The 72,089-nt window shown below is 33.9% G+C and overlaps 2 protein-coding genes across 2 annotated transcripts; both read right to left on the reverse strand.

Annotated features, from left to right (window-relative positions):
• Positions 1-23,364: 23,364 nt before the first annotated feature.
• LOC139859244 (serine/threonine-protein kinase TIO-like) lies at positions 23,365-39,505 on the reverse strand. Its single transcript, XM_071848038.1, has 14 exons — positions 39,381-39,505; positions 37,264-37,462; positions 36,548-36,646; positions 35,939-36,466; positions 34,294-35,352; positions 33,784-34,017; positions 32,833-32,976; positions 32,636-32,716; positions 32,346-32,537; positions 31,887-32,135; positions 28,163-28,238; positions 27,817-27,904; positions 23,638-23,743; positions 23,365-23,430 (listed from the first exon to the last, which is right to left on the reverse strand). Exons 1-14 carry the CDS (start codon positions 39,503-39,505, stop codon positions 23,365-23,367), a joined length of 3,246 nt encoding a protein of 1,081 aa, XP_071704139.1.
• A 6,174-nt stretch (positions 39,506-45,679) lies between these two features.
• Positions 45,680-46,434, reverse strand: LOC139859246 (receptor-like protein kinase HERK 1). Its single transcript, XM_071848039.1, has 2 exons — positions 45,889-46,434; positions 45,680-45,754 (listed from the first exon to the last, which is right to left on the reverse strand). The coding sequence occupies exons 1-2, from the start codon at positions 46,432-46,434 to the stop codon at positions 45,680-45,682; spliced, it is 621 nt and encodes a 206-aa protein (XP_071704140.1).
• Between the last annotated feature and the right edge of the window lie 25,655 nt (positions 46,435-72,089).

A 72,089-nucleotide genomic window follows, 5' to 3' on the forward strand; every position in this document is an offset into this window, starting at 1 on the left:
AGAAAATCCTAAAATAAATATTCACTACTCCCTAACTATCTTAGGCTAAAATATAGGTTCGATGTTACTGATATCTCAAAAATACGACTCTAGGTCATACTTCCCTTACTTATAAGGAGTAGTAAGATTTAGGTCCCGCTAAATATAAATTTAAAACAAGTACCCTCTCCCATGAGTGGCTGATCCCGGTGAGCCGCGGCCTAACGACACCGCGCAAATAAAAACCGTCTGTTTCGGCCATATCAAGAGAGAATACCCATAGTTTTTGGCGCCGCTGCCGGGGAACTGGTATCAGGCAATATTGCTCTCTATCAAACTTATTCACAATCATTTAGTGGTGTCTAAGAAAGACAATTATACACGGACTTGGTTATTGGATTTTCTGAACAGTCGCCAATTATATTGGGACCAAAAGGATCCTGCCTCTCCGTAGTCGGCCTGGCCACTTGGTTTGTTGAATAGTTCGTGCGAAGCTCTGTTACCGAAATACCAGGGAATCAGTAGCCAGAACCAAAAACATATTCCACCATAGGATAGTTAGTTAATTAGATTAGATTACCTTAGACTACCTTAGATTAGATTACCCTAGATTAAATTAGATTACCTCAGAATTAGATTAACTTAGTTTAGCTTATTATAATTTAGCTTATCTGCGAAAATATAAAAACAAAAAGGCATACCTAGTGTATGGCCCAAACCCAATCTAGACCAGGGCCGTTGTTATTCGTAACTGATCCAGACGCAATAATCTCTAAAGCACGCAAGGAAGCAAGAATCAGAAACCAAATGGCGTTACGCGTTACTTTAGCAGAAAATGTCAAACCCTCGATTGAAGGTCGAGGAGGACCAATCAGATTTCCAGAGATTCAAGGACACTCGTTCGAATTAAAACATCACATCATCCAGCTCATTCAGAATAGCTGTCAGTTTCACGGATTACCGAATGACGATCCTAATTCTCACCTTAATAAATTCATATCTCTTTCGAACTCCTACAAACAGTCAGGGATAGGACAAGATATAGTCCGGCTATACTTGTTCCCCTATTCTCTCACTCATCATGCTCAAACTTGATTTGAAGGATTGGAAAAAGATTCCATCGCGTCATGGACAGAGATGGCTACTAAATTCCTAACCAAATATTTTCCTCCTTCTAAACAAACCAAATAGAATAATGACATCATTAAATTCAAACAAAGTTACGATGAATCTCTTTACACCGCATGGGAGCCATTTAAAACCTTGCTGAAGAAATGCCCTAATCACCAGCTAGAACGGTCAGCCCAAATCTGCACCTTCTACAATGGTCTTACGGTAAATCATAGGATGACGATCGATGCAGCAGCTCAAGGGAATCTGATGAACCAAACCGCAGACGAAGCATGGGAATTGTTCGAGAACATGACGATGCATCATCATGACTGGAACACTGGTGAAACAACTTCATCATCCGCACCACTCTCCGCACTTAATAATCAAACGGAGGCCATCAAATCCCTCACAGATAAGATGGAATATCTTACCAAACAACTCGGAGAATTGAAGACGCAACCGCAGCAGGTTAACCAAGCTCAGGCTTGTGTTAATTGTACCAACCCGCAACCTACTGAAGATTATCAAGTTGAGTACGAAAACCCTGACGGTTCAGTCTGTTACGTCCAATACCCAGCTCATCCACCAAATCCCGGATTCAATCAACCACCTAGGGTTAATCAATTTCAGCGAAGCAATCAACCTTTTCGCTATCGCTATCCACCTTATCCATCCCAGCAATCTCAATTGACCTACGATTAACCACTTCCACTCACTGGTCCCCCAGTTGAGGAGAATTCCCCTACCACCCAGATTACAAAAGCAGCTAACCCCACTCTCGGAGCTGATGATCAGTTAACTCAGTTCATCCAAGGACAACAACAGCTAAATCAGAGAACTGCAACCAGACAAGATCAGACAGAGGTACTAATGAGAAATCAATTGGCTCTGCTCAAAAGTTTGGAAACGCAGCTCGGACAGTTATCACAACGCCTTGAAACCCGACCGCAGGGAAGATTGCCAAGTAATACTATCCAAAATCCCCACATAGAAGAAGCAAAGCAAATGGATTCCGTAATCCCAGAGGAAGAACCACGGAGAAGGTCAACTAGGCTCAAGAACAAATCGACATATACTCAGAAGCTGACCCTGAAACTCCAGTTCGCGTACCTTATCCTGGAAGGCTACAAGAAGAACCATCCAAGCTTGATTCCTTCAAACTTGATGGCAGATTCTTGGACACCATGTCCAAAGTTCCCAACCAGAAGAGATACATCCGAAGGCTTCTTTCTACAAAGGAGAGGATACCAGACTCTAACAAAATTCCACTGAGTGAAGAATGCTCTGCATTACTCAGAAACTCTCTACCACCTAAGCTAGGAGATACGGGCCGATTCGTTTTCCCGTGTTCAATTTACCAATCTGGAACCATTCATGCGCTAGCAGATTTAGGAGCAAGTATCAACCTAATCCCCTACTCTCTCTACAAGAGATTAGAGTTAGGAGACTTGTCACCAACCAAAATGACAATCCAACTTGCCGATCATACAATTCGATATCCTAAGGGCATAGTTGAGAACGTCTTGGTGAAAGTCGATAAATTCTTGTATCCTACGGATTTCGTAGTGATGGATATCAAGGAAGACCTACACACCCCAATAGTGTTAGGAAGACCTTTCATGAATACGGTTAGGACTGTCATTGATGTGTACAATCAAACCATGATCTTACGATCGCATGGGGAGAGCGTTACCTTCAAAATTGACCTACCAACCAATCTTTCTGGACAGGCAGAGATGTTTTCTATTTCCACTAGACGGATCACTTCCGATGATGAGTCTTCACCACCAGCCGATGATGTCGAGATGGGTGTCGAATCACAGTCTGTAGATGACCCAGAAATGGAAGAAGAGGATCCCAGCGAAGAAATAGAGGAAGAGGAGGAATCTGAGGAGGAAGAGGAAATGGAAGACGTAAAAGAAACTGCGACAGTACCCGTTCCAAGCACTGAGCGTCATGAACAAATAATGAGGCTTGAGACGGAAGATCACAGTTTAATCATTCGCTTCAAGAAGAAGACCGACAAGGCTGAGGTTAAGGATATAGAAATTGATCCTGTTAGTATCAAAGTGGAGAATCAGAATACTGAAGAAACCCGTTCATCAGAGCAAGATACCGATGATGATGAGGAAGAGCATCATGAAGACATTCTGACCAACTCACACTCTCCAACCGAATCAAATCAAGGGGAGCCGGACTCTTCTTTAGATCGAATTCCAGATATATCCACACACGCAGACATGATCACCTTCATCAATGACACCGATGAATTTGAAGACATTCTCGAAGCCATCCGAAAGTCAACCATTGACTTTTCGCTACACTTAACAGAACGAATTATGGCTATCAGAGAAGAGCACCACCTCTATCTCTGAAGAGAAGACGATGATGTTGAAATCCTAGAAGAACGCATTCAAGACTTTATCAATTCTCTTCACGATCATATCTATCACGAAGAAAGGCAACGAGAGCATAACTCAGTAGTTCGCACTATTCTCGAAATAAGATTCTGTCGAGATCAGAAGATCATTTACTCTAGGGTTTATAACGCCTAAGCCGGATCTGCACTTCCGTTCTCACGAAACCAACGAGCACTACTGACTCTCATCCGGAAGCACATGGATCTTTCCACCGGCCGCCCGACTTATCACTCTGATTTGCAAATGATCGAAGATATTCACAGCTTTTTCGCTCTCTTGGAAAGAGATAATTTCGAAAGCACACCAGACAGACTAGTGATTTACGTAACAATTGATCACCACGCCGATCTAATTATCAAAGAGTTACAAGACGCTGTTATGAAGGAAGCAAGGCGAAACAATCCGTTCTCTCATCTTGAACCAGATCGAGTCAACATTTCCACCTATGTTACGAAGCAACTATCACGTATCTTCCACGAGTCCACGGATCCTAGTTTCACATTTAAAGCTGGATGTCGGGAGATATACTCAAAGACGGTGAAATTAATACTCGGATCAGGATTGCTGTTCACTTCTTTCCATCTTCATCTCTTAATTAATCTGTGCAAAGCTACCGACTCCTACTGTGCAGATCACTTTTCCGAAGACTTCGAGATTCTAAAGATATATTTTCTAACATTATTTGAAGACCTCCGAAATGAGCATCCCATCAGAGAAATCATCAACACCAGCACTGCTTCTATGATTGACATTCATGGGTCAACCAGCAGAGCTGTGGATCATATTCTCATCGGACTTCAAGATTTGTCAAGAGCCGAAACTGCGCACTACTTATCTTTCAGAAGATCTTCAAGAGAAGTACCGGATCTGTTACCACTGTTGGTCCGACACTTTCTCAGGACTTATCCACCAAGACTCACATTCCCTCGAGAAGACCAAGATCACAACCATCAGCGAGGAATGTTCGCTTTTTGAAGTATCACTACGGTCGAGCCAACGACCTTAAACAAAAGCGCTTCTCGAGAGGCAACCCGTGTAATAAAGTAGAGTAGAAGAATAAAGGATGACAAATGAGCCGATAAAGAAGCAAGGAAGCCAGCCGCATCTGCTAGGGGTATTTCTTTCTTTTCGCTACTAGCTCAAGATTCAAAATATGTCACATCCTAGCTTATCACTAAGTGTGGGATAACACCCAAATCAAAACACTAGACAAATACTCCCAAATATTCAACTAAAACTCCTAAGTGTGGGATACACTAGGAACATTGAGGACAATGTTCGTCTAAGTGTGGGATGTTGGTATCTTTTTATGCTATATTATAATAAACCATCACGAAGATTACAAGTCCTTAAGCCAAATTTCAAAATTTTTGCAAAAGAAGACCTTTTCGAAAGAGTATTTTTGAAAACCTAAAACGTTTATCAATAAAAATAAGGCTTAACTAAGGTGGAATTCTTGTTAGATTGAAATCTCTAATAGAGCATTGCATGACTAAGGCATTATCGACCTAAATTGATTATGGTGAGGCACCCTAAATAAGACCAGCATTCATCTTTAATGATTCACTATTTTCCATTGAGAGTGCCGATGTCTGTGCTCAGAATCAGAACTTGCTTTAGATCTACATCTCTAAGTATCGAAACGTGATTCGGTTGTACTCAAAGTAGCTACCCATTTGTCAAACATAAACCTTCCACACCTCCACTACTTCTACTCCACCACCACATCCATATCACCTTTACTATTTACTCGAAAAATCCAGAAAATGAGATTCCTTTCTAAAACCCGATGTTATAAACCTCTCAAGTATCATGGCAAAGGTCTTGAAAAAGTTTACCGGCAAAAAGTTTCTCGAGATGAAGTCTCAAAAAAAAAAAAAAATTTCAAGTTCTGAAAAAAAGGAGCAGAACTAAATAAGAGAAATGCCGAAGAGAACTCGACCGAAAAAGATTATCAAATGAAGAAAAAGTTTAAAAGTGCTTCTCAAAATACTTCAGCACTCCTATCTATCCGAATAAAAGTCTGTATAAAGACTACATTACCCGTTATCTCACCCTTCAAAAACAACTTCACTACCACTCCAAAATTCCTTATCCATCATTGACAAATGACCTATAAAGCTGAGATTACTACCGTTCTCGCATCAGCAGCAAGGATTTGAGTCTTTATCAAGCCTATGACGATGGGTGCAGCATGACTGGCTATGAGCGTACTTCATTTCTTAGATCTATAGGGAACCCTAAACACCTGAGTGATTTGAGTGACCCGTGAAAGCTAGCCTATGTCATGTAACCTCCTCGCATGCTTGCAGAGATAATTTCAAATCCTAACATAGATGACTCACCTTATGTTTTTGCTCTTATAATAAAAGCAAACCGCTTAGGCTATTAGAAAAGAAACACTGAAAAGATTCTTAAGAATGAGAGTTTGCTTGAGGACAAGCAAAGTCTAAGTGTGGGATATTTGATATCGGCTAAAAAGTCACGTTTTCACCCTAGTATTAAAGCCCAAAAACAAGAAAGATTCGAACTTTATCGGTAAAATACCCATTTCGTCGGTTAGAATTGAAGAACAAGTAATTACGAAGGCGGTGCAAAAAGAATCAAGAGAATCGGAGCTAAAACGAAGATTCTAGAAATCAAGTTACGATTCAGGAAATCAAGGCTGACCAGCACACCATACGGCTTGCCATACGGCCTGCCATACAGCCTACCATACGGCCTGCCATACGGCCTGCCATACGGCCTGCCTCTATGGATACGGCCTGCCAGATACGCCCCACCAAGTGCCTTCACCATACGGCCTGCCAGACATACGGCCTGCCAAATACACCCCACCATACGGCCTGCCAGGCGTATTTTGGCATTTTCCTAGTCTATTTAATGGGTCTTTTGAAAGGACCCGTCCTAATCCATCCGGACAAAGTCCACATCGATTACAAACGATTCACAATAGTTGGTTACAATCGCGAGGTATTTGACCTCTATATGATACATTTTACAAACATTGCATTCGTTTTGAAAAAACAAACTTCCTTACATAGAAAGTTGACGATATGCATACCATTTCATAATATATCTAACTATAATTGACTTAATAATAATTTTGATGAACTCGACGACTCGAATGCAACGTCTTTTGAAATATGTCATGAATGACTCCAAGTAATGTCTCTTAAATGAACAAATGCACAACGGAAGATTTCTTTCATACCTGAGAATAAACATGCTTTCAAGTGTCAACCAAAAGGTTGGTGAGTTCATTAGTTTATCATAAATAATCATTTCATAATTTTAATAGACCACAAGATTTCATATTTCCAATTCTCATAAATAAACGTCCCATGCATAGAGACAAAAATATCATTCATATGGATTGAACACCTGGTAACCGACATTCACAATATGCATATAAGAATATCCCCCATCATTCCGGGATCCTCCTTCGGACATGATATAAATTTCGAAGTACTAAAGCATCCGGTACTTTGGATGGGGCTTGTTGAGCCCGATAGATCTATCTTTAGAGTTCGCGTCAATTAGGGTGTCTGTTCCCTAATTCTTAGATTACCAGACTTAATAAAAAGGGGCATATTCGATTTCGATCATTCAACCATATAATGTAGTTTCAATTACTTGTGTCTATTTCGTAAAACAGTTATAAAATAGCGCATGTATTCTCAGTCCCAAAAATATATATTGCGAAAACATTTAAAAAGGGGATAATGAAACTCACCTAATGTATTTTGTAGTAAAAATACATAGAACGACATTGAACAAGTATAGGTTTGGCCTCGGATTCACGAACCTATAACATTTGTTTATTTATTAAAACACATAATTGGAATTGAACAATATATATACAAATTTATTAGTTACATTATATATATACGTTTTATATATTCATTTTGTGTATGAAAATATTAGTTTTGATATGTCATATGCAATAAAATATATATACATAGTTTGTTTGCTAAAATATAATAATTACAATAATACTATTATAATATTTTAATAATGGTGAAAATGATAATAACTATAATTCTTAATATTACTGATACAGCTAATAATATTAATGGTTCTTTAAATGATAGTACTAATGATAGTTTTAATAGCAAAGGTAAAAATGATAATTTTAATACAAATGATAATTTTTTTTAATACTTTTAATAATAATAATAATAATAATAATAATAATAATAATAATAATAATAATAATAATAATCATCATCATAATAATAATACTTATTTTATTAATAACAATAATTCTAGCATTTTATAAAATGATACTAATAACTTGTATGATTTTTCCTAATAATTTATAATGATAACAATAATAATAACAATTATAGTTATATTAGTACTTGTTTTTATATTAGTAGTACTTGTTTTTATATTAGTAGTAATAATGTTAATACTAACATGTAATGATATTAATAACAATTTGTAATATGATAGTATTGATATTACATAACTTAACAATAATAATATTAGTAGTCATAATTGTAATTTTAGTTATTAATATTAAATGATAACTATTATTAATTATAATATCAATCATAATAATTCCTAATAATAACATAACAACAATAATAATAATAATAATAATAATAATAAACTACCTCATGAAGAAATCGTCCTAAAAAAAAATATGCCGCAGCTCCAGGGATTCGAACCCCCGACCTCTCGAAACCCGTTATCACTCCAGACCACCCCACCATTTCAATTTTTCTGTTTTAACTCCAAACCAAATTCATTTAACTCATAAATCGCTGTGTTCATATTCTTCTTCTTCTTTATTAATTCACTCCCTTTGAAATCATTTTCAACTCTTCCTAATTGTACAGAATCGAGTTTAGGACTTAATGTGTAACCTATAAACACATACCTGTGATTGATTGAATTGAAGAAAAGAAAAAAAAATAAAAAAAATAAAACAGCCTCCCAGCTGCTGTCGCGACTTTTATAAAAAAAAAATTGATCTTCGACTTTGAAAATGATTTGGACAATTCTTATAACATGAGATATGTTATAAATCGCTCACTGAACCTTTCTGGATATATAATTTAACTTGAAACACCACAAATATCTCGAATTCGATCATAGAACAAAGTTTGACTTTTGTTCTCAAAAACTTTGACTCAGAAATTATGATTCGATATGAGGAATTGGGATATGAAATTTTGCATATAGTTTGGGTATGAGATTCCTAACAAAACTGCATTTATAAATTTTGGATTTCGATTCGAATTTGAATATGGAGTAAAAAGTGAAAGAAGCAGAGCAGTAAATTGTTTTTCTTCATTTATCTACAAAATTTAATTGGATAAAAGTTTGCAGTGGTTATAATTGATAATGATTTTGAAAGGTCGACTGAGTTAATCCATAACACTGAACAATTCATTTGTTATGTACAGATATGCAGTTCGACAGGAAGAATCTGTCAGAAGAAAATAAATAAAAAGTAGATTGTGATGTTAAACTGAATTTGGTTTGTTCTGTGATTAGGATTCGATATGTATCAATCAGGTTGACCAATTAAGCATAGTAGATAGCGATTTGGAATAGAAATTGTAATTATCTGTGTTTAATCTTATTTTTAATAAGTATTAATAATCAATATGTTAATATTAATAATAACACAAATAATAATTATAATAATAATAATTATAATAATAATAAATAATAATACTGATATTAACTAAAAATAATAATAATAATAATAATAATATTCATGATAAATATAATTAATGATTCCAATAATAAAATAAAAATGATAAAAGTAATAAGAATAATGATAATAATAATTTTAAATAATAATGAGTTTAATAATGATAACAATACTATTAATGATAATAATATAACAAACTAAGTGTATAAATTTTATATCTATATATTATATAATATCATTTACTATTTAACATATAATAACATGTATTAAATATTTAATTTATTATAACAAACATACCATTAATAAATATGTATATCCATCATATATGTATTTCAACTACTACATATTTAATTATATTTTAAATATCAATATATCATTTATTAATAATCTCAGAGTATAATATTGATATACTATAACACACTTTAGTTATTTTAAGTTATATTTTCTAATAACTAAATTCCATATTATTTCATTAATATATTTAATTTATCATATATATTTATTTATATATAATTATTTATATTCTTGTTTACAATTAAAGATTCGTGAATCGTCGAGCATGGTCAAAGGGCATTTGATTACATGAATATATGAGACGTTAATTTATCATATATATTTATTTATATATAATTATTTATATTCTTGTTTACAATTAAAGATTCGTGAATCGTCGAGCCTGGTCAAAGGGCATTTGATTACATGAATATAAATTTCAAAGTTTTCGAGACTCAACATTACAGACTTTGCTTATCGTGTCGGGAACATATAAAGATTAAAGTTTAAATTTGGTCGAAAATTCCCAGGTCATCACAGTACCTACCCGTTAAAGAAATTTCGTCCCGAAATTTGAGTGAGGTGGTCATTGCTAACATTAAAAATGTTTTCATGACGAATATGAGTTGATAAATAGAGTTTTATCATCATTGAGTAATGTGGATAAAACAATTCGATTACTCGAAGAGTAGAATGAAGCTATCACCAAAGAGTGAAATAGAAAAGAAAAGGTTCATCTTAACTTTGGACAGAGTCAGGGTTGAATTTAGAAAGTAAGGTGCGCCTTAACTTTTGACGTTGTTTTGTTGGAATTCCGGAATTTAAGGGATTTGAAGAAAATCTTCGAATTTTAAAAGATTTGATTCTCCTGCAAATAAGGAAATTTAGATTTCTATAATTAAATGCGGTGATCTGTCTCGATTCCTCTGTCTGATATTTTCACTATAAATTTTAGCTTTTCCGTTCCATTAATTTTTCACCACTTCAATACTCAATTCCCAAATTCAAAAGATCGTGAAAATGCTTAATCCAGTTCTGATTCTTGTCCTTATCCTGATTATCGCAACAATCATTCTCCTTTTCCAACATCCACCAGAGGAATCCGTTTATTTCTACTATGCTTTAGGGATTATTGTATTTATAATCCTCCCGTGTCTTTATATTGCTATACGCACTGATATCCACGATTTGTAATTTCGGTGTTGTTGTTGGGCTTTATATTTTCTCTTATATTTTGGAGCCCTTTGCCTTTTTATTATCCTCCCGACCTCTAGTAAAGCGAGTAACGGTCCAGAATTCGTAAGTATGGAATTTTGAATAAACATCGTGTTCTAAATAAGAACTAATGTATTAGCACGATTTGATTTATCAAATTACCAGAATCACTGAGAATAGAACTATCAAGAATATACTTTCTTGATATGTTCAGAAGTTAAGCATAATGAAAGAGTTATGTAACATGGCACGTGATGACGTTAGGATCTGTGAATCATCATGTCCCATTAGAAACTCAGCATGACTTACTGTAATATAATCACGTTGATCAAGTGTCATTATATTATACTAACTCATGCATCAGTTCCCAACATTACTTCAATTACATTCATATTTTAATCTCGAAAGTTTACAGAATATAGAAACTAACAGTTTCTATATGATGTAACACTGATAGCACGAAGAGATTAATGATTTCAGATAAGAATAGTTATAAAAATATCTTCAGAAATATGGAGGATATTTGTAATGAAAGATACGATAATATCTTTGAATATCTAAGATCAGAGAATGATGGAGACTATTGTCTGCAAGGGTTTAGAGTAACGAGCAAGATATTCGCTAAAGACTTCAGCAGACATTGAATCATATAGATTCTTTGAAGTCAAACTTATTCTTTGTGATTTGTCCACGGCTTTCTTCATAGTTTCGCATAATCTGCTTTTCGATACTAAATTTTCTATTGAATGTTTCCAATATAATGATACACTGTAAGCACGAAGAGGTATATAATTTCTGACGAGAATATTTATGAAAATATCCTCAGAAATATCGAAGATATTGATGATGATATTTTGGAATTTCTAAGTTCGATGGTTGATGGAGAAAGATTTTCCGCAAGATTTTAACATGACTTCGGAGTAAGATTTTCTCTAAAGATTTCAACGGATTCAAAATTACCTGGATTCTTTGAATATAGGGTTTGTTCCTTGTATTTGTCCTTGGTCTCCTTCGTGGTTAGCTCAATCCGTTTTCCAGTTCCAACTTTTCTGAGCTTTTCCAACATACTATTCTTTATCATCAAAATTCCGATGATTAAGGTCGTTTACGGTTGTCTATGGTTTCTGCTGCTTCATTCAACTTTTTCAACATTCATAGTATTGATTTGTGACAGAGTGCTTTTCAGAATTTCAGAATGAGAGATCATAATTCTAAGAGATAAATGTCGTACATATAGCTGTTGATGTAGATATGATGTGAGTTTTCAAAGTATTGATTGCTAATTCCCGGTAATTGGTATGGCAGTTCTCGTTACAAGATGCGGATGAGTACATGACGAGACTTCAATAGATAAAAACAGTGATTTGTCGGAGTGGTTTAAACCAAGGAGCGACGAGGTTGCTGGTACATTTGCTGGTAATATGGTGGAATTTAATAAAAATTTTCCCGGTAACAATAAAAGAGCACACATATAAATCAAGGTTATAATAAGGTTGTTTCGAACGAAAAGTCAAAGTTGACTTGCTGGAGCTGTGACAAAATTGGCTAATTTGAAGAGAGATTGTAAAGTTACTTTTGGTAATAATAACGCCAAGGAGTTAGCACAGATACGTGTTAAATGTTTACTCAGGTTCCAAGTGTTTTCAGGTGCATAACTATATGCGTCAATCTTTTCTTTCGTTGATGAAGTGCGGTTGGTTCATCTTCTCGATTTAGGTGCTTTCAAGAATCATGAAAGGTTTGAACACAGATTGTAATCGTCACGATACAAATGAGGTTTAAAATGAAATCAAGTGGCAAACTTGAAGAATTGTTTAGTTTCATATGTTATAATCAATATTTTAATTTATTTTAATTGTCCAATGTTGGTAGTCCACGGTTGATAGTTCCATAATTCATATATAGTTTAATATATAATATTCGAATTAATTAATACGTGTCGTGACTCGTATATGTCACAGACTCGATCATAACTCAAACTATATATATTATTGTAGAATCAACCTCAACCATGTATAGAGAACTTGATCATTACTGCATATAGAGTATCTATGGTGATTCCAAATAATATATATAGATGCGTCGATATGATATGTCAAAACCTTGTATACGTGTCCCGATATTTAAAGTGCGTAAAATAAATAACAGAAATTAAATAACGATAAATAAAGTGCGTAAAGTAAATAATAGAAATTAAATGACAATAAATAAAATTGCGATAAAATAAATTGCGATAAATAAAATGTAATACGAAATTAACAGTTAGCTAGGAACAGTTAGCTAGGATTTTGTTAGCGTGGTTTCTTAATAAAATTTAATATTGTTAATTAGTCTGTTTCTAATCAACTTTTATTGTGTCCATTATTTCTTCATTATGCCACTTGTTGGATTCTGATAGGTCAAAATCCAAATATGAAATTGAATTTGAATGAAAATAGTTATTCTTTGGTGAACGGATACATATCTCGGTGGTTGTAAATAGGATAGTGAATAACTGTTGAATCAGATTCGAAGAATATACAGTGTAACTTATTAATGTGAAATTTAAATATTCCTCGGGTATTACCTACCCGTTAAAATATTTTCACCATTAACAGTTTGTACAAAAGAATTTTTAATTACAATCTTCATGAAAATATACTTACATATATATTTTCTTTAGATGTAATCATAGATTTAATGAGTTAATATAATATTAATCTCATTTGATTTACCGTTAGAATTAGAATATATAATCTCTAAAACATTGAAGATTTCATAATCGTCATGTCGAACGAAGATAAATGATGTAGAACGATTCGCAGATTGATGATTTTGCTCGAGGTACATAATTAAATCTTGAGGTGTATGATGTGAACTTGAGTTGTTGGTGGTACTGGTATTGATGTTGGTGCTGGTGATGTTGCTGAAGCTGGTACGTTTTGCACCATATTCTCCAAATTGGTTACTAGAGCGCGAAGTTCATTGACTTCTTGTATTACTATGGGATGATTGTTGGTCGGAACGAACGGATGAATAAGGTTTAGAATCTGAGTTATGATATAGTCGTGGCGAGATATTCGAGAGATGAGGGTGAAAATGGTGTTACGAACAGGTTCACCGGTAAGTGCTTCAGGTTCTTCGCCAAAAGGTGAATTCGGTTAGTGGAAGGAATCGCCTTCTGCGCGTCTCCATTGATTAAGTCGACTACGAATCCATCAGATGAATTGGGGATGGATGATTGGTTGATTCATTCTGGTGACGTTGCCTTCCGGAGCTTAGATGACTATCCATTCGGAATAACTGTCGGGATAACTATCGGAATAGCTGTCGGAATCCGAGGGACTCGAACTAGTTGAAGGATTCATCTCGTACGATCAGATGAAGGATTTTCGATAAGAAATAGATTATAGGATGTAGATTAGTATCCTGCAATACATAACTTACATATGCATATATAATACTAAAATCCCATAAGTTACGGAGGAATCTACGGAAGCTGTCAGGCAAAGATAAAAATAACAGATACGCTAAGATATGAATTAGCAGATACGCTAAGATATGAATTTTGTCTATACACTATTCATGCAGTCAATGCAATAAGATGTGTCTAGACTAAGAATAATAAGCAGGTAATTTACTAAGGATGATAAGCAAATGATTTTCGACAAAAATGATAAGCAAAACTTTTGACATGCAGACACGGTCGAAGTCCAGACTCACTAATGCATCCTAACGACTTATCAGTTAGACACACTAATGTAGACCCGGTTCACTAAGACCACCGCTCTGATACCAACTGAAAGGACCCGTCCTAATCCATCCGGACAAAGTCCACATCGATTACAAACGATTCACAATAGTTGGTTACAATCGCGAGGTATTTGACCTCTATATGATACATTTTACAAACATTGCATTCGTTTTGAAAAAACAAACTTCCTTACATAGAAAGTTGACGATATGCATACCATTTCATAATATATCTAACTATAATTGACTTAATAATAATTTTGATGAACTCGACGACTCGAATGCAACGTCTTTTGAAATATGTCATGAATGACTCCAAGTAATGTCTCTTAAATGAACAAATGCACAGCGGAAGATTTCTTTCATACCTGAGAATAAACATGCTTTCAAGTGTCAACCAAAAGGTTGGTGAGTTCATTAGTTTATCATAAATAATCATTTCATAATTTTAATAGACCACAAGATTTCATATTTCCAATTCTCATAAATAAACGTCCCATGCATAGAGACAAAAATATCATTCATATGGATTGAACACCTGGTAACCGACATTCACAATATGCATATAAGAATATCCCCCATCATTCCGGGATCCTCCTTCGGACATGATATAAATTTCGAAGTACTAAAGCATCCGGTACTTTGGATGGGGCTTGTTGAGCCCGATAGATCTATCTTTAGAGTTCGCGTCAATTAGGGTGTCTGTTCCCTAATTCTTAGATTACCAGACTTAATAAAAATGGGCATATTCGATTTCGATCATTCAACCATATAATGTAGTTTTAATTACTTGTGTCTATTTCGTAAAACAGTTATAAAAACAGCGCATGTATTCTCAGTCCCAAAAATATATATTGCGAAAATATTTAAAAAGGGAATAATGAAACTCACCTAATGTATTTTGTAGTAAAAATACATAGAACGACATTGAACAAGTATAGGTTTGGCCTCGAATTCACGAACCTATAACATTTGTTTATTTATTAAAACACATAATTGGAATTGAACAATATATATACAAATTTATTAGTTACATTATATATATACGTTTTATATATTCATTTTGTGTATGAAAATATTAGTTTTGATATGTCATATGCAATAAAATATATATACATAGTTTGTTTGCTGAAATATAATAATTACAATAATACTATTATAATATTTTAATAATGGTGAAAATGATAATAACTATAATTCTTAATATTACTGATAGAGCTAATAATATTAATGGTTCTTTAAATGATAGTACTAATGATAGTTTTAATAGCAAAGGTAAAAATGATAATTTTAATACAAATGATAATTTTTTTTAATACTTTTAATAATAATAATAATAATAATAATAATAATAATAATAATAATAATAATAATAATAATAATAATAATAATAATAATAATAATAATAGTAATAATAATAATAATAATAATCATCATCATCATAATAATAATACTTATTTTATTAATAACAATAATTCTAGCATTTTATAAAATGATACTAATAACTTGTATGATTTTTCCTAATAATTTATAATGATAACAATAATAATAACAATTATAGTTATATTAGTACTTGTTTTTATATTAGTAGTACTTGTTTTTATATTAGTAGTAATAATGTTAATACTAACATGTAATGATATTAATAACAATTTGTAATATGATAGTATTGATATTACATAACTTAACAATAATAATATTAGTAGTCATAATTGTAATTTTAGTTATTAATATTAAATGATAACTATTATTAATTATAATATCAATCATAATAATTCCTAATAATAACATAACAATAATAATAATAATAATAATAAAAATAATAATAATAATAATAAAAATAATAATAATAATAATAATAATAATAATAATAATAATAATAATAATAATAATAATAATAATAATAATAATAATAATAATAATAATAAACTACCTCATGAAGAAATCGTCCTAAAAAAAAATATGCCGCAGCTCCAGGGATTCGAACCCCCGACCTCTCGAAACCCGTTATCACTCCAGACCACCCCACCATTTCAATTTTTCTGTTTTAACTCCAAACCAAATTCATTTAACTCATAAATCGCTGTGTTCATATTCTTATTCTTATTTATTAATTCACTCCCTTTGAAATCATTTTCAACTCTTCCTAATTGTACAGAATCGAGTTTAGGACTTAATGTGTAACCTATAAACACATACCTGTGATTGATTGAATTGAAGAAAAGAAAAAAAAAATAAAAAAATAAAACAGCCTCCCAGCTGCTGTCGCGACTTTTATAAAAAAAAAAATTGATCTTCGACTTTGAAAACGATTTGGACAATTCTTATAACATGAGATATGTTATAAATCACTCACTGAACCTTTCTGGATATATAATTTAACTTGAAACACCACAAATATCTCGAATTCGATCATAGAACAAAGTTTGACTTTTGTTCTCAAAAACTTTGACTCAGAAATTATGATTCGATATGAGGAATTGGGATATGAAATTTTGTAGATAGTTTGGGTATGAGATTCCTAACAAAACTGCATTTATAAATTTTGGATTTCGATTCGAATTTGAATATTGAGTAAAAAGTGAAAGAAGCAGAGCAGTAAATTGTTTTTCTTCATTTATCTACAAAATTTAATTGGATAAAAGTTTGCAGTGGTTATAATTGATAATGATTTTGAAAGGTCGACTGAGTTAATCCATAACACTGAACAATTCATTTGTTATGTACAGATATGCAGTTCGACAGGAAGAATCTGTCAGAAGAAAATAAATAAAAAGTAGATTGTGATGTTAAACTGAATTTGGTTTGTTCTGTGATTAGGATTCGATATGTATCAATCAGGTTAACCAATTAAGCATAGTAGATAGCGATTTGGAATAGAAATTGTAATTATCTGTGTTTAATCTTATTTTTAATAAGTATTAATAATCAATATGTTAATATTAATAATAACACAAATAATAATTATAATAATAATAATTATAAAAATAATAAATAATAATACTGATATTAACTAAAAAAAATAATAATAATAATATTATTCATGATAAATATAATTAATGATTCCAATAATAAAATAAAAATGATAAAAGTAATAAGAATAATGATAATAATGATAATAATAATTTTAAATAATAATGAGTTTAATAATGATAACAATACTATTAATGATAATAATATAACAAACTAAGTGTATAAATTTTATATCTATATATTATATAATATCATTTACTATTTAACATATAATAACATGTATTGAATATTTAATTTATTATAACAAACATACCATTAATAAATATGTATATCCATCATATATGTATTTCAACTACTACATATTTAATTATATTTTAAATATCAATATATCATTTATTAATAATCTCAGAGTATAATATTGATATACTATAACACGCTTTAGTTATTTTAAGTTATATTTTCTAATAACTAAATTCCATATTATTTCATTAATATATTTAATTTATCATATATATTTATTTATATATAATTATTTATATTCTTGTTTACAATTAAAGATTCGTGAATCGTCGAGCCTGGTCAAAGGGCATTTGATTACATGAATATATGAGACGTTAATTTATCATATATATTTATTTATATATATTTATTTATATTCTTGTTTACAATTAAAGATTCGTGAATCGTCGAGCCTGGTCAAAGGGCATTTGATTACATGAATATAAATTTCAAAGTTTTCGAGACTCAACATTACAGACTTTGCTTATCGTGTCGGGAACATATAAAGATTAAAGTTTAAATTTGGTCGAAAATTCCCGGGTCATCACATCTTTGTCATTCATTCCAACACACACTTCAATTCACTTCTTTCTCTCTCTTGTACAATATTTGTCATACTCTCAAGGCCTTCGACTCTGTGCGAGAAACTAGTACCCGGAGAAGAACGCTGAAGATTGTATTAGGAGCGGTCTGGAGTCTTGAAGTTGTCACTTTTGTATTCGGAACTCGTTTAATCTACTGGTACCTCTATCCTTTATCTTATATAATGTTTTATTATATTGTTGCCATGATTAGCGAGTAGTTATCTTTAGTGTATGCTATGATGTAAGCAGTTATAATGCCGAAATAATATTATGGTTTGTGTATGCTGTCGAAATGCTTTCCGATTATGCTTTAAACTCAATCGCTTTTTCAACTAATAGAACGTAGTTATAGGCTCTGTTATTGGGAAGTCGCGAACCCCGATTCAGAGTACACTATCTGTGTCACCCCTTGGTAAGAGAAGTCTATCGGATACAACGTAAGATCGACTGAGGCACACCGGTTGTAGTAAGTCTATCAAGATTTGGATTCCAACTGAGAACTCTTTCGTAGTGAAACATCTGACTAGACCCCTAGTACATTGTCGGTCCTAGACCATGCTAGTGTAGTCACCAAGCATATAAACTTCGTACGTGCACGTTGAAGCACAGCGGTTGTTGTAAGCGGTACCTCTGCTAAGTAAGGTCATGGAACACGGTTAGTGTTGACCAGTACACTGCACCATAACGCGGTCTCAAGCATTGCACCCCGCTTGAGGGATTCTTAGTTAATTAAGGAACTGTTTGTTTAGACACATAAAGGATTGGACCGTTAGGATAACCGAACGTGTTCATGGAAGTCATCTTGACTTGGCCATGGTGTTCTTTATGGTTGAACTCTTTTAAGGGCCTAACTATCTTTTACCAATCATTAACGAAAGCATTGAAACACATCACGTCTCTCGGATATGGTAAACCATGTATTCTATTATGCTTAAGAAAGTTTAGACCATTTTGAAATGTTAATACGTCACCCATTCGAGTCGCTCAATTGGATGAGCCGTCTGAACGTGTATGCCTGTAGTCAGACTGCACGGGCGTCGGGGGTAAGGGACGTTGCTGTCTATTCAGAATCTTCAAGCCTAACGCAGTACCCAGTGACATGTCTTATGACAGGGGCGTTTAGGACCAGTGTAATGAATACAAGGCCTCTGCCTATTCATGAGCCAGCATTCCATAATCTCAGCAGAATAACTGATGAAGTCATAGTATGCACTTACTTTAACCTTATCTGAATTACAAATTTTATCGCATTTACTTTATCTATCTTATAAATTAGAAAATCCTAAAATAAATATTCACTACTCCCTAACTATCTTAGGCTAAAATATAGGTTCGATGTTACTGATATCTCAAAAATACAACTCTAGGTCATACTTTCCTTACTCATAAGGAGTAGTAAGATTTAGGCCCCGCTAAATATAAATTTAAAACAAGTACCCTCTCCCACGAGTGGCTGATCCCGGCGAGCCGCGGCCTAACGACACCGCGCAAATAAAAACCGTCCGTTTCGGCCATATCAACCATCAAACTTCGTATGCATTTGTGCTTCCTTTCTTAACTCCTCCATAGTAAGCCTTGTAGCAGTCGTCGAATCAATAACACGAGCTCGAGCCTCTTCCGAAGAAAATCGAGAAGCCGCATCAGAAGAACCGGAACTTCTAGCACTTTTTGAACTATCCCGACCTCGAGGACGACAGATAGGATCTCCTCGGAATATATGCTCCAAATTTGGTACATTCGTGTTCGGTGTCGGTGTCGGGTCGGGATCTTCTAAATTAACCGTCTCGGGTTCATGACGTTTGTTATTGAAGCCTTCATAAGTTAAAAATTGAGGAGACGCTTTTAGACTTTTCCAAGCTTCTTCATATACGAATGACCTATTATTATTTTGCAATTTGAAGGCTTTTTTCGCATGTTTCATAATATCCGCGTCCGAGTGTCCACTTTGCCAATGTTTTGCAAGCTTGTCGTAAATTCCAATGAAGATCTTGACGTCTTTATTACTCCATTTTCCCGTTACTTGATCTAGTCGGTGAGGTTCACAGACCAAACTGTTGTACTCCGCTTGTACGGTGGACCAAAATGTTCCGGTTGTTTGAGAGTTCCCGACAATGTTGTTTTCAGAAGCGTGTGCCCAACATTCCCCTAAAATTCGACTTTCTTTTTCGGACCACATAACCTTTGCGTGTTTTCATTTCACGACTCGGTTGTTCGCGTTTCTTTAACTTCTTCGTAATCAAATTGTGTTTCTTGGACTGCATCAGTTTCAGGTTGGGAACTTTCCAACGGTGTGATAATTGGTGTATTAACATTTGGTTGATACATGAATTGGTGAGGGTTAGCGAATTGTGGTGGAAGTGGAGGTACATATCCGTCGAAATGTTGTGGCGGTCCGTACCCCGTGAAATCGAGATTGTGTTGGGGATAATTGGGTTGGGTGAAACTTTGTTGAGGGAATTGGTTGGGAGAAATTTTGTTGAGGGATATTTGGAATGACAATGTTGTGTTGTGTGGCATCTTGGAGTAATGAACGGCACATATCTTTATCGACGTTAGTAGAAGGTTGTTGGGTAGTTTGTTTTTGTTTGGTGTTTTTTTTTTTTTTTTTGATATGACCTTTTTGAGTTTAGAAAATGAGATAGATAAAGAATTTGAGAAAGTGATTGAAATGATAGTGTTTGTAGTGAGTTAGATAGTAAAATTGGGTAGTATATATAGAAAATAAACAACAACAACAACAACAACAATACCCAATCCCGCATATGCGAGGTATGGGGGAGGTGAGATGTAGAAAATCCTTCCTCTACCCTAGAGTAGAAGAGAAGTCATCCCTCTAACCACAAGTCGAGAAAAAAAAAAATCTCCACCCGCAGAAAGAGAAAGTCATCCCTCTCTCTACTCCAGGATAGAGAGATTGCTTCCGTGGGACCTCCGGCCAAAAAAAAGAAAAAGAAAAACCGACTCGAGAAAACGGAGAAAGATAAAACACGACGCCATGAAAATGGTATAATCAGATTTTCATGGGTCATAGAGGCTGCCTGGAATTCGATTTAGGCCCTAAGCGGCTGCGAAGTCACCAATAAATCGACGCTTGTTGTTGCCTCAATTAATAGAGCCCGACAATGTAATTACAAGCATTGGGACGAAAGCTGAAAAGGCATGCTAGGTGAAAGTTGTTGCACAAGCAAGAGCCAACCAAACACCACTCATGCACCAATAAATAAGTTTTTAAAATTGAAAAAAAAAATTAAAAAATAACAGTTGGAGGAGCAACGACTCTTATTTTGAATTTTTTTTATTTAATATCAAATAGACCCCATTTAGTGCTCCGTATAGTCGTTGGATGGCATAATGGTGGACGGTGGTTCAGCGGCGCGCCCAACCGCGCCCCTAGCAACAGCGCCGTTGTAAGGACGGCCGGTTTGGCGGCCAACCACGACACCGATAAAAGTGGTCTAAGGTGCTAAAATTCAAAGTTCTACCAAATTTTAAAGTTGTGTTGTGATAAATGTTAAATTTAAATAATAGATTTCTTAGTGATATAATAAAATACTAGCTTAATGCCCGCGAATTCGCGAGGTTATTTTATGGGACTAAACAAGTATTAGTTAGAAATTACTTAATGTGAAACATTATATTATTTGTGTAGTTTTCTGTAACGGACACAATCATAGAAGGTTGGTATATAGTTCTTGAGCAAATGATAACAAATAAACACATCAATGCAAGTCTAATAATACTTTATATATTATTACAAAAAACAAATAAGTGTTTTTTTTTTTCAACTTTATCATATTTAAGCAGTATTTTTACCTAACAGCGTCTTCCTTTAAGACCTTCATGGATTGTCTGTCTAAAAGCATAAAAAATTCCCCGCCGGGACAGTAATCAGTTATCAAACAAACATGAGTTGGAGTCTGCAATTATTTTTCGTCTGTTAACCAAATTTTCTATTTATCGATACAACTGAGTAATAAAAAAAAACCCGAAATGAAGCGTATAATGCTGGAAGAAAAGGATGGTCTAATACAACCGATATATCTCTTTCTGCGCACGCTCTATGCACCTATTTTGTGTAGCAAAAAAAAAAGTTATATTACGAAAACTGATTTTCGCATAACAGAATTACAAATTTAATGTTTTTCTCACCTTGTTATGGCTAATCATAACACCTTTATGCATTGCTTTCATTGCAAAAAACTCGCTAGTTCCACATAACTCGACCAAATGAACACTACCCGTATCTCCTGATCCTAAAGGCTTAACGGGCCTAAAATGCTTTAGTCCTAACTTTTCCCCACTCCCGATAACCTACAAAAAAGCAGATATCATATACTCCGTAATTAAGTTTATATGTGAGCATTCAACATATAATTGTCCAAAAATGTTAACATATAATATGGTTGATGATCACTGCCCATAAAATAAAAGGCATTAACGTACCTTTAGAATAGCCTTCCAAGCTGATGTATTCCTTCTATGAGGCTTTGGGTGAACCATATTCGAATGTTTAGCCCATAAATCATCTGGCGTCTGCATAACATAAAAATTTTAAATTTGTAATGAACATAATATTAATTTAATTCATTAATTGGATATATTGTGTTCAACTGCGAAATGTGTAACACCTGGAGACGCAATCCCAGAAAGAAGCATGTCTCTCCTAAATAACTCAATTTAAGTTGTGGGTTCTCAAGATTTATAACTACAAATTTCTCGCATGGTTAAAGCCTAACTATTCACATTTGTTATACATTATATAGACATGTATTTTTAGGTTTTGATTCAAACAGATTCAAAGATGTAACCTTTTCATTTCAACAGTATAGTATATACACAAACCAAGAGCTAAACGACACAGGAATAAAATAGTGCAAAAGTAGCAGAATAACACATTACCTTTAGTTTGAACAACAGGGAGGATCCAGAATGCGATACGATTCGATCCCGTACAACATAAGTTGCAGCTTGCGCAATTATTGCAGCTTGCACAATTATTTCAGCTGCAGCAATATAAAAACCAAGCACACTTACCATATCAACTTAGTAATTTAAGATGATTACCTCGAGTCAAGATAGCAATGTCATCTAAGTAATGGCGTTTGCGGTCACCAAAGGCAGGAGCTTAAAGAGCTGCTCTCTTCACTATCCCATTAAGCTTTGTTCCGAATGACTGGAAAGTTTCCGTTGACTACATGATTCAACATTCCACACTTCTCCTTCGAATTTGTACTTATTTGCTCAACCAAAAGTAAGTGCAATCAACGAAATTCCACACATCCCAAATTTACTTTTAAATTCAGATATATGTAATATGTATACCATTTAATAAAAGTTTCTAGCACGTGAAACTCACATCAGACTTTTTGAAAGTCAACATCAGTTATCAAACACTTACCATTCTTTGAGGCTCTTTAGGGACTTCAGCAACATTATCCATGATACCAATGGCATATGCAATAGAAACAAAAATCACCGTTCTTAAGAAATAAGAATAAAGCAATCTAATATTACGGAAAGAAAATAACATAAACAAAATCTTCAATCTCAATTTTTGGAAGTGTTCTGTTCGAGTTATCCATTTCTCCAGCTAATGTAGTTACTTTTTTTTTTTTTAAAGAGCAAATGCTAATGTACTTACTGAGTCACAATAGTTAAGGTTCCAAAAGAGTGTCTTTAAGTAAATCAACTACATGTAAATCCACTACTAAACATCTAGCTGGTTCGGCTTTAAAAATTGAAATAATACCCATAAATCCATAATCTCAAAAGAAAATCATGTGAATGAACCTAATAAAACAGTAACCAATAAAACAGTAACCCACACTACCATTGTCAAACCTCTAAAATTCATATAAGGGTAATAGTCAAGGTTAAAAATCGAGGATACCCACCTGCTATTGCTAATACTTTTACCTTAATGTAAGACGTGAACTCAAAGTCCTAGAGTGTAGCGGTTGTGTAACTCTTGTAATATATAATAATATACGAAGAAAATGTGATGTGTTTTTACTAGACCTGGCAAACAGGACCCAAACCATTAAAAAGAGGTCCAGTGGGTTCAATCAAAGACCCAAATGGGTCCAACTATTTAATAGAATAGAAAAAGAAGGGGTCCAAATATTTAGCCCACCACAGCCTAACTTATTTTAAAAGATCAATTGGGTCTAGGCCTGACCCAAATGGGTCCTGGTCTCAAAAATCAAATCTCAGATTCTTAGATTAGATCTGCAACGATGAACGATCTTAATGACTTAATCGTATCTACTCGATTCGTCAGCGAACGATCTTAATCCCTAAATCCCTCAATCTCTTCTAAAAAAACCCTAAACGATCTTCAATCCGTCAATCGGATTGAGCAATTCGTCAGTGAATCTCAATCCGTCAATCAGATTAAGCAATTCGTCAAACAGATTAACCAATTCGTCAATCAGATTAAGCAATTCGTTAGAGAACGATCTTTGAGGCCTCTGTTTGAGAAATTGCTCTTGTTGGGAAATTACGGCCTCACTAATTCCCACCACCCAGCCCAACAATAATAGTAAAGAAATAAGAACAATACACAACACAAGATTTAACGTGGAAACTCCAAAACAGGAGAAAAACCACCGGCCCCCAAAGAGAGAAATACACTATATCACAAATTGTTACAATGATATAGACGACTCTCTTAAGCCAACTACACTCTCCAAAATATTTAACTAATACAACTCTCAAACAAGGGTAAGAAAGAAAGAAATAATCAAATACTTAAAGTGTATTGATTGGTGCGATTTGGAATGAAGACTTAGCCCCTCTTATATAACCAAGTCACTCACCCCTCACATCTTCCTCCCACCAATGTGGGATAAACATATCTTCTACTAGCCAAAATAAACCAACAAATCTCCACCTTTTGGATAGAAGAAGATAACCATGCTTCCACATTGCAAGGATAACCGATGTAGACGCTTCCTCGACGACAACTTCAAGATCCTCATCTTCATGCCGTTGACATTATCTCCCAAGAGACAAAACTTGCATCTTCATCGAACATTGTCTAAACCGACAATCATTGTCATCACAGACAATCATAACTCTTAACAAGAATTATCATACTCCACCATTAAGAGTATAGCACTTAGAATATCACATTCCAAGCATTTCACCTCGGCACATGTTGTTGAACAACCAGCTGAAACTTTATGGTGCAACTTCCTTGTTTGGCTTTCCCGAAAGTCCCATCAGCTACAACATCAGTTTCCACCACACAGCCTGCATCAACGCCAAACCAATGCCCATGTGTAATTGTGGAACCGCTAACGAACATCCCTTTCCACGGTGGCGCGGACACACCATGAGGATGACGTGACTTCAGAGGAATTCGTCACTCTCCGTAACAACGGAGACAATGTTAGCGTCTTTGGAGCCATTTGCCGGATTAGCTCCACCGGGACAATTAACCCTTACATGTCCAGTCTTCCCGCACTTCCAGCATGTCAGATTCTTTCTAGAGTTTCTCTTCTGCCTATCCGAACACAACACTATCGTATCTCCTGATGACGAGACCCCGTTACCTTCCAGTCTTTTCTCCTCGGATAGGAGCTTGCTAGTAACGTCTTCAAACTTCAGAGTTTTCTTCCCATACATCAAAATAGGTTTCATGTGTTCATAAGACGATGATAAAGATAATATCAACCTCAAAGCTTTATCTTCATCATCCGTTTTAACTCCAATAGCCTCCAGTTCTGAAACAATACCGTTAAGAATACTTAGATGATCTGAAATCTTTGAACCCCCATCCATACGCAGAGTATGAAATTGTTCTTTAAGACACAGCCGATTTGAGATGCCCTTGCCCTGGTACAACTGCTCTAGTTTAACCCAAAGCTCCTTTGCCGTTGATAACCCGTGCACATTTGCAAGCACGTTCTTTGTAAGACACAAACGAATCGTACTTGCTGCCCTCAAATCCATATCATCCCATTCTTCTTCATCGAACTTACTGCTAGAATCACTGCCAGAAACAAGGGTGGGTTTACCCTTCAAAGCCTTGTGTAAACCGGACTGAATCAACGCATCCTTGACTTGAACCTGCCATAAGCCAAAATTGATCATCCCATCAAATTTCTCTACATCAAACCTCATTGGACTGAACTTCGACATCGTATCCGTATCCTATAGACAACACTTTCTCTGATTTTGCTCACGTTTCGAATAGCCAAAAGATGTAGCAGGTAGCCAGGACCCTTTAAATCGGAAATCCACAACTAGGCCACTAACAAATCCAACTATTACTACGAATCAGAAAAAATATTGTCTAACCAGATACCCTATACGATCAATAGAACTCGTTTCTGATGTGGACGATCCAATCACGTGGCAACCACAGAGCATACTCCGACTCCTATAACCGAGACCCCCGTCAAACCTGACGCTCTGATACCAGTTGTTGGGAAATTACGGCCTCACTAATTCCCACCACCCAGCCCAACAATAATAGTAAAGAAATAAGAACAATACACAACACAAGATTTAACGTGGAAACTCCAAAACAGGAGAAAAACCACCGGCCCCCAAAGAGAGAAATACACTATATCACAAATTGTTACAATGATATAGACGACTCTCTTAAGCCAACTACACTCTCCAAAATATTTAACTAATACAACTCTCAAACAAGGGTAAGAAAGAAAGAAATAATCAAATACTTAAAGTGTATTGATTGGTGCGATTTGGAATGAAGACTTAGCCCCTCTTATATAACCAAGTCACTCACCCCTCACATCTTCCTCCCACCAATGTGGGATAAACATATCTTCTACTAGCCAAAATAAACCAACAATTGCTGAAGCGTAGAAAGGATTAAGCAACCCAAAATCCAAACATAGATTATGGTTCTCCAAATAAGGTACCTTTTTTTGTTAGAATTGGTCTTTCAGTCCTGTACACAATCGAAGTCTGAAAGTATTTGACTAATCATGCTTGTTTCTTCAATATTTGACAAGCATGATTCTTCAATATTTATAATCGAAGTCTGAAAGTATTTGATAAGCACGTTTCTTCATTTATATTTGACTAGTCCAATTAATAATCATGCTTGTTTCTTCAATATTTTAGATATAAATTTTGATATGTTCATTTATATCAAAAATTTTGATATAAAGGTCTTTATTATAAATCAGGAATAGCTAGAAAAATAGAAGTCATCATAGAACTGTATTACGACTTTTAAAATTTATGATTTAATCATCCAATTGTACATCAGTAGCATGGTTAGTTGATTTAATCACAAAGTTTGAAGTTACAATAAAGATAATAAATGATGATAATAAAAATAAGTTATTCTAGAGCGATTTTGCATCAAAAAATAAGTTATTCCAGAGCGATTTTGCATCAAAAAATACAAACAATTTTTTTTTACAAGCCCGACCCAACCGACCCGGGTCTTGACCCAACCCGACCCTGGTCTCGACCCAACCTGTTCGACCCATTTTAATTTTGACCCGTTTCGACCCAAACCCATTCGATCTTTGACCCAACCCAACCCATCTCGACCCGTTTGCCAGGTATTTTTACCCCCTTACTTTATATTTACGATCTCACTCGTCCCGTGTTTTGTTTGGTTCCTGTTGTGTTTCCAGTAATTTTGATGTCTCTGACATTGTGAACACAACCCATGTAACCTATTTTCAAGACGCAACAAAAAAATATTATAAAAAAGTTCTAAATCCAACCTGCAAGCAACTCAATTCAAGACGAAATATCCTTCTACCCACATTAAGCAACTGAAAAAAGGTTCCGAAACAAACAATACATACATAGAAATAAAAGCTACTAATAACAACTACCTATATTAGTTGAAGTTTAAGAGCAATTGTTGAAGCATCAACACTCAAAAGCCCTTCAGGTACGCAAACCAATTTTTAGTTGATGAAACATACCTTGATGAACGATTAATTGCGAATTGAAATATCTTGATGAGCGATTAGGTGTGAACTCTGTTGTTGAAATAAAGTCCTTTAACATAACAAATTAATGTATTGAGCAACTTAACAATAATTTCAAAATTACCTTACAGGAAGACGATTAAAGTGTGACCAGTGGCGAAACTTGACCCGACTCGAGAGGGGGCGAAACTAATTGAAGGGGATAAGAAACTAATTGAAGGGGGGTAAACACTACAAAAAACCTTATTTTTTCGTAATATTTTTTTTTTAGTGTAAATTTTTTTTTTCCCGAAATCGAGGGGGGGGGGGGGGGCGGATACCCCCTTTTGTCCCTTAAATGTTCCGCCCGAGTGGGACCATAACTGATCTTCAAAATCAGGTTCAAAAACTTTAACAAATTTTAAAGGGGATCTGAATATACGAATTTGTAATTTGTAAAGGGGATCTAAATATACGAATTTGTGATTGTTACCTTCAATTTGATTCAGATCTGAGGCAACCACGGAGTTTTCGAGATGGGTTTATGAAGTTACTCATCATTATCGTCGTCATCATCTGTCATCATCTAAAGAATTTGATGGCGGCGTACTTGCAGGTCATAATTGACCAAATTTGTATGTGCAGGTGATCTTTGGGTCCCCAATTTAACTCAAGAATTTGATGAATCAGTGTGACGTAGGAGGAATTAAGAATTAGGTAGAACATTGGAAGAGAGGAATTAGGTTAATAAGATGGATATTTTTTATCCCGTCTTTTTTAATGTTAAGGGTATTTTAGTCTCGGTATTGCTAAACTTGAAGATTATGAGGTCATAATCATGATTTAGAGATTTCAATGGTCTAGATTTAGTGGTTAATTAGAAATGGAAGGCTATGATTAGTTGTTATTAGATAAGATGACCTATTTTTGTGTTTGTTATTATATATAAAAGTAGAAGTAGATAGATATCATAATAATAATAATAATAATAATAATAATAATAATAATAATAATAATAAGCTGTGGGTACTGTTTGGCGACGTCTTGTTTCGAAGGTTGGCGCTGCTATGGTTGGCCAGTCATTGGGAAGTTACTTCGATGGTCTTCAATTTGGTGTTGGTGTTTCTTCAGGTGGTGAGGCCATTCTTCATGCTGTGAATCGGTTGATTGAGGATCGTGGTTCTGATGTTGGCCTTTCGATGTTATTAGTTGATTTTCAGAATGCATTCAATCTAGTTGATCGTACGGTCATGTTATGTGAAGTTCGTCGCCTTTGTCCGAGCATTTCTCAGTGGGTTGAATTTTGCTACTCTAATCCAGCCAGATTGTATTATGGGGACCACACCTTATGGTCTTCTCAGGGGGTGCAACAGGGTGATCCCCTTGGTCCGCTACTTTTTGCTTTGGTCTTACAACCCTTGGTTTCTAAAATCAGAGATAATTTTGAGGTATGTCTTCAGGCGTGGTATTTGGATGATGGCACTATTATTGGGGACACTTTGGTGGTGGGGAAGGTTTTGGATTTGATTATGGAGGACGGGCCTCGTTTTGGGCTACATCTCAACGTTGAAAAAACTGAAATTTTCTGGCCTACGGAGGACCCTCGCAGCAGGCTCGTAGGTGTCTTTCCTCCTAATATTGCTCGACCTTTAAATGGTGTTAAGTTGCTTGGGGCACCCGCTAGTTCCGATCCTGGGTTTATTGGTGATCTTGTGATGCAAAGGGTGACCAAGTCCATTGCGCTTATGGATAAGGTTGCTAAGCTTGATGATCCTCAGTGTGAGTTGTTGTTGCTTAGGGCATGTACTGGAGTTTCTAAACTCTACTTTTCCTTGCGTACTTGTCCTCCTAGTATATTTGAGGCGGCTCAACGCGCTTTCGATGGAGCCCTTCGATCTTCCTTGGAGCGTATTGTTACTGCTTCAGGGCCTGGGTTTGGTGATTGGCAGTGGCGGCTTGCCACCTTGCCATTTGCATTTGGAGGGCTTGGTGTTTATTCTGCGGGAGATGTTCGTCATTATGCTTTCCTTGCATCTCGATTACAGTCTGCTGGGTTGCAGACCAAGCTCCTACGACATGCTGGTATTGTTGGTCTTGGTCGTGCTTTCGAAGATGCTTTGGGTCTGTTTAATCAAACGGTTGGGTTTGATTTTTTGGGTAATCAGAGTGAGGTCGCTGCCCCAATACTCATGAAGAAATTGGCAGGTGTTTATTTCACAAAGGTTACCGCTTCTGCAGAATCCACTTTTTCCTTATCTCCACGACAATCAGCATTGTGGAAATCACAACAGGGGGATCACACCTCTGCTTGGCTAAGGGCAGTCCCTATTTTGGGGTTGGGTCAGACGATGAACGCAAAGACTTACCGATGTGTGTTGTGTTACCGGTTGGGTGTTCCTTTGTTCTCTGTCTCGACGGCATGCTCTGCCTGTTCACGGGTTTTTCATGGGGATATTTTCGGGGATCACGCGGTGTCTTGTGCTGGTATGGTGGGTATTAAGCATCGACATAATGTTGTTCGGGATTCCCTTGTTGATGTTTGTTATCGATCTGGGATTTCAGCGAGAAAGGAGGTTGACATTGGGTTGTCTGGAGGGAACGACAGGGCCCTCAGACCTGCAGATGTGTTACTTTATTCCTGGGATCGTGGTCGTGATGTTTGTGTTGACCTGACAGGGTCTTCTCCTTTGACACAGTCTGGGCTTTCTAACTTCGTCCCTGGACGTGCTGTGGTTGATGCGGCTCGTCGGAAGCGGGACAAGTACGAATCTAGCTGTCAGGCGATTGGTTATGGTTTCATTCCTTTCTCATTTTCTTCGCTTGGGGAATTAGAGAAGGAGGCTGTTTCTTTGCTAAAGCGGGTTCAGAAGATTTCGATGGCGCAAGATATTGGTGCCGGTGCTGCTGCTCATATTTTTACTAGGATAGGTTTTGCTATTGCTAGAGGTGTGGGGGCCCAGATTGTCTCTAGGCTTCCCACTAATTTTTTGTAAGTTTTAAAACTTTTAAGTTAATATAATTTCCATTTCATAATAATAATAATAATAATAATAATAATAATAATTACTTTTATAAAAAGGGATAATAAACACACCAAACTTGAAATGCCATGGAAGTGGAACGTTAGCAGAAACGTAGTTGCTGGCCCAAACTTATCCATGTTTACCAAATCAATTATGAAATCAAATCTCGTGTATTACGTTAGTAATTCTCTCGACATCCATATGGAGGAGATGTGTCATCATTAACACTCATTTCATTGAAAACAGAGGCCAACAATAAGGTCAGAAAATTCAACCGGGTGAAGATGTTATACGAGTTTTGTTCGGCTTTAATATGGTTTCAATTTAAAGGAAAACTCACCAAGTTCTTGATCTAATTTATTGAGAGCTTTTGTTATAAATTATTTGAGAAATTAAAGCAAAGAAACATATCTGGGTGTTCATAATTGAGCCTATTGAAAAGCTAGTCTTCAAATTTTAGTAGAAACACATTTGAGAAATTTCGCTTTCACTTTTTTGTTAATAACAAAGAGTAAAAAGAAACGAGTGAGAAGAGAAGAACATGAAAAGATTAGGTGAGAAGAGATAGAGACGTCAGACATGAAAAGATTACATGGATGGTCCTGTGAATAGTTTTAACGGACTCTGTTAACTTTCGTTAGGGTGAGGAATGATATTGAGACTTTAAAATGCTTTTAAGGATGAAAAATGCAGAAAATAAAATACAAGGATTATACGTCCAAAAAGAAGCTGACAATGTTAAAAATGAGAGTTGAGTAGCTGGCAATGTCTTCGTCCGGTGACTCACGTAGTTGTCCAATAGTTGGGTACACATCTGATGAAAGGATGAACTGTCTACAAGGTTGATTTTTACACATTGTAGCTAATGCCTCAAGAGTGGAATCTAGAGGTGAATTTTTGACGTCATCAATCCTGTTTGGGTCGAGTGCAACAATAGAGCAATCTGCAACTACCTTTAACAAAGCCTGCAGGACCACCACGTAAAAGACATACATGTCAAACCAGATAGTCAAAGGTGGTACTATACATGATAGTTTTTGTATCAGATATGTATAAATGAAAGATGATAGTGTGTATATATATATATATATATATATATATATATATATATATATATATATATATATATATATATATATATATATATATATATATATATATATAGGTACACCTACCTCCATTGCTCCTTTAGAGATCATATCTTCACTAAGTTTACCCGAAAAGTAAGAAAGATTGTTAAGACAAATAGCAGCATTCCTCTTTGTTACGATAGGCGTCTCAGCTGAAAGCAGCAGTTTTGCAAGTTGATGTATACATCTCCTCAGGTCTTCATGGAAAAATTCGCTGAAGAGTGATATACGAGCAATCTATACAAAGTAAACAATGTCATGTAAATGCTCATCCAGTGTATATAATAAAATTTAATGTTGCAGAATAACTAGTTGAAAACACAGAGGCATCTTACGGCAAATGTAGACATTCTCTGGGGGTAGTCGTCCTTATCGAATAACAGGTCAACCAAGAGGCTACTGATGTTGTGTTTTGCCTATAATATAAAGAGCATCAAGAACACACATATATGATCAATGGTGTTTGCAAAATATAGAATGATGTTTTAATATCTATGGCAGATTTTGTAAACAAATAATGGTTAATGCTTACCAACAAGCTATAAAAGTAGGAGCTATGCTTGCACATTTCTCCTATAGCCGACAACGTCCAGGCACGCACATTTGGATCTTCATGTGTAAGGAATGCTTTTAACTGTTGTAAAATATCTGCTCCCTCTATTGGCTTATAGAACTCCTGTGTCCAAATGCTTGTTCATTAACACATAATAACGATATGATATCATAATTAACTTTAACTTTTCACATGGCTATGCCTATTTCTTCTATTTCTACAAAATTTGCTACCAGTCAACTTGGAATTGCAATATATTGAATCTCATTTAAGAAAACCTAACTTAATAAGACCTTCAAGGAGTGATTCAATTCCTTGAAATTATTAATTAAGGTTACTATTGAAAAGTTATAATTGCCTTATAAAAAAATAAGATTTGGTTCAAACTGGTACTTATGGGTTTCGTACTCTAACATCTTTACTGTAACACAGAGTTCTGACTTTTCCGGCAGACACATCTTTCATTTGCAGAGGATGACTTAGATTGGTAGAATGTTGTCGGATAAGTATATGGATGAGCTTTTATTTGATACAAAATAGATAGTTTTGGTCGGAAAGAAAACTTCACAAGGATAAATTATACTTCACTCGTTCAACAAAAGGGTGAGGGAATGTGGAACCCAACTGACTAGTAACTGGATCAGAAAAACAATTTGAAAGTCACGTTGTGTCAATCTTTCAAGGCACTAAATTGTTAAATTTAAAAATAAATCTTATCACATGATATGTAATCTTGCGTAAGCAAGCCCATACTAATATAGAAGAAGATTGGGACTTTATCAAATACAGTAGCAAGTACTGACCTTGTCCATTTCGGCTAATTTTGAAACAATGACCACAACAAGTAACTTGACTTGAGTTGGTAAGCAAGCCTATATTACTAATATAGAAGATTGGGACTTTATCAAATACAGAGTAGCAAGTACTGACCTGGTCCATTTTGGCTATTCCTGTAACTATTTGCAGAACTCTTAACTTGACTTGAGTCGGTGATGAATCATCAAGTAAGCTTTTCATTAAAATTGGATTCAAGAGTCCTTTCCTAACAAGTTCAACAACCAGTGACCGATGATCTACCATTATGAACAGAAGGCCAAGAGTTTGTTTAGTATCCTTCAACTCCAAATGTTCCAAACACTTGATTATTTGCCCAGGAAGTCCTACCTAAAGATTTAATAGCATTAATTATTTGCAAAACTTGTGAAACAGGAATAGCGAAAAGCCAACCCCAGTATAATCTGAAGCATAACAAAACCACACACCCATCCATCCCTTAAGATTTAGAAGTATTAATTTACCAAAGATTTTTTTTCTTTGCAAGTGGGCTTTTTTTTGAAGATGTAATAATTACAACTCAACTATCTAGTACCCGACCGAATTATTTTCAAACAAGTATGATAAAACTATAGAGACAAAATGTATGTAAATACATATACACACCTCTAAAAGGATTTGAATATATTTGTCCATGCTTTCTTTTATTTCTATAAACATATCCTTCCTACTTTGAGAGTCCATGTCTCCAAGTTCATGTCTCCCCTCAGAAGCATCAAATGGAATCCTCAAAAGAAAAACTACTTGATCAACCGTATCTTTGACTCCACTTTTCCCTCCACCAGGTCCAACCCAATACCGTAAAAGTTTAAGATGGACATCAGATATTAAATTACCCATTATTTTTACATTTTCACTTGTAAGCAACACCTGGCGAAAAACTGAACTGCCTCCTTTAAGACACATTCTTAATGAACTAACTATCCACGAAATCCCAAGAGGTGAGAGTCCAATTTCATCTGAATGCTGCTGCTGATTGTTTCCTAACATATCAATAAGAGTTTGATGGATATCAGAGCCACCCAAGTCCTGAATAGCTAAAGGCCCACCCCAAAATAATCTGAAAAACAACAAAACCGCGCACCCATCTCTGATTCCGTGCCAGTATGAGAGCATGACTTTACCACCTTGAGCGTCTGTAGTTGACATCCTGAGATAAGCACAAAGTGTGGCACTTGGAGGGATTAAAGGAACAACTATTTCACGAATTGACGTTGCAACAGCCTCACCATTTTCAAGGGAGCACATGTATGCAAGTGCCAGCATGGCGGACATAGAATGGGGACGAAAATTCTGTATTCCATCACACAAAGAGTAATGGTGGGCAAGGTCACAGAGGCGTGACTTCTGTGTTTCACGAGACGATGTTAGCATACTAACTGCAGTATTTTCTCCAGTTTCAACATCTATGGATTGTGCAACTGTAGCTAATAAAAGGCATGCATGTAGAACCAAGTCACTAGGATCAGATACTTTGATTTTCAGGTTTTTTGTGTCTTGTTGATGTGAATCTTTATCGAATGAAGCACAAAGAGATATTAATGAAAAAACCTCTGAAATGATTGTATTGTCACCACCTCCACCAACCACTGATGAACATGAACTAGAGAGACCACATAAAACTCTAGCAACCAAATCATTATGCAGACAACACCTTAAGATTATCTGAAAATAGAAATTATACCACTCCTCAGGTAAGGTATTGCATGATTAACTACTTATCAGTGAGTTGGTTTGGATACATTTTTATACTCTTATCTGGGTCAAAAGAGTAAAAAAAAAATTTTTTTTTAAAGAAGATCAAAAGGGGTCTAATAGGAATCAGACAGGTCCGATATTGCCGAGTGTATTACAAATGAAACAACCTCCAAAATCGTATTACTCATGGAAGTAGACCATTATATTTGAAAAAGGTTGTAAAATTAGCTTTAATCAATTGAAGTATTAGATTACTTTATTTAATATGGTGACGTATCACGTAACACTCGGGATGAGCAGGAAGGTTGGCAAACAGGGGATCATGATGATAATGACAGGGACAGCTAAACAGAAGTCGAAAGACTGATTTTCACAATTTTGTAAATGATTTGGGTTATCTCAAAGCAAACTTCGCTAAGTAATATAACCGGTTATGACTTGATGCTTTTCGGGTTAGCCTGACCCGTAGTGACATGTACCACAAAAATTTCCCATTTTGAACCATTATCCAACTGTTAGGACTTAACTTTATACAGAAAGCCTTAGTTATCACCTGAATTACAGAAGACCATGAGGCTTCCAGGCGCTGGCAAAGACAATAGAAGATAGCAACCCTTATATCATCAGACCTAAGGAATTCTTGCGTCACAGTTTCCACTATTTCTTCATAATCTGTACCCATCAATGGTACATATTCATCTTTAATATTAATCTGATCCAAAGAGTTGGAATACATTGAACTTAATGGAAATACAGGTTCATTTTCTTTTCTAGATTGAATCTCAAAAGCATGTATTAGTGACCAAATAGTCTCACATGCTTCACAAGCAGCACGTAACAAATTTGAAGAGCCAGACATGAGACTTTTACCACAAGTCGCTACACATGAAAGCAAATCATCTATGACACCAAAAGCTTTAGCATGATCCAACATCTCTCTAAGAGTGTTTGTCGCCACCTCGGTATGTTTGGTGGCCTTGGAAGCTTTTAAATGTTGCACTACACCAGATAATATGATTCTAATGCAGGCAACTGATTCATATACAAGTCTTCCCGATGCATCTTCAGTGCAACCAGCAACCTACATATACATATACTAAAGTTTGAGATGTAATATCTAAAAATGTTATACATTTATTATAGCAAGGGTTGAGATTATAACCTCTTTATAGAGCTCCACTACGGCAACCCAATGACTGATATATGAATCTCCAAACCCACCTCCATTATTATCCAATAATTTTCTTAAAAGTGAAAAACACTGCAACAAAAAGAGTTGTTTTTTTATGGCTAGCACCATCCAGAAAAATGAACAGGGTAAAAAAAGAAATAAAATACATAGCAAACCATTGACTTCTAATATAAGGTCATATGTTTCAAAATAAATACGTTGATTTTCTTCAAGTTGATTTTGGATTCTAAATAATCTCATTATGTAATAGTTAATATTTTCTGTTGCCGTTCCAAAAAAAAAAAAAAAAAATTTGATATTTTCTTTTATACAATGTTTGATTGTAACCTAGGAGGCTCTTCATCTTACTGATGAGGAGTATTACTCTTATCTTTTATTTCAAGTTTTTTGCCTGAAAATTAAAAATAAAAATAAAGTGCTTTAATAACAACCAAACGCTTTTTGTAATCTTGTTTACAAACATGACAATTCCGTTGGAGAAAAAGAAATGTTATTCAACTTCCGCCAATTTACCCAAATTAGGTCTATTAATTTGGGTTGTATTTTATCTCAAACCGGAAAACAAAAAGTTTAGCCAAAAGATATACTAAAAGTTGTCTAAAATGTATTTCTGATACATAGTAGTTTTAAGTGTTAATCCGGTAGCCAGCTAGCTTTGCAGTAGTAGTCAACAAAAAGTAGCATACCTTAATCAGCAAGTCATCTAGCAAATGTAACTGCCCTCTATTGTAATCTGACTTTTTCATTCGAACAATATTGACAGTAATACTCATGTGTTCCCAAAATATCTCATCTGCCACCCCTTTAGAATCACGTGCACCAGTCGCAACTAAGTTTGTAACAACACTCACCTCGGACTGGTTTGACATTGAAACACCGTCATCCCTGTTGTCATAACAAGACATTTTAGAATACACAAATCCCAGAAACAAAGGTCTGACAGTATGTTAGTATCTTTTACACTAAACAAAATATCAGGGAATTTACATATACAGATAACTGAGTGTGTTTGCAAGTGAAAAAGATTGAAACTTAAAAGTGATGTCAATAATAATGGAAAACAAATCTAGTATATAATATAATGTATCAATAATAATTAATATATAATATATTAGATTTTAAGAGCCCGTGCGTTGCGCAGTAGCTCTAAAAAATAGTGTGTATTTGTTAAAATGTGTAAAGCATTGGTCGATGTTGATAACATGCTTATGACGAAACAGTTAAGTAGTATACATAATGAAAGTAAGGAAAAGTTAAAAGTGAGATTCAAAAATTCTCCGAATAAATAGCATTATAATGCAAGAATGACATATTGATATTAGATCTAAAATTAAATTTGTAAAAAACATAACACTAACAATTGATATGCGCTATCGAATAATAATAATAATAATAATAAACTATTTTAAGAATTTCAGTTTTTTAAAATTTTTTGCAAAAGTAACACAGTGTAACAAAATACGAATGCATTTTACATCCATGCAGGATTACAAGATATGAAAGAAAATTCAGATTCTAGTTATATTATATTTCTAAGAGTTTTATTAATCAAACGGACCTTATTCTGTTGTAAAACCGGATTATGCGTAGACTGTTGTGGTATTGTGCGTGAGGGGTTCAGCCCGGGGAGCTATATTTTCAAATATTCAAGCGCACATGTCAAGTTGTAGTGTTTTCTTTTTCTCTTTTAATGTAGAATTATTTGTAGAGAGTCTAACCTTTTTTATTGTTACCAGGTCAGCAGTTGTGGTTTGCATATCTGCTTAAATAGTCCCCTACAACTGACATTCGTTAGAAAAGATCGTTAATCGACTCCATCCACCCTTTTATATTTTTCTCTTTTTTCCTTAAATGAAGCTTGTACCACATGCTATACTACTTGTACCATCACTAAAAACATCACCATCCCATTACGGGTGAGTTCGGGTGACGAGGCTTTTAGAAGCTTACGAGAGATTAAACATATTTTTTATAAACTCTAGTTTTGTTTGCTAGACAAAATTTTAAGAGCTTATAAAAAAGAAATTCTAGAAAAAGATGGGGAATTAATTGAGATAATAATATGTAAAATGACATTTTTGCCTTCACATGTATAGCATGTAAGGGGATTTAATGGAATTTTTTGACGATGATCAGTTACAGGGGACTGTCAATGCAAAATTTGCAAATCAGAATGACTGATTTATTAAGTAAAAATATTATGAACTACCAGCTGAATGAAATGGGTCCAATTCACCTAATTTTATCTTATATGTACTAAGACTTTGTTATCATCAAGCGCAAATAAATTTTGTTCGCAATAAAGACATTATTATTAAACTTACATTTGTAATTCACAACATAAACAAATCTTCACTTGATGACAACTTTCTGAAAACAATTTATAAGTCACCCATTTCAATTTGAAGTAGAAATGGATATTCATAATATGTTTAATTTGCCTAAGGAAATCACAATTAAAATATGATTAATGGTGTTGGATTCGAAAAATATAATCTTACACCCGCCTATAAAGTTAGGGCTTGAAAAAATCATAGTTTTGACTTTAAAGGGTTTCATATTTGGATTTAAAAATCCTAACAACCAAAGTAAAACACCTTGTATCATTCTTATTCATTTTCAATTTTCATTGTCATTTCCATACATCGAAACCCTTATCTAAACAGGCCCCTAATCAACCAAACTGCAAGTCCTAAATCATCAAGATTGTGTCACCGTTGTTACTTTATTAGGCCTAAACAAACTTTCTTATGAAAATGTCAAAAAAAAAAAAAAAAAAAAAAAAAAAAGATAAAGAGAGAACCAGGATTCAGGCAAACTGATTGGTATCCAATTTTCTTGAAATAACGTCGCCTCTGATTTCCTCTCATATGCGTTTTCACCAACGACACCAGTAAAATCAAGCAACTGTAACGTAACACTGCTCATTACTTGAAATATATAAAAATATTATTTGTATATCTTTGGTGAAAATGTGAAATACTAATATTCTTACTCGTATTACATTAAGATAGTGTAATGCTTAGTGCTAATATCAAAATATGGTTTTGTATTTGTACATTATTTTTATGTCAAAAAGAATACACATCTCAAATTTGTTTCTGTTTGGATCAATTTCATGTATGTATGTATAAATGTATAATATGGTTGAGTAAATACCACAGTGTCCCCCTTGATAAGGACTTTCTTAATGGGATTTGTTGTAAGCTCATCCATTGAAGAATCTTTTATCCCATCATATTTCGCCAGCTTAGGGCCGTTATCCTTATCATCCTGAAATTCAAATGCTAAATTGTTAAGTATGTTGATCTTATGAATTCTTGGTCATGACATAAATCCGGTTTTTTTAAATTGACGCCCTTTTAACAAATAATTTGAAATATGGTACAAAAAGTTATGAATTATTCCCATTGTCTGATTTGAAATTAAATATGCAGCGAGTTATATCGTACTCCTTCCATTCCAAATTAATAATGTAGTCCACTACTATTACTTTTCAAACTATTCTAAATTAATTATTACTATTACTATTCATCATCAAATATGAAAAATAAATTGGATCAAGTTTACTCCATTGTCATTTACTAATATAAAAATTACATAAATGAGAAAATTATTAAATCAACTGATTAAGAGTGAAATTATCATTATCATTATCATTATCATTATCATTATCATTATCATTATCATTATCATTATCATTGTATATTGTATATATAATATATAAAGTACTCCGTAAACAGTAGATCATGTTTTTTATTAAATTATGTTTCTTTTAATTTTTATCTGTGAACAATTAAACTATTAAATTGAGACTAATTTTTCTACAAAGACAACCCAAGTGACCTCAGGAGGTTGAAACCCCTCGATGACAAAACAAATCTAGGAATATAGCCCAGGTAAGAGAAAATTGAGAACATTAACAAACGACTCATCTGAGCTATGTGATGTGGTGCATCAGTGAGATGCAAGAGAAAATTAGATGCCAGATAAAGGAGACCACACGGAGAGGCCATAGCCAAAAACTGAGAAAATAGCCCATAAGCACCATCATATAAACTTCCGCATATCGAACTTCTAATTCCTTTTTCTTCGACCACGACATACAAATCATCATTGCTGACCTATCCAACCTTGATCGATGCACCATTGTTATAATGAACAAGTCACCATCGCACAACCGACTAGTTTCTTTCTTTTTATACTATGCTTGTTGTGGATTTACATTTAATCTGGGGTTCTAAGGTTTTGATGATTCTGAATTTTCTTCCTTAAGATCACAATTATTCGTCATCCATCTTGTAGGGGACTCATCAAGTTGAAAGTAATAATATGAGTTTATGGATTTGATTTGATTTGATTTGATTTGATTTTATGAAAGGTTTCATTTATTTGTTTGTTGGGAATTTAATTTTGTTGTTCTAGGTTATAAATTGGGAAAAACTCATAAATATTTCCATAATTTTTTTTTTTTTAGCTTTGTTATTGTTTTTACTTTTGTTATCATGGACATCCGATCCGATGGATATTCATGCGATCAAAGTCACGTAGAGTCGATATGGATGACGTAATATCCGATCCAATGGATATAGATATGGATGGTAAATTTAATGGATCTATGAATGAAAATTGTAAACCATAGATAAACCCGCTTCACCTAAAATAACTATATATATATATATATATAACTATATATATATATATAGTGGTAGGATCAAGAGGGAAGTAACCATTCGGGGGGAAGCGGGGGAAGCAAAAACTTTTTTTTTTCGTTTTTTGAAAAAACTTTGTTCACGAACATTATAGATGAGATGAAAATATGGACATTTAATAGAGACACTTTGTGATAAATGTTTTTATTTTGGCGGAAAAACGCTCGAAAAAGTAATATATAACAATTATCGTGTTTTTCGAGCGTATTTGAGGTTTTAGCTATTGGGGTTTAGATATTAGGGTTTATAGGGTTTAGATATTAGGGTTTAGAAATTTAGGGTTTAGGGTTTAGATTGAGTTTTTAACACGAACGGTTTAGAGTTTAGGGTTTGATGTTTTGGGTTTATGGAATAAACCCAAAACACCAAACCCTAAACCCTAAACCCTAAACTCTAAACTCTAAACTCTAAATCGGGCTAAATTTTACTTCACAAAACATGAAGAAAAAAAACGTTCATATTCTTCACGAACAATATTATCTTGAATGTTATTTTTGTCGATCGTTTTCCCGCCTAAATAATAACATTCATCATGAAGTGTCTCTTCTAAATGTTGATATTTCCGTGTGATCTTGATGTCGGAAAAAAAAATTCAAAAAAAACGAAAAAAAATAAAAAATTTTGCTTCCCCCCGCTTCCCCCGATTGGTTACTTCCCCATTGATCCTGCCCATATATATATATATATATATATATATATATATATATATATATATATATATATATATATATAAGAGTAAATTATAAAGGTTGGTCCCTGTGGTTTACTCAAAATTCTATTGGTAATCCATATCTTTCAAAAGCGAACACTCAAGATTGAATTAATTTATATATATAAGAGTAAATTATACCGTTGGTCCCTGTGGTTTACTCAAAATTCTATTGGTAATCCATATCTTTCAAAAGCGAACACTCAAGATTGAATTAATTAGACTCTTGACTAGAGGTGGCGTCAATGTGCGTAATTCACCCGGTTACAGGTCTCGTCGCTTAGGGGGTTTGTTACCCAGGGATTTTGCTCGCTAGTAAGGATCCAGTGTGGTTGTCACTAGGGAGGTTTCTCTACTAACCTAAAAAAAGGATTATTCTTTATTAAATATTAAATATGAAATATTAATTTCAACAAAATTCCCTCCAAAACTACACATCACCCGCAACACCAACTACCATAAGAAATGATCTGACTTTACTAAGCAAGCATATAGCATAACAGACTAACAGCACATACACATCAGACTTCACAAAAAGTGTGTTTGTGTTAACAGGGAAACAAAAGTTTATAGTGAGAGCTTAAGGCATATTGCGAATATGCTAATACCCGGCCACATTATGTGACACCTCGCTAAAAACTATTTTTGTATTTAACTCGCTCGATGTCCTTAGATCATGAGTTAAAATTATTTGTAGGCCTCCGACATTATAATTAAGATTTCACTCTTTTAAGCGTATCTTGGTCATACGAACTCCATTTTTGATGATTCAAAAACCCAGACGTCCGTATTAAATCGGGCTACGACATTTGTGTTTTATATTTTACAAAATTTGAGCCAGTCACGAGTTACGAGGCAATAACTACAGCTGGTCCAGCCCCTTGCTCCTTTACCCCATTTGCCATCCACTATAAATGCCCCCTTCTTTCATTCCATTCATTTCTTTAAACACCCATACTTCTACTTCTCTAGAAATCTGCTCTAGAGACACCACCACAACCATCATAAGTCACCACCACCATCCACCATCAACCATTCATCATCCATTTGCACTTTTAGATTCAAGAACACAACACAAACACCTAGTACTACTTTCATGTCTTCAAGAACATCACAAACTCATTTTAATTTCTACATCTAGATCTGTAAGTAACTTGTATTTTACTTATTTCATCATCCATTAACTTAATCTATCAGGTATGCTTGTAATCTTGTTGATTTTTTCATAAAACACTTTGCATGTTGTTGCTAATAACTTTCTACTGAAACATTTCGACTTGAGTCAGCCATAACTATTTGATAAATTAGCTTAAGAGTTTTAATCTTTTCATTTTCATAAAATATGGTTCAATACCTTTCTAACCATATAAGAAACATGCATAGATGATGAGTATAAGTACCTCATCTTGTTCATAACATTTTACATGTCTTGCTGTTACGATTTTCTGACCATCTGTTGAAGGTGGTGTTCTTGACGTGTTTTTGTTTACTTTCTGACCAAATATGCTTTTTAATTGGGTAGATATCTCAATGATCTAAAACCTCCAACTTGAATCACCTTTAATGGTGATATGAGGTGAGAGATATGCTCAAATGAAAATGACATTCATGATTGGTTTGCTGAAAAGTGAATCTGCATTTCTTGATTTTGCAATTTCGTGTTTAGATGACCATAAAGTCATCATTTTGTTTGATTTAAAAGTTTGTTGGTGTTATTTTATGTATGGATCAACTCTGGAACAATCATGATTCTTAGATTTTGAGTTTAAGTATTTTTCACAAAAATAGTTTAGTCAATATGTCGGGTTTTGTTGTGCTGAAACGTTTGATGTTTCTACGCCAATAAAACATGACTTACAAACATCAAACGCCAATAAAACATGACTTACAAGCCTAATATGAGATTGACATTCAAATGACTTTTAAAGTCAACTAAATTATATATATCTCAGAAAAGGACATATTCATTAAGGACGTGAGACAAGTGAGATATACTCTCTGAAAAGTCGATCCTTACGTTTTGTTTACTTAATTTTTGATTTCCTAACGGTGGTTGCAAGCATTTTGCATTCTGAAACTATTGGTAAATAATTGAGTCTTTTGCTTTGGATATGATATATTTCCAAATTTTATGCAACTCTTGTCTTTGGATTTGCTTGATTTGAGTTTGTCGTTTGCTTTTTATGAACCGAGCAAGTTGAGTTGACTGAACGCCACACAATCTGACCACAATAGCAAGGTTCCCACTTTTGAGTGACTTAAACTTTGAACTAGTGGATGTGACTATATGCGTCGGAAAGCCAACTCAGTAAGCTACAACCTAGTATTCGAATGATTTTCTAACTCTCAATATTTTGTGAGATATAGCTAAAATAAAACTGATTTCTAAATCAGTCTACTTTTGAACAATAACAATACACTACTTGTTTACAAGTAACACATAAACATGTTTACAAGCATAACGATGACGCATTTACTTCTTGACTTTATTCTTAAAATTTCGTGTAGACTTTAACCGTCCTCATCTACCTTAGAATGCACAGGAGATATCCCTATCCGCACTACTTGACTATTAGCTTGTCGATAGCTTATACTTTATTTCTCGATGGCTTTCGAGGTGAGTTTCATAGCCCCACTTTTACTGTTTTCAAACATTGGGGGTGAGATAACATGCTTATTTATTTTACGTATTGGACACAAGTGTTATAAACTTATTCTATGCTTGATTTGACAATCATAAATCCCTTAGCTTAGTAATGGTTAATTACAGGTTTGGTAAGCGCGAATCCTATTGATAGATCTATCGGGTCTGACAGCCCACCCGGGTTAGTCGTTCTAACATTTAACGGGTGTTTAGTATTTTGAGTTATGCACTTGATTGGGTGTACATTGCTTTTGCATTTCTATGCATTTATTATACAAAGGGTACTTGATTATACGTTAAGCTTGGTTACTGAGTGCTCAGGTTGCATAGAACTTTTTACTGTTTTTGAACTACAATGAAATCTTGCGGTCCACTTATTCAATTATTACTTAAACCTATGAAATCACCAACATTCGTGTTGACGTTTTTAGCATGTTTTTATCTCAGGTACTTAGCTTACGCTTCCGCGCATTCTGTTTAGAGGTCAAGCATGGTTACATTTTTGAAGTCTTGCCATATTCTTATTTCGATCTTATTGACTACACATTCTTTTACATTTTTGTACTCTCATTTTAATGTAATGTATTACTTTTGACATGTCACTCCAACATTGTATTTTGAAACTATGTAAATGAATGTACTTTTGTAAAAACGTCTCATATAGAGCGCGTTGACCAAGTTATGGGACCTCTTGTTATTGTGTCATGTCATAGTGATTTTGACAGGGACATTACACATTAATACCCGACCACTGGATTATATTGGGATGGTTACAATGACGCAAACAATTCAAGAAAACTCATACTAGTTTTGATTCAACATGCAGATCATTTTAAAAGTAATAAACCCACTTAATTTTCAAAAAACTTGAACATACCTGGAATTTCAGTGCATCCTTAAGTTGTTTTACCACAGTAGCTATTGCAGGTCGTTCAGGCCGATTAATGAGTAAGCATTCATACGCAATCTTTGAATACGTAAACAAAGAATTTGAGTCAATTTGATTCTTCAAACTAGGATCTATTATATCCTCTAGTTTATGTTCTTTGTAGTATCTTCGGGCCAGTTGAGCTAGAAAACGCCGATTGTCCTGCACATTCATATAGCCCAACCTGCCACATAAGACTTCAAACAGCACTACCCCAAATGAATAAATATCTGACTCCTTAGTGAGAATTCCTGTAATCTCATATTGCGGATCCAAATAACCATATGTGCCACACGCATCTGTCACGACATAACTAACATTTTCATTTGCAAGACCTATTCTGGAAAGTCCAAGATCCGCAATCATAGCTTTCCAGTTGTGACCCAAAAGAATGTTTCCACTTTTGATATCCCTGTGGATGACTCTATGATATTTCGAAACATGGTTGTGAAGATGATCGAGACCGCAAGCAGCATCGATGCATATATTAATCCTTTGCTTCCACGAGAACGTACATGGCCCACGCAGGTACGTATCAAGGCTTCCATGCTCAGCGTACTCATATATAAGAATTTTTTCATCGCCTTGATCACAGAAACCAAGAAGGGAGACGATGTTTGGATGTTTATAACGAGACAACAATTGAATCTCTGTTAAAAACTCCTTAACCCCCTGACCACCTTTAGATTCTTTAGTACTAAGTCGCTTTACAGCAACTGTCCTAAGTTCCCCGGAGAGTGAAAGCTCTCCTTTGTAAACTTGGCCATATCCTCCACTTCCAATAAATGTTGTGAACTTTTTGGTGGCTGCTTCAATAACAGGGAAGGGCAAACTGAGGTGCTCTGACTCTTTAAGAGACGCCATCCGAAATTATATTTAGCAGCAAATGAGATTTAGATGATGAATGCCTCTGAATGAAAAGACCAGAGGTTTAGATGTCTATGAATACAAAAGCCGGACTCTCTGTCTATATCTACCTATACAAGAAAATAAAAAAAATATGTTATTTCCACGTTTTTATTTTGTTTTATTATAGATATAGATATAGACTTTTAAATGTAATGTACTAGTTGAAATTGTTTAATCCCTGATGGAGTGTCATTTAGATAATAAGCTACCTACTTGTTAGGGTACAAGAACATCTCCGTTAAGACCAAACCGGCCAAAAATTATTAAATTTTTTTTTTTTTAAAAAAAATCCATCATTTCGATTTTTGATGTACGGAGTACTAACTAGTGGAAATTGTTTAATGTCCATATGACATGTCATCTTGATAACGGAACTACCTACATATGAAAAAAGAATATTTCCATGTGAAAAGAGAATATTTCCTTGAGAGCCGCAAAATATACACATAAAGGTTCAAATTTAAAGAAAACAGGTACAGATAAATTATATATAAACGTCTTTGGTCCAAATCACTCTTTTTTATAAAGTTGCATTCACGTGTTCATTTTTCTTCAGAAATAAATATCTAAATTCAAATTTATAACCTAAGAGTGTTTTGATCAGTTCATTATTACCACCAGAAACCTGCAAAATTTTAAGAACGTCACAGATTTGCTAGCAGTAGGTTCAGTGAACTGGAAAGTTTTAGAAGATGCTGGTATAGATAAATTCATTATTAAAGTTTGGGTCCAAATCACTCATTTTTAAAATCAATCATTTTGTCAAAGTTTCGATGCTACTTGAAAATAGAGTCCTACCATTTGCACCGTGTAATTTTTTTTCGAACCATGTAAAAAATGAAATCAGATATAGAACCGTCCAAAAGAGGTTGTGGGTCCCACGCAGTCCAGAGTGTCAGTACAGAACATACATCAATTAAGGTTTTGGACTTTTTTTACACAATCACTTGAACCTGTCAGTACATGAACTCGAGTAAAGGAGAGAACAGTGTTAAGCCACTACTAGAAAAACGATTTTGATGGACGCCGGTTTTCCCGGACGATGGGCATCGTCCGGGATGAGGTACTAGACGCCAAAAAACGGGGCCACTAACACCTGCAAGTTTGACCGTTTTTCCCGGACGACCCAGAAATCGTCCCGGAAGAATTTTTCTTTTTTTTTTTTTTTTTGCCTGAAAACATTTGGCTCCAAAACGTGGGATTTTTTCGCGCCAATTTCTTCCCGGACGATTTATCGTCCGGGATACCCTTTCCGGACGAAAACTTGATCAGGCCAAATTTTTGCTATATATATATACAAACCATTTATATACACAAACACATATACACATCATCTATATAAATACGAAATTAACATCGAAAATGCGTACCCTTGAGCCGATGATTGTCTCGTTGGAAGTGTATTACGGAAGAGAATTCCGTAATCAGAGGAGAGATTACGATTATGCCCGTAGTTGTCAGTCTATATTCAGAGAAATTGACGTCCGCCACGCAAGTTTAGAGGACTTGTTTTTGTTTTCGCAGGAAATGGTTCCGTTCGAATACACGGATGTGTTGTATTACGAAGATGACTATGTTTCGGAATTGTCCGCTATGTATCTCCGTACCGAAGAGCAGTGGAACGGTATAAAAGAGACACTGTTCTGGCGTTCCAATCGCATTTCTCTCTATTTGATTTTCGAAGATGAAGAAATGTATTTTAATTTCGGTCAACTAAACTGCTAAGTTTAGTTAAGTTTGGTAATATTAGTATCGTTTTTATGTTGTATCATTTCGGTCAGCTAAACTGTTAAGTTTAGTTAAGTTTGGTAATTCTAGTTTTCTGGTAGGCCATGTATCGTTTTATCACATATATAATAAAATTGTCGTTTTATTTCAATTTACTATAATTAACACTGGATAAACGAAATTAAATAAATCACACATGTAAACACACACGAATTCAATATTATACATAGACTGTGAATTAATCACTACAGAAGACAAACCTGAAATAAATCACACAACGAAATTAAAACACACTATGAAATTAAATCACACTACGAAATGGAATATTATACAAAGATTGTGAATGACAAATTAAATCACACTACTAACGACGGTGACGAGGATGACTACGAGCATCCGACCGAGTGGACGAATTTCCAGAACCTGAGCTCGATGTTGTCGTAGTTTCAGCAGTAATAGGTACCGTCCTTAACATACGAGATCCTAAACGACCATTAACTGCACCAATATTAGTAAATAAACGATTCAGAAACGCTCCATATGGAAGAGGTCTTGTTGAGTTAGAAAGCCCGTTCATTCTGGAAGCGATTAAATGAGCAATATTAACTCTAATATTGTGAGTCATGCACCAGTGAATACAAGCTTCAGTCATTGATAAATTATCAACATCTGGTTCACGGTGGTACATGTTACTCGTGATAATTTCATTTCTTGTGACAACTTCAGGACGAAGATAACCGTCAATGATGCCCGTATTTTCTATGGTCCTGTATGGAACAACATCACGGCATAGAAGTGTGGTCATTTCATATTTTGGAATAAAATCAGGAAGACCTTCAAGTTCAAAACCGGGATGATAGATCTTTCTACCATTAAATGGAACGCCCAATAGTGCACCGAATTGTGGGAGAGTATACTCGTGTTGAGCGTTATAGAGTCGAAACCTCACTGTATCTTCATTAATGAACTGAAAGTTTCTATAGAATTCACGCACGAGTGGAGGAAAAAATTACTCATCAACATGAACGAAAGGAAGCCAGTCCATTCTTTCGAATTCTTGTAGAATTTCTGGAAGGTCTTCTACATTGACCTCACGACCTTCACTAATAGGTCTAACGATTCCTGGTGGATTCATTGTGTGATAGTGGGAGGGAAAGAAGAAGGTGATGTGTGAATGTGGAAATAGAAGAAAGAAAACTCGGTATAAGTATAAGGTGATTTCCCTCCATAATTGAGAGGTGATATTTATAGAGGTAGTAGGTGGTAGGTAGTTGTGTCAATAAACACGTTTATTGAATACAGCTATTGAATATTACTTTAAATAAAGCATATCTGATTCATGACTTTAGTCAAAGAATCTCTGTCTTCATCAGCTTTAATTAAAGCATCTCTGATGCATGGCTCTTTAATTAAAGTTGCTAGGCTATGTCAAATCATTTCAGTTTTCTGATAGCATCTTTGCTTAGTTATCAAAACTGGTAGGCCATGCATCAAGATAACAAGCACATGGTTATGTTGGTACTTAATTAGGGTGTAAACATTAGTGTTGAATATTGATGTACTTTCAAGACTATTGGAAACGTTGCATAGAATAGTGGATGTTAAGTACTACCATTACAACTAGTTACGGATGTAGTAATCATGTGTGGTTTGTTTAGTTAACTGACTAGGAGTATAAGTGGTAGGGGGTTATGTGTGGTTTATTAAACACGCTTATTAGTCATTTAAATCACGTTTATTAAAAGAAAATACATCAGTTACTTCCAAACTTACAACACGTCCAATACATTCCAAACTACAACACAATACTTATAAAATAAACTACATCAGTTACTTGAAAATGAAACACAACACAAATGCTACAAAACTACAAATTAACATCAGTTTCAACATTTTCGCTTGACGATTTGCGATTTTGAGTGAACGTTCTAGAGCTCTTTTAGACCTTAACAATTCTATTACTACTTCACGCCCCCTTTCAGTGTAGGGCGGATCAATCCAAATTTGCAGCCTTCTGCAACGCTCAGACATCATCAAGATCCGGGACATACCACCACAACCATAAAAGCGTCGACCGTACTGGTATTCATCCGACAAGCAAGTTTTGACCACCATCTTTGAACCACATGTTCGACAGAATTTCACAACAAAAGTTTCTTCTGGACCATACTGGTAATGGTGATTCATATTGTGCAGTCACATATTGTTGTCATTAGTGGGTTATTATATAGAAAGAATTTTCCCGCCCAAAAGCCATCTATCGTTTTCCCGCCCAAAATTTCCCACCTAAAGTTAGACCGGATCGTTTAGGGGTAGGTTGAATTTAATTAGGGTTTAATATTTAGTGACGACATGTCATTTCTTTTATCACACTCACCTACTTCCCTGTTCGAGGTGATGTATATTTAGTCCAGACTCACTAATGCATCCTATCGACTTATCTGTTAGACACACTAATGCAGACCTGGTTCGCTAAGACCACCGCTCTGATACCAACTGAAAGGACCCGTTCATATACATTATAAACGATTCACAATAGTTGATTACATTGCGAGGTATTTGACCTCTATATGATACATTTTACAAACATTGCATTCGTTTTTAAAAGACAATCTTTCTTTACATCGAAAATTGACAGGCATGCATACCATTTCATAATATCCACTATCCAACTATAAATTGATTTAATAATAATCTTTGATGAACTCAATGACTCGAATGCAACGTTCTTCGAAATATGCTATGAAAGACTCCAAGTAATATCTTTAAAATGAGCAAATGCACAGCGGAAGATTTCTTTAACACCTGAGAATAAACATGCTTTAAAGTGTCAACCAAAAGGTTGGTGAGTTCATTAGTTTATCATAATCATTTATTTCCATCATTTTAATAGACCACAAGAATTTCATTTCCAGTTCTCATAAATATACGTCCCATGCATAGAGACAAAAATAATCATTCATATGGTGAACACCTGGTAACCGACATTAACAATATGCATATAAGAATATCCCCTATCATTCCGGGATCCTCCTTCGGACATGATATAAATTTCGAAGTACTAAAGCATCCGGTACTTTGGATGGGGTTTGTTAGGCCCGATAGATCTATCTTTAGGATTCGCGTCAATTAGGGTGTCTGTTCCCTAATTCTTAGATTACCAGACTTTAATAAAAAAGGCCATATTCGATTTCGATAATTCAACCATAGAATGTAGTTTCAATTACTTGTGTCTATTTCGTCAAACATTTATAAAAGCGCATGTATTCTCAGTCCCAAAAATATAAAGGGTAAAAAGGCAAATGAAACTCACCATACTGTATTTCGTAGTAAAAATACATATAACGTCATTGAACAAGTGCAAGGTTGGCCTCGGATTCACGAACCTATATTAATTATATATATTTATATGTTGGTCAATATTTGTATAGCAATTTAGGTCAGGTCATAGTGTAATCATATCCTATAGCTCGAGTCTAACTCTACAGTATAGTAACATGTTATATTACTCATGCTCAATTAAGATTCTAGTAAAAGGTGACGTGTGAAACAACGTAACACAAATGGTTTCATAATCATAAAATAGTATTTTAGAATTTTTTTTTTTTTTTTTTGTAGAGAAAATCAACACAAAAAGTTAACTGAAAAGTTAACAGGAAAAGTCAAAGTTCAAAGTCAAAAGTCAAAGGTTAAAGTAAAAATGAGGTCGCATGCAAATATATAATAACTTATACAAAAATAATTTTCGGTCAAACATGACTAAACGGGCCACTTCAGCTATTTTTAGAAAAATTATCGGAACTCCGATTGATAAACGGCCAAAGATAAAAGTTACACATTACCAAAAAAATTAAGCATAAATATTACAGAAGTAAACTAAACCTAGACAACTCGTAGTTGCCAACGCGTTTTCGGCGTTTCAAAGTTAATTTTTCAGCTTTAATAAATTTACAAAAGTGACCGAGTAGCCTACTTTGGGGATTTTTAGAAAATTCCTCAAAACTCGTATTGACAAACGGTCAAAGCCTACAAATTCTCGTTATCACAAAGATATAACATGATTTTTGGCAAGAGTAAACACATATCAGGCCGACCATGACAACTGATACAAAACTGACATTTTTAAATAAAAAAGTTTCAGCTCTTTTTAGAATTTTAAAATGTGACCAAACTGTCAACTTTGATGATTTTTAGAAAAATCGTCGAGACTCGAATTGACAAACGGCTAGAGTTGTTTATTAGAACTTACAGCAAAGAATTCAGTGGTATTTTTTTTTATATATGAAACAACGCAGATCAGCGAGAATTTCAGTTCCCGTTTTGACATTTCATCAAAATTTGCAAAACTTCTTTTGTCCATAACTTGACAACCGTTCAACGAAACGAGACGTGCTTTATATGAAAATTCATCTACTCGATGAGTAGAAGCCAAATAATCACTTTTTATAACCCAGAAAATTAGTTCACTAATTATCATCAGCAATTTTAATTACGAAATTAATTATGCAATTTGTTTATTTCATAACTTTCTAACCATTACTTGGATTCAAGTGATTCTTAAACCAAAATTCAACTATTTTTCGCTAGCTTTCCAACGACATGCATATCTTATACCTTATCTCAATCATATATGTAACTAATTCAGGAATCAACATAACCTATCTAATGGCAATATCAAAAGTACAAGCATGCATAATCCTATATACTCGAGCACTAGTCAGGGATACACTATTAGTATGTAAAAATTAAATTATGAGTACTCACATATCAATATTGAGATTCAATATTGCAGGAAAGGTACGTAAACGCAACGGAGATGATAAACACTGTATTGACCTCACGAGCATACCCATGAACCATACTCAATCACCTCCATAGCTATAACCCATAATATCCTTAATCTTATCCCACTCGAAAAAACAACTTCGAAATCACTCGGACAGCACTCCGTCGTAATATTTTATGTATACTAATAATATCTTGAGATAATACGGAGTAAATATATATATGTAAATCGATTGAGAGAGTTTAGAGAAAACTATTTTCAAGTTTCTATGAAATAATGAAACCTATTGAATTCTATTTATAATAGATTTTTGAATTATTAAAGTGAATTATTAAAGTATGAATTATTAAAGTGAATTATTAAAGTATGAATTATTAAAGTGAATTATTAAAGTATGAATTATTAAAGTGAATTATTAAAGTATGAATTATTAAAGTGAATTATTAAAGTATGAATTATTAAAGTTAAAGTAAAGTAAAAATAAAGTAAAGGTAAAGTTTAAGTATAGTAAAAGTATAAAACTATGTGCGTATAATACGCGTATAAATATATATAATATTAATTTAAATCATTATATATATTTAATAAAATAAAATATAAATATCGTTATCTTTATCATACTAGTTAAGTAATGAGTTGTCAAAAGTGGTTCTAGATATTTATAAAAGTTATATACGTTTTAATAATAAAGTTCTTTTTAAACTGAAAACGTTTTTGTACGTTTGAAACTAAATAGATCAATCGAGTCTTTATGAGATTCAATCTTTCACTATCCTTTGTCTAGTTCTCAATGATTGACAATTTGTTCATATTTATAAATCACTTTACCATTTTCCGAATATTGTTAAAATGAAAAGATTTCTCAAATCAACGTGGGCCTTTCAACAGAGACTTGTAATCATAATTCAATATATCTGATAATTCAATCATTTGATCTTATCTTCTAATTCAATTGATAAACATTTTGAAACAGATACAATCATATAAAGTATTTAATCTAATATTTTGTTTACGTTTCAAGTTATAATATATATACACATATACATATATAATCATATTCGTTTAATGGTTCGTGAATCGTTGGAACTTGGTCGAGGTTGAATGAATGTATGAACATAGTTTAAAATTCTTGAAATTTAACTTAACAAATATTGCTTATCGTGTCGGAAACATATAAATATTAAAGTTTAAATTTGGTTGGAAATTTCCGGGTTGTCACAGTACCTACCCGTTAAAGAAATTTCGTCCCGAAATTTGAGTGGAAAGGTCGTGAATGATAATAAGTATGTTATCATGATGCATACGGGCTGAAAATTAGAGTTTTATCATCAGCGAATAATTTGGATAAACAATCTATTTGTATGAAGAGTACGAATGAAGCTAACATAGAAGAGTGAAATGAGTAAGTGTAGATTCATCTTATCATTTGACGTAGATATGATTGATTCCCAGATTTTAAGGGATTTGAAGAAAATATTCTTAATAAGATTTGACTCTCCGGTAATCAAGGGAATTAGGATCCGCTTTAAATGCGATCGTCCATTTTAATTGTTCTGCCAAAGATTTTCTTATAAATTCACCTCCTTCATTTCCTTACAACTCACACCATCTGTTGATGCATTTTATGCAAGTCCCTAGACATCTACCCATGTCCATTGCAGGTACAACAGTTTACAGGCCACCATGATTGCTCGTTATTATCCTATCTGTGGTTGTATGTGGTTACAGGAACTACAGGAACGAGATTTAGATGTTTGACTATGTTAGACTTAGTCAGACGTACGAGTGAAGCCTCACTAGTACGGCTGACAGGCTCATACGCATGGTTGATGCTGAGCTAAGTCACAATTACAACCTAAATGATAAGACACGAGTGAGTGATCACCCGTACGGTTGATGAAGCCAACTCGTACGTGTGATGAATGAATCGTATGGGTGTGTCAACAGCAGGGGTATATAAAGTCTTATGTTCTTCATTTTAGGTTAAGCCTCTCATTTGTTACACACACTCAGATCTAGTGAGCTCCTTCGATTCTCTCTCAGTCCAAATCACCCAGGTGGTGAATAATAGCTCTAGGTGTTGATCTAATCACACTTGATTTAGTTGTGGTTTGACTAAATTAATCAAAAAAAACTTAACCTATTCACTAGAGGGTTTGATTCACTTATTCTGCCATTGTGTGAGTTAAATCTGTTAATTTCTAAGTTCCTAGTCATGTTTCATCACCTTCTATTCTTCCCCCTCAACTCATATTTTAAAGTATTCATCAATATGCTCCATCCAGTTCTGATTCTCGATATACTTCTAACTTTCATATCGGTCATTCTTCTTTTTTTTTCATCTACCGCCGGAAGAATCTATTTACTTCTACTATACTCTTGGGTTTATAGTGTTCCTAGTTCTCCCGTGTCTTTATATTGCTATATGCATCGATATATATGGTTTATAATTTCTGGTTTGTCGTTGGGCTTTATATGTTCCCTTATATTTCAAAGTCTCTGCTTCTGTCTTCTATAATCATTATCATTCACAGTTAATGCTCTCTTTTATTTGCTGCAATTTATACCCCAATTTCTATTTCGAAGTTTTGTCCTTTCGTTTCTTCTTCTTGCGATTAAGCACCGCTTGTAATGGTCCAGAATTCACAGATACGAATTTCGAAATGAACATTGTTAATGTTCTAGGAAGGAAATTGTGATGGTACGATCTTGACTTATCAAATTACTAAAATACCTTGGAAAAGGCCGAATCAACAAGAAATATTTTCTTGATATTTTAGAGGTTAAATAGAATACAAGAGTCGTATAACATGGCACATGATGATGTTATGATCTGTGAATCATCACGTTCCATTTAGAAACTCAGCATGACTTACTGTAATATAATCACATTGATCAAGTGTCATTATATTATACTAATTCATGCTTCAGTTCTCAACACTACTTCAAAATATTCCTATTTTAAACTTGAATGTTTCAGAATTTAGAAACTAAAATAGTTTCTTTTATGATGTAATACAGATAGCGCGAAGAGGTAAATGATTTCAAATAAGAAAAATTAATATCTTCAGAAATATGGAGGATATTTATAATGAAAGATATGATGATATTTTAGAATTTCTAATATCAGAGGATGATGAAGAATATTGTCCGCAGGGGTTTAGAGTCAGGAGCAAGGTATTCGTTAATGACTTCAGCAGATACTGAATTATTTGGATCCTTTGAAGTCAGGTTCAGTCTTTGTAATTTGTCCACAGCCTCCTTCCTACTTTGCACAATCCGTTTTCCAGTTCCAAGACTTCTCTTTTTCTGCGCTTTGCCAGCACACCTATTCATTATCATCAAACTTTTACTGTTAAGGTCGTTTATAGTTTTTTTGCTGCTTCATCAGCATTTTTCCATTTTCGGAGAACCAATTCGTAGTTCGAAGTGTTTTTCAGAATCTTCACATTCAAATTAAGTCCAGAAGATAGACGTTATATATACACATATAACTGTTGGCGTAGACATGCTGCGAGATTTCAAAATACTGATTGCTAATTCCCAATGATTCGTATGGAAATTCTCATTACAAGATGCGAATGAGTAAATGATGGGGTTTCAATGAATAATTATAATGACTTTTTGGAGAGGCTAAAGTCAAAGGGTAATGAAGTTGTTGATACATCTGTTAATAATGTGGTGGAATGTAAAAGGTTCCCTGGTAACGATGGTGTATATCTCAAGGTTATAATAAGGTTAGTCTGACTGAAAAGTCGAAGTTGACTTGATGGAGCTGTGACAAAACTGGCTACTTTGAATAGGAGTCGCAAAGTTATTTTTGCTAATAAATGCTAAAGAATCTGACGCGGATACGTTGTTTAAACTTTTACTTTGGTTTCAAGAGTTTTTCAGGTACATAACTGTGGGTAACATGTGGTTGGATCATCATCTCAATTGCTCATCATTCGAAGTGTCTTCAGAAATTTTCGAAGGGTTTGAACACAAATTGTAATCGTTAACATACATTTGATGTTCTAACACAGTTTTGAAGTTAAAATATAGCTTGTGAAAGATGTAAGGATCTAAGAGTGATGATTTTTGGTCATATCTCAAGTTGAATTTTGAGATTTCAAAATCAGAATATGTAATTAAATTTTGAATGAGTATGGTTGTTTTGATTTCTATAAAAGAATGTATATTGTTGTGAAAGTAAGGAGTATAATGGATGATTTGCTGAATCAGATTCGAAGAATGTAATATATTAATTGTGAATTTATATATCTCTCGGGTATTACCTACCCGTTAAAAAAAATTTCACAATTAATATTTTGTACAAAAGAATTTTATTACAGTCTTTATGAAAATATATATATGTATATTTTCTTCAGATGTAACATAGATTTAATGAGTTAATGTTAAATTAAACTCATTTGATTTACGGTTGAAACTAGAATTGAATAATCCCTAAAGGCTTTAAAAAGTACATAACTTTTACGCAGTATTTCTTTAATGACATTGAAATTATGAATCAATACTTCGTTATTTGTTGATGTATGATGTTCGGTTCGTGGAATTCTTGTGAATTTCGCAAAGTACGAATGATGTTATCTGAAAAGTTTCGGGTACATCGATGATGAAAGTGTAAAATCAAATATATACTTGATTTACTATGAATTGGAATTTGTTGAATTGCGACAGAGATTGTAGTTAACGCTGGTTAAGTTGCGGCCGAAGGACGTACATTATTGCATATTTGTAATATGAATTAACCGAGTAGTTAAGATTCACACACAATAGCTTAGCACGGAAAGATTTATTTTTATTTCAAAATATATAAAATATACATATAATTTCTTCAAAGGGAATGAGTTAATTCTTCATAACTCGTTGATACAATATACGGGTTATTGATTCGTAATGATGTCCATAGTGATTCTTGAGCTGACGGAGTTTGTGATGTTATAGGTGTTGTTGATTCTGATGTTGACTGTACTGATGATGCTGGTGACGCTGACGGTACTGTTGATGCTATTGGTAAAACAAGTTTAGCTTGTTAATCACACACCATTTTTGTCAGGGTTTCTACTCTTCCTTCTATCATTTTGGTTCGCTTAACTGATTTATGGTTAGGGCTAGATTAGATAATATCTAAGACTTTAGAGATTACATAATCTGCGCGGAATGTTTCTCCAATGAAGTTATGAATTAATACTTCGTCGGTTATTGTTGTTGGTATTCCTTGGTATCTACAGGGCGTATGACATTGGTGCTCGTGGGACAGAGTGTAAAGTTGAGGTTTACGACGTGGTTGTGGTTGGGGTGGTAATGGTACTATTGGCGTTGATGATGGTGTTACTGGTTATGCTGCTGATGCTACTGCTGGTGTTTGTAATCTCTGCACCATATTCTCCAAAGCCACTACCCGAGCGCGAAACTCGTTGACTTCTTCTATTACACCGGGGTGATTGTCGGTTCGGACGAGCGGATAAATAAAATCTAAAATTTGATGTAATATATAATCGTGACGAGATACTCTGGAAATGAGCGAGAAAATGGTGTTTCGGACAGGTTCGCCGGTAAGTGCTTGAGTTTCTTCGTCAAGAGGGCAATGTGGTGGATGGAAGGGATCACCTTCTTCTTGTCTCCAATGATTGAGGAGGCTACGAACCCATCCCCAATTCATCCAGAATAGGTGATGACTGATTGGTTGATCTATTCTGGTCACACTGCTTTCGGAGCTGGAGTGGGATTCCATTTCGAAATCCGAGGAACTTGAATTAATGATGAATTCCATTTCGTACGATTGAATAAGGATTTTTTTTTTTCCGATATGAAATGATTTTCGGTTATCGGATGGTATTCTAATTACATAGAATATCCATATATATAGAACAAAAGATTTCGTAAATTACGGAGGAATTTACGGGATATAGCAGGCAACGTTTACAGTAATAGATACGATAAGATATGATTTAGCAGATACGCTAAGATATGAATTTTTGTCTATACACTATTCATGCAATCAATGCAGTAAGACGTGTCTTAGACTAAAAATGATAAGCAGGTAATTTCCTGAGGATGATAAGTAGTTAATTTTTGACACAAAATGATAAGCAAAACTATTGACATGCAGACACGGTCGAAGTCCAGACTCACTAATGCATCCTATCGACTTATCTGTTAGACACACTAATGCAGACCTGGTTCGCTAAGACCACCGCTCTGATACCAACTGAAAGGACCCGTTCATATACATTATAAACGATTCACAATAGTTGATTACATTGCGAGGTATTTGACCTCTATATGATACATTTTACAAACATTGCATTCGTTTTTAAAAGACAATCTTTCTTTACATCGAAAATTGACAGGCATGCATACCATTTCATAATATCCACTATCCAACTATAAATTGATTTAATAATAATCTTTGATGAACTCAATGACTCGAATGCAACGTTCTTCGAAATATGCTATGAAAGACTCCAAGTAATATCTTTAAAATGAGCAAATGCACAGCGGAAGATTTCTTTAACACCTGAGAATAAACATGCTTTAAAGTGTCAACCAAAAGGTTGGTGAGTTCATTAGTTTATCATAATCATTTATTTCCATCATTTTAATAGACCACAAGAATTTCATTTCCAGTTCTCATAAATATACGTCCCATGCATAGAGACAAAAATAATCATTCATATGGTGAACACCTGGTAACCGACATTAACAATATGCATATAAGAATATCCCCTATCATTCCGGGATCCTCCTTCGGACATGATATAAATTTCGAAGTACTAAAGCATCCGGTACTTTGGATGGGGTTTGTTAGGCCCGATAGATCTATCTTTAGGATTCGCGTCAATTAGGGTGTCTGTTCCCTAATTCTTAGATTACCAGACTTTAATAAAAAAGGCCATATTCGATTTCGATAATTCAACCATAGAATGTAGTTTCAATTACTTGTGTCTATTTCGTCAAACATTTATAAAAGCGCATGTATTCTCAGTCCCAAAAATATAAAGGGTAAAAAGGCAAATGAAACTCACCATACTGTATTTCGTAGTAAAAATACATATAACGTCATTGAACAAGTGCAAGGTTGGCCTCGGATTCACGAACCTATATTAATTATATATATTTATATGTTGGTCAATATTTGTATAGCAATTTAGGTCAGGTCATAGTGTAATCATATCCTATAGCTCGAGTCTAACTCTACAGTATAGTAACATGTTATATTACTCATGCTCAATTAAGATTCTAGTAAAAGGTGACGTGTGAAACAACGTAACACAAATGGTTTCATAATCATAAAATAGTATTTTAGAATTTTATTTTTTTTTTTTTTTTGTAGAGAAAATCAACACAAAAAGTTAACTGAAAAGTTAACAGGAAAAGTCAAAGTTCAAAGTCAAAAGTCAAAGGTTAAAGTAAAAATGAGGTCGCATGCAAATATATAATAACTTATACAAAAATAATTTTCGGTCAAACATGACTAAACGGGCCACTTCAGCTATTTTTAGAAAAATTATCGGAACTCCGATTGATAAACGGCCAAAGATAAAAGTTACACATTACCAAAAAAATTAAGCATAAATATTACAGAAGTAAACTAAACCTAGACAACTCGTAGTTGCCAACGCGTTTTCGGCGTTTCAAAGTTAATTTTTCAGCTTTAATAAATTTACAAAAGTGACCGAGTAGCCTACTTTGGGGATTTTTAGAAAATTCCTCAAAACTCGTATTGACAAACGGTCAAAGCCTACAAATTCTCGTTATCACAAAGATATAACATGATTTTTGGCAAGAGTAAACACATATCAGGCCGACCATGACAACTGATACAAAACTGACATTTTTAAATAAAAAAGTTTCAGCTCTTTTTAGAATTTTAAAATGTGACCAAACTGTCAACTTTGATGATTTTTAGAAAAATCGTCGAGACTCGAATTGACAAACGGCTAGAGTTGTTTATTAGAACTTACAGCAAAGAATTCAGTGGTATTTTTTTTTATATATGAAACAACGCAGATCAGCGAGAATTTCAGTTCCCGTTTTGACATTTCATCAAAATTTGCAAAACTTCTTTTGTCCATAACTTGACAACCGTTCAACGAAACGAGACGTGCTTTATATGAAAATTCATCTACTCGATGAGTAGAAGCCAAATAATCACTTTTTATAACCCAGAAAATTAGTTCACTAATTATCATCAGCAATTTTAATTACGAAATTAATTATGCAATTTGTTTATTTCATAACTTTCTAACCATTACTTGGATTCAAGTGATTCTTAAACCAAAATTCAACTATTTTTCGCTAGCTTTCCAACGACATGCATATCTTATACCTTATCTCAATCATATATGTAACTAATTCAGGAATCAACATAACCTATCTAATGGCAATATCAAAAGTACAAGCATGCATAATCCTATATACTCGAGCACTAGTCAGGGATACACTATTAGTATGTAAAAATTAAATTATGAGTACTCACATATCAATATTGAGATTCAATATTGCAGGAAAGGTACGTAAACGCAACGGAGATGATAAACACTGTATTGACCTCACGAGCATACCCATGAACCATACTCAATCACCTCCATAGCTATAACCCATAATATCCTTAATCTTATCCCACTCGAAAAAACAACTTCGAAATCACTCGGACAGCACTCCGTCGTAATATTTTATGTATACTAATAATATCTTGAGATAATACGGAGTAAATATATATATGTAAATCGATTGAGAGAGTTTAGAGAAAACTATTTTCAAGTTTCTATGAAATAATGAAACCTATTGAATTCTATTTATAATAGATTTTTGAATTATTAAAGTGAATTATTAAAGTATGAATTATTAAAGTGAATTATTAAAGTATGAATTATTAAAGTGAATTATTAAAGTATGAATTATTAAAGTGAATTATTAAAGTATGAATTATTAAAGTGAATTATTAAAGTATGAATTATTAAAGTTAAAGTAAAGTAAAAATAAAGTAAAGGTAAAGTTTAAGTATAGTAAAAGTATAAAACTATGTGCGTATAATACGCGTATAAATATATATAATATTAATTTAAATCATTATATATATTTAATAAAATAAAATATAAATATCGTTATCTTTATCATACTAGTTAAGTAATGAGTTGTCAAAAGTGGTTCTAGATATTTATAAAAGTTATATACGTTTTAATAATAAAGTTCTTTTTAAACTGAAAACGTTTTTGTACGTTTGAAACTAAATAGATCAATCGAGTCTTTATGAGATTCAATCTTTCACTATCCTTTGTCTAGTTCTCAATGATTGACAATTTGTTCATATTTATAAATCACTTTACCATTTTCCGAATATTGTTAAAATGAAAAGATTTCTCAAATCAACGTGGGCCTTTCAACAGAGACTTGTAATCATAATTCAATATATCTGATAATTCAATCATTTGATCTTATCTTCTAATTCCATTGATAAACATTTTGAAACAGATACAATCATATAAAGTATTTAATCTAATATTTTGTTTACGTTTCAAGTTATAATATATATACACATATACATATATAATCATATTCGTTTAATGGTTCGTGAATCGTTGGAACTTGGTCGAGGTTGAATGAATGTATGAACATAGTTTAAAATTCTTGAAATTTAACTTAACAAATATTGCTTATCGTGTCGGAAACATATAAATATTAAAGTTTAAATTTGGTTGGAAATTTCCGGGTTGTCACAAGGTACTCAGGAGACATCGGTTTTTCTCTGGCCGCTTCAGCTGATTCAGCGATGTAACGATAACCTAACGTCTCTTCATCTTCAAGAACCACATACAGAGAAATGCGTTTATCACGATCTTCAATGGTATCTTTTATAAAGTACCATTGGTCATCGGTAGAGAGATAACTTGCTGGCCTTAAATCCGCATCACAATCGTCTTTATAAAAGTAAACAGCCGTGAATTCACACGGAACTTTTTCCTTCAGAAAGGTTAGCAAGTCTAGTAAACCAACATCACGAATGTCGATATCTTCAAACGAAATTGTGTTGCCCCACATGTATTCCTTCATTTTATTACGGAAATCACCTCCGTAACGAACATCGAATGAAACAATCATTGGGGGAAGTGTTGACATTTTTATTGGTTGGAAGTGTTTTGATTTTGATTTTGAGTTGAGAAGTGTGTGAAATGAGTTGAGTTAGAGGGTGTATTTATAGGTGAAAAAATAGCCGTTTTTAGAAATAAATTAAAAAAAAAAGGTTTAATTACTTTATCACACTCAGCTACTTCCCTGTAAGCCCATGATGTATAATTAACTTTTTAAAAATAATTTTTTTAAATTATGCAAAAATTATTATTAAGTAATTTTTAATTAATAACTTAAGTAATTATATTGTTTTTTAAATTATTAATTTATTTAAAATTTAAAATAATTTTATAATTTATAAGTAATTAATAATAATATTTAAGAAATTAAAAATTATTGTTAAGTAATTTTTTATAATTTATAAGTAATAAATAAAGAAAAAAAAAAAAAAACTCACTCCACCAAAAATTAGCGCCTAATTATTTCATTTTCCCTCCATCACCTTCCCGGACGATTTATCGTCCGGAATTAGTCTTCCGGAAAAAAATGACGCAGAAAAGCTGAATTTCAGCTTCCTTTTTCACAATTTCACCTACCAAAAAACCTTAAACAATTCCGGCGATTACGAGCATATTCCGGCGATTTCGAGCATCTTCCACACCAAATCCATCAATCCTTTATCCCAATCACTACCAAGGTATGTTCTTCACTTTTTTCTTTTTTAATTTTGATTCTTTTTCATGTTTAGTTTGTTAAAACTCCAAATCCGAAAATTGGGTTAACATTTGATAATTGTTGTGATTATAGTTGCTTAAATCCGAATTTAGTTGCTTAAGTTTGATGATTTTCATGTTTAGTTGCTTAAGTTTGATGATTTTCATGTTTAGTTGCTTAAGTTTGATGATTTTCATGTTTAGTTGCTTAAATCCAAATTTAGTTGCTTAAGTTTGATAAATTTTCATGTTTAGTTTGTTAAGTTGCTTAAGTTTTGATTGTAATTGGTCCTAAAATTTAATTTTAATTAGTAAATTGATAGGTATACAAGTTTAATTAAAAAAATTAGTATAAGTATATAATTATATAATTCTAAGTATACAAGTATGTTTATGCTTATGCTTATGACTATGCTTAGGTTTATGTTTATGTTTATGTTTATGTTTATGCTTATGCTTATGCTTAGGTTTATGTTTATGTTTATGTTTATGTTTATGCTTATTGTTGTATGCTTATTGTTGTATGTAGTTTATATGACAATATGTTTAGGTTCATGAATTTCATGCTTATTTTGTTAAGTTGCTTAAGTTTTGATTGTAATTGGTCCTAAAATTTAATTTTAATTAGTAAATTGATAGGTATACAAGTTTAATTAAAAAAATTAGTATAAGTATATAATTATATAATTATAAGTATACAAGTATAAGTGTATAGGTATATAATTATAAGTATACAAGTATAAGTATATAATTATCAATGTTATTGTTTATGTTTATGTTTATGCTTATGACTATGCTTAGGTTTATGTTTATGTTTATGTTTATGCTTATGCTTATGCTTAGGTTTATGTTTATGTTTATGTTTATGTTTATGTTTATGTTTATGTTTATTGTTGTATGCTTATTGTTTGGTTTAGTGGTTAATTAAAAATGCTTGTTTATGTATTCACTATATTTTGTATAAATGTATATGTATATATCATTGTTCTATTAACTTTTATTTTGTATTTATGCAGATGAATTTCTTTGCTATGCTTTTCCTAATGATGGCCGGGGGGGAGGGGGGGACGGGGGCCAAAATAATCGGGGTAAACGGGGAAAAACACAAAACATAGGTTTGCGAAAGTTGAGGAATGCTCATGGAAAACTCCCGATTGACTTTGATATTAAGTTGAAAACCATTAATCCGATAGGCGACAATAGTGCAATGTTTGTTAATTTGATATCTAGTGTTGTTCGGAAACCAAGCTTCCCAAAATATTACAAGTGTTGGGCGGATGTGCCATCATCTTTCAAAGACGACGTCTGGGTTGATATACGCGTAAGTTTAATTAATTACCACTTATATATATATATATATATATATATATATATATATATATACACACACTTATATATGTATATATATGTATATATATACACTTATATATGTATATATATGTATATATATACATACATATATGTATATATATACATACATATATGTATATATATACATACATATATGTATATACATACATATATGTATATATATATACATACATATATGTATATATATACACATACATATATGTATATATATACATACATATATGTATATATATACATACATATATGTATATATATATATATATATATATATAATCTTTTAATATATTTATTACTTTTTATCGTAGAATTACTTTCAAATTGATACATGGCTAGAAGGTGAGCATGCGGCTTCAATCCGAGCGGGTATTAACAAGATTGCGGCGTCACGATGGAAAAACGCAAAAAGTGAGTATATTGGTTATTACGAATTCCTCGAAGAAGAATATCCGAATGATATAAATTTCATTCGTGCGAACGCACCCGAGGATTGTGAACCCCGAGAGTGGGAGCCTTTTGTTGACATGATGCTTGACGAAACATATCGAAAGCGTTGTGCTCAAAATAAATTAAACCGGGCTGAAGTCAAATACAACAGTTTGCATGGTGCCAAATCGATAGTTAAACATTTGGTAAATTACTTACACCTACTTGTTTTTAATGTTTTATATAAATGATAAAATGTAAGAAAATGGGTTATTTGATTTTATACATTTAAGTTATTTATTTATGTGTTTGTAGCACGAACGTCAAGCCAAGGATGCGAGAGTCGGTCCTATAAAAAATTACAAGCTCTTGCACAAACCCAAGGATGTTACCAAGTGGAATGATTCGTTCATACCGAAAAAAAAATTACGTAAGTGATACATTTTTATAGATTATGGTGTACTTCTTATAAATATAAGTATAAGCCAATTGGTGTACTCCCGATATATATATATATATATATATATATATATATATATATATATATATATATACAATGGTCTTGTAAGTGATACATTTTTATACGTATGTTGTATATATAAATAATGATATGTTAGTAATATTTATATTTTTTTAACTTTGTAGAAAGATATGAAGAGGTTGTTAAAAGAATTTCCCGGCACCGACGAGGAACTTATCATGGAACAAGTTTTGGGCGAACGACCGGGACACCAACGCGGATTGGGCCCGAAGAGGCCAAAGTCGGTATCTAATTCTGAATCTTCATCGTCTACCGGTCGGAGTCGTCAACCCAAAATACCACCACAACCATACTACACGGCGGCCGACATTGAACGAATAATTGCTTTTAATAATATGCAAATCCCGGATGATGTTCGACCAAGATTTGGCTATCCTCCCGGTACTTCCACTACCGGTACTTCCAATACCGGTACTTCCACTTCCGCTAACCCGAGCTCGAACCATGACTTTGATGACGATTTGTATAATGATGGATTTGCCAGTTTGTAATTTGTTTGGTGTGCGTCAAGACAATTATGAAATGGTTGATATGTTTTGTAAACGATCTTTTATTTTGTAGTTTTTCGGATATTGTAATAATGCATGTTTGGACAAGTGTATGTTTCAAGACTTTTGTTTAGTGTTATTATGGTATTTTGTGAATTCGCAATCGTTATTATATAGCAGGTTTTTCATTTGTAAATGTGCTGGAAACTGCGATTTTGTGCCGTATTATTCGGCTGGAAACGCAGAAACAGAAACTGCTGAAAATGCAGATAACAGCTTTCCCAGACGATAAGTCGTCTGGGAAGAGTCGTCCGGGAAGACAAACAACGTCATTATGACGTCATTATTCGAGCGTTGTTGAGCGATTAAATAAAATAAACGGAGAAACGAGGAATCGTCCGGGAAGAGTCGTCCGGGAAAACCGTCCACGAACGTTCCGTTGAAAGTCAAAGTGGGGCCCACTTGTGCGTCCGGGATGAAAACGTGGTCGTCCGGGAATACTTTCTAGGACGGACTTTACCAGACGACTTATTGGGGACGAATAATCGTCCGGGAACACTATAGGGGATGAGTAATCGTCCCGATTCGTCGTCCGGGATGACCCCGATTCTAGTAGTGAGCTAAGGTTACTCCCATCGTTCCCATCCAGGCTCCCGCCCACGCCCACCTGGGCGCCGATGGCAGCGGGCCGCCCAGGTCGTAGCCCACCATTCCGTTCTCCTGGTCGTGCATTTTAATCATATTTCTGGACGATGAGTTGGTGCCAAATGTAGCCGTTAAACAATGCAACGGTCATAATTTTGGCCGTTGCAAAATTAATAAAAAAAATTTTGTTTTTTACACTCTATATAAACACACATATATTTCATTTTATACATCTCAAACACATACATTTCATATACATTTCTTATTCAATATCAAATATCATCTCAAATTATCAATCCTTTTTCAAATTAAAATGAATCCAAATAACCCAAATTCCGATCCCGATATTGAAATGTCCCGTTCTTATTGATTAAAAACGTTCCATATTAATTGATTTCGTTGCGAGGTTTTGACCTCTATATGAGACGTTTTTCAAACACTGCATTCATTTTAAAACAAACCATAACCTTTATTTCATCAATAAAGGTTTAAAAAGCTTTACGTAGATTATCAAATAATGATAATCTAAAATATCCTGTTTACACACGACCATTACATAATGGTTTACAATACAAATATGTTACAACAAAATAAGTTTCTTGAATGCAGTTTTTACACAATATCATAAAAGCATGGACTCCAAATCTCGTCCTTATTTAAGTATGCGACAGCGGAAGCTCTTAATAATCACCTGAGAATAAACATGCTTAAAACGTCAACAAAAATGTTGGTGAGTTATAGGTTTAACCTATATATATCAAATCATAATAATAGACCACAAGATTTCATATTTCAATACACATCCCATACATAGAGATAAAAATCATTCATATGGTGAACACCTGGTAACCGACATTAACAAGATGCATATATAAGAATATCCCCATCATTCCGGGACACCCTTCGGATATGATATAAATTTCGAAGTACTAAAGCATCCGGTACTTTGGATGGGGTTTGTTAGGCCCAATAGATCTATCTTTAGGATTCGCGTCAATTAGGGTGTCTGTTCCCTAATTCTTAGATTACCAGACTTAATAAAAAGGGGCATATTCGATTTCGATAATTCAACCATAGAATGTAGTTTCACGTACTTGTGTTTATTTTGTAAATCATTTATAAAACCTGCATGTATTCTCATCCCAAAAATGACTATAACTCACTTTCACAGATTTTTACTTCGTCGGGAAGTAAGACTTGGCCACTGGTTGATTCACGAACCTATAATAATATATAGATATATATCAAAGTATGTTCAAAATATATTTACAACACTTTTAATATATTTTGATGTTTTAAGTTTATTAAGTCAGCTGTCCTCGTTAGTAACCTACAACTAGTTGTCCACAGTTAGATGTACAGAAATAAATCGATAAATATTATCTTGAATCAATCCACGACCCAGTGTATACGTATCTCAGTATTGATCACAACTCAAACTATATATATTTTGGAATCAACCTCAACCCTGTATAGCTAACTCCAACATTCACATATAGAGTGTCTATGGTTGTTCCGAAATATATATAGATGTGTCGACATGATAGGTCAAAACATTGCATACGTGTCTATGGTATCTCAAGATTATATAATATACAATACAAGTTGATTAAGTTATGGTTGGAATAGATTTGTTACCAATTTTCACGTAGCTAAAATGAGAAAAATTATCCAATCTTGTTTTACCCATAACTTCTTCATTTTAAATCCGTTTTGAGTGAATCAAATTGCTATTGTTTCATATTGAACTCTATTTTATGAATCTAAACAGAAAAAGTATAGGTTTATAGTCGGGAAAATAAGTTACAAGTCATTTTTGTAAAGGTAGTCATTTCAGTCGAAAGAACGACGTCTAGATGACCATTTTAGAAAACATACTTCCACTTTGAGTTTAACCATAATTTTTGGATATAGTTTCATGTTCATAATAAAAATCATTTTCTCAGAATAACAACTTTTAAATCAAAGTTTATCATAGTTTAATTAACTAACCCAAAACAGCCCGCGGTGTTACTACGACGGCGTAAATCCGGTTTTACGGTGTTTTTCGTGTTTCCAGGTTTTAAATCATTAAGTTAGCATATCATATAGATATAGAACATGTGTTTAGTTGATTTTAAAAGTCAAGTTAGAAGGATTAACTTTTGTTTGCGAACAAGTTTAGAATTAACTAAACTATGTTCTAGTGATTACAAGTTTAAACCTTCGAATAAGATAGCTTTATATGTATGAATCGAATGATGTTATGAACATCATTACTACTTTAAGTTCCTTGGATAAACCTACTGGAAAAGAGAAAAATGGATCTAGCTTCAACGGATCCTTGGATGGCTCGAAGTTCTTGAAGCAGAATCATGACACGAAAACAAGTTCAAGTAAGATCATCACTTGAAATAAGATTGTTATAGTTATAGAAATTGAAACAAAGTTTGAATATGATTATTACCTTGTATTAGAATGATAACCTACTGTAAGAAACAAAGATTTCTTGAGGTTGGATGATCACCTTACAAGATTGGAAGTGAGCTAGCAAACTTGAAAGTATTCTTGATTTTATGTAACTAGAACTTGTAGAATATATGAAGAACACTTAGAACTTGAAGATAGAACTTGAGAGAGATCAATTAGATGAAGAAAATTGAAGAATGAAAGTATTTGTAGGTGTTTTTGGTCGTTGGTGTATGGATTAGATATAAAGGATATGTAATTATGTTTTCATGTAAATAAGTCATGAATGATTACTCATATTTTTGTAATTTTATGAGATATTTCATGCTAGTTGCCAAATGATGGTTCCCACATGTGTTAGGTGACTCACATGGGCTGCTAAGAGCTGATAATTGGAGTGTATATACCAATAGTACATACATCTAAAAGCTGTGTATTGTACGAGTACGAATACGGGTGCATACGAGTAGAATTGTTGATGAAACTGAACGAGGATGTAATTGTAAGCATTTTTGTTAAGTAGAAGTATTTTGATAAGTGTATTGAAGTCTTTCAAAAGTGTATAAATACATATTAAAACACTACATGTATATACATTTTAACTGAGTCGTTAAGTCATCGTTAGTCGTTACATGTAAGTGTTGTTTTGAAACCTTTAGGTTAACGATCTTGTTAAATGTTGTTAACCCAATGTTTATAATATCAAATGAGATTTTAAATTATTATATTATCATGATATTATCATGTATGAATATCTCTTAATATGATATATATATACATTAAATGTCTTTACAACGATAATCGTTACATATATGTCTCGTTTAAAAATCATTAAGTTAGTAGTCTTATTTTTACATATGTAGTTCATTGTTAATATACTTAATGATATGTTTACTTATCATAGTATCATGTTAACTATATATATATCCATATATATGTCATCATATAGTTTTTACAAGTTTTAACGTTCGTGAATCACCGGTCAACTTGGGTGGTCAATTGTCTATATGAAACATATTTCAATTAATCAAGTCTTAACAAGTTTGATTGCTTAACATGTTGGAAACATTTAATCATGTAAATATCAATCTCAATTAATATATATAAACATGGAAAAGTTCGGGTCACTACAGTACCTACCCGTTAAATAAATTTCGTCCCGAAATTTTAAGCTGTTGAAGGTGTTAACGAATCTTCTGGAAATAGATGCGGGTATTTCTTCTTCATCTGATCTTCACGCTCCCAGGTGAACTCGGGTCCTCTACGAGCATTCCATCGAACCTTAACAATTGGTATCTTGTTTTGCTTAAGTCTTTTAACCTCACGATCCATTATTTCGACGGGTTCTTCGATGAATTGAAGTTTTTCGTTGATTTGGATTTCATCTAACGGAATAGTAAGATCTTCTTTAGCAAAACATTTCTTTAAATTTGAGACGTGGAAAGTGTTATGTACAGCCGCGAGTTGTTGAGGTAACTCAAGTCGGTAAGCTACTGGTCCGACACGATCAATAATCTTGAATGGTCCAATATACCTTGGATTTAATTTCCCTCGTTTACCAAATCGAACAACGCCTTTCCAAGGTGCAACTTTAAGCATGACCATCTCTCCAATTTCAAACTCTATATCTTTTCTTTTAATGTCAGCGTAGCTCTTTTGTCGACTTTGGGCGGTTTTCAACCGTTGTTGAATTTGGATGATCTTCTCGGTAGTTTCTTGTATAATCTCCGGACCCGTAATCTGTCTATCCCCCACTTCACTCCAACAAATCGGAGACCTGCACTTTCTACCATAAAGTGCTTCAAACGGCGCCATCTCAATGCTTGAATGGCAGCTGTTGTTGTAGGAAAATTCTGCTAACGGTAGATGTCGATCCCAACTGTTTCCGAAATCAATAACACATGCTCGTAGCATGTCTTCAAGCGTTTGTATCGTTCTTTCACTCTGCCCATCAGTTTGTGGATGATAGGCAGTACTCATGTCTAGACGAGTTCCTAATGCTTGCTGTAATGTCTGCCAGAATCTTGAAATAAATCTGCCATCCCTATCAGAGATAATAGAGATTGGTATTCCATGTCTGGAGACGACTTCCTTCAAATACAGTCGTGCTAACTTCTCCATCTTGTCATCTTCTCTTATTGGCAAGAAATGTGCTGATTTGGTGAGACGATCAACTATTACCCAAATAGTATCAAAACCACTTGCAGTCCTTGGCAATTTAGTGATGAAATCCATGGTAATGTTTTCTCATTTCCATTCCGGGATTTCGGGTTGTTGAAGTAGACCTGATGGTTTCTGATGCTCAGCTTTGACCTTAGAACACGTCAAACATTCTCCTACGTATTTAGCAACATCGACTTTCATACCCGGCCACCAAAAATGTTTCTTGA

This window comes from Rutidosis leptorrhynchoides, chromosome 7 (assembly GCF_046630445.1).
Source record: "Rutidosis leptorrhynchoides isolate AG116_Rl617_1_P2 chromosome 7, CSIRO_AGI_Rlap_v1, whole genome shotgun sequence".
Classification (NCBI taxonomy): domain Eukaryota; kingdom Viridiplantae; phylum Streptophyta; class Magnoliopsida; order Asterales; family Asteraceae; genus Rutidosis; species Rutidosis leptorrhynchoides.

Bases quoted from the DNA above. Each gene is read 5' to 3' on its own strand.
- LOC139859244 (XM_071848038.1), bottom strand. From the start codon at position 39,505: ATGAGCAGTGTTACGTTACAGTTGCTTGATTTTACTGGTGTCGTTGGT. The intron at 37,463-39,380 runs GTTCTCTCTTTA...TTATGACAACAG, and splicing joins ATCAGTTTGCCTGAATCCTG to GGATGACGGTGTTTCAATGT. The intron at 36,647-37,263 runs GTATGCTACTTT...TTTTTGTTGCAG, and splicing joins TAGATGACTTGCTGATTAAG to TGTTTTTCACTTTTAAGAAA.
- LOC139859246 (XM_071848039.1), bottom strand. From the start codon at position 46,434: ATGGCGTCTCTTAAAGAGTCAGAGCACCTCAGTTTGCCCTTCCCTGTT. The intron at 45,755-45,888 runs GTTAGTTATGTC...CTTATGTGGCAG, and splicing joins TAGGTCTTGCAAATGAAAAT to GTTGGGCTATATGAATGTGC.